Source organism: Nicotiana tabacum, chromosome 21, assembly GCF_000715075.1.
Source record: "Nicotiana tabacum cultivar K326 chromosome 21, ASM71507v2, whole genome shotgun sequence".
In the NCBI taxonomy this organism is placed as follows: domain Eukaryota; kingdom Viridiplantae; phylum Streptophyta; class Magnoliopsida; order Solanales; family Solanaceae; genus Nicotiana; species Nicotiana tabacum.
In genome coordinates this window covers 10,598,877-10,670,965 of record NC_134100.1, presented here as the reverse complement: position 1 = coordinate 10,670,965, position 72,089 = coordinate 10,598,877, and the positions used below count along the sequence as shown (strand labels likewise).

The following is a 72,089-nucleotide window of genomic DNA, read 5'->3' as shown; positions in this document are numbered from 1 at the left end:
GACCGCACAATATTGAGTGCGGCCGCGGTGAGCCCATTGCGGTCCGCATGAAATGCTTTGCAGCCGTAATGCTCGACTATCTGAAATGAGCACCTCTCTGAATTTCTTTACTGCGCACCGCATAGAATGGAGTGCGGCCGCATTGAACCTGTTGCACTGTGCTTGGACTTGTTCTTGGTACTTGTGCATGTTTCACTCCTTTTTGAGCTAATTTTGACTAATTGTCACCTTGTTGACCAAACCCTGCAAACAAGTACAACATGTAAGCCTTTGGGACTATTTTGTACACATTTTCAATCAGAACTCAAGTAAGAAGGAGTGTAAAATGCACCATAATCTCTAGTTATCACTTACCTATAAATACGGGGCTCCTTTTTTTGAATTGCGGATTTTACTCCTTCCTTGCAATCTCTCTGATCCCTTCTTCTTTTCATCTCTCTCTCTCTCTCACATATGCTTCTACTGCCCTTTTAGTGCCGAAAAATACAAAACTCCGCCACCTTCCGCATCTCTAAACCATGGCATAAACCTCTAAAATAGTTCCTCAAAAGGAAAAGGCTTCCTCCTCTTCCTCCCATTCGGCCGGTGATAATGCGCCGGCCCTTCACGAGATCGTTCCTGTTTCTTGCATCATAAAGAAAGACTTCAACATCGAAAACCCCCCGACAGTTCCCGACCGATGTACGTATATCTGTTCGATAATGGAGAAATACCTCGAGGCTGTGAAAAAGGAGTGGGGCTGGGGGATGAGGTCATGGTACTAGATCTTCTTGATCCGATCGTGATCGACTTCTGCAAAAGATATCAAGTCACCCTCGACCAGATCCACCCCTCTTTCTGGCACATAGTGATTATGCTCCGTTACTTCTTCAGCAAGGCCAAGGGACTTGAGTTCACCCTCAATCACCTCATCCGATTGTATCGGCCTCCGCTTTTTTGAGGATTGATTAAGCTCCAACGCCGATCGAGCAAAGCCTTCTTTGCCAGTAATGATGAGGACAAAGACCAAGGCTAGATGAGCTGGTTCATCCGAGTGAGGACCTCAGACATCATCCTCGAGGAGAAAATGTCGTTCCTAGAGAAATGGAACCCCGATCATAAGTGAAATCTTTTTCCTGGTTCCCCTTGTACTCTATTTCCGCATTGTGTGATGCCTTTTCCTTTTTTATAGTTGTTACTTGGATGCCACATGTAATCCTCGACCTCGAAGATTGGGTCAGGAAGTTAGCTGCGACCTCCTCGTAAGACGAGCGCAAATGGCGTGACTTGTTGAGGGGCAAATGGGAAGCCAAACACTGTGGTGAGTTTTTCTTTGTAAGTTTTTTTATGCTTTCCTTTTTTACCGAAGCCATCTATTTCCCCACACTTAATTTTTAATTTATGTAGGCATTGGAGATTTCTCCGAGATAAGGCTGGCCCCTCTTGGGGAAGAGATTGAGTCCCCGATTCTTAAATCAGGGAAAGATAATAAGAGAAAAAGGGTTTCAAAACCCGAATACCCCCAGGACAAAAAGGCTCCTACTCGAAGATGCAGGAGAAATGTTATTCACGTGGATGTAGACTCGGCCCACCACTTTCTGGATGATGAAGGAAACGAGGGCGAAGAATTGACGCCGGTGACCCGAACTAGGAAACCAAATGAGGCTGCCAAACCCTCTGAATCGGAGACCTTGCCTTGTGGTGAGGAAACTCTAAAGGAAGACTCGGGCAAAGCCCCTGAATTGCCTAGGGTCGAGATTATTCCTCCGCCTTCAACAACTACACCATAGCGGACAAATACCGAGACCCCCAAGGCTGAAAATAGCACCCCAAGTGACTTGCTCGAGGCCGTGACAATAGGTCACTCTCCTTCTTTTCCATCTTATTCTAAGGAGGCGATAAAGTACGCCCAAGCTCTGCGAATGCCTGACCCGAGCAAAGTCCCCGGTGAGGAAGATCCTTTCTGGGATTGCTTTACTGGGGTCGAGGATGCCGCCACCTCAACGACTCATCTACCCTTTTCGAAGAGGCTCATCGCCTTTTCTCTTGGGTAAGTACTAGCTCCTACCGTTGCAATTTCTTCTTCTCTCCTTACCCTAACTGATATCTTTTTGTTTCTTGTATAGGCCATTACCAAGTTTAGGGCGGAACTGAGCCAATGTGAAGCCGAGGTCAAGAAGTCCTCAGACGAAGAGAAGGCTCTGAGGCTCCTTTGTAGCCAAAAGGAGGAGGAGCTCAAGGACCTTCGAGCAGATTTGGCCAAAGCTCATAAAAACGAGGCCGAGCTAGACAAGAAAGTACTCGTGATTTTTAAATAGTATGGTCTACTCGACCTAACTGTGGAGGCTAACACTTCAATGTCTCAGCTGCAGCAAAAATTAGAGATGATCGGGCAGCTTCGGGGCGAGGTCAATCAGGATAAGGCTGACTGCAACCAGTGGAAGGAAAATATGGATCGGTTTGCTGCTGATAAAGAGACTGCTCTAACCAGAATAGCATCGATTGAGGCCCAACTTCGGGGTACTAAATAGAAATATTTGGCCCAGGCCAAAAGGATCAATGAACTCGAGGTCAAACTCGCTAAAGCCGGGGTTGAGGTTGTTGAGGCTAGGGCCGAAGTTGATAAAACGAAGGCCACTGCTGATAAAACCATCGCCGTGTACTTAAGAGATGCTGAGGTTGTCCAAGAAGAGCTAAGGGAGGCCTCCGACCGGTAAAAACAGAGTAATGATTTGGCCAAGTGCCTATCCTTGAGGGAGACCCTCAAAGAGATCCATGCCCGAGGTTTCGACCCTACTAAAATGATAGCTCAAGCAAGGGCACTAGAAACCGATGACAGGTTCCTCGTTTCTTCTGATGATGAAGATTCTGCTAGTGGTTTTGAGAGCGGGGGAGAGGAGGATAGAGTCCCCGTGGAGGAGGTTCCCAAAGATGCGGCTCTCGAGGATGCGGCTCCCAAAGTAGATTAGGCTCTTCGGATTTTGTTTTTGTATAAGGCCCCTTGTGGGCATTGTAAATACCCTTTATGAATATATGGAATTCCTTTTCTTTCCGCTTCATCTCCGATTTGTATTGAATTTCGCTTCATCTTCATTTGTGAAAAATTTTGATGTTATAACTTCAATGATCAAGTGAGCACTGGCTCGGACTCAGAATAGAACAAACCCTTAGGTTTTTTAGTGATCAATGAGTGACCTTTGAACTTATAATAGAATACCTCTTAAGGTTTTTGTTAATCCTCGAGCTGTGCTAAGTCGATTCGATGCGAGCTCGGGATGATGGGACTCTTGGGTCCGAGTTGAGTGAGAGCAAATTCTCGAACTCTACATGTTTCGGCCCTTAGACTCTTTTATATTGGCCCTTAGGCTCTTTTAGGTTGACTCTTAGGCTCTTTAAGTTGGGCCAATTCAGCCTCAAAAACGGCTATAATATTTCCCTCTTTTCGGCTAAAAGACTTAGATATTCGAATGTGTTGACTGTCGATGACAGTCCCTGGGTATTCGAGGTGTATTTGCGTTTTGGCCCTTGAGCCATTTCTCACAGAATCACAAGTATGGAGTTCGTATAGTACAAAATTTCTTTGAGACACAAAGTGTTTTGATGTATAAGGAATGCTTCTTTGAACAATTGATACATGCGTACATGTTTTGCCATCGGGCCTCGACTATTCTATATGGACACGGCTCATCCAATCATTTGGCCCATTACAAGGTTTTCCTATCGAGGCCCTCTTTGGCTTGAAGTATTTTCCTCAAAAATATAGCCTCCGAGGGTAATGCCCCCTAATATTCGAGGTTGATTGAAAAGAAGCCTTGGATACTGTTGAATTCTCCTTAGGTAGCACATAGTTATTGTCTCGTTAAAAACCTCGCCGGAAAAACTCATTTGGGATAAAGCCCGATCTAAGGGAAAAGAGTGCAACGCGTGCTTTAAAACCTAAGATCTTCGTGTAGAAAGGTGCCCTCAACATCTTCTTTCGAACACCTGCAATGAGTTAGTTTTAGATACAAATGGAAAAAGAGAAAAGGTCATACCTTAGTAGTAGTATTGTTTTAGTAATGATATATTCCAATTTTTTGGCAATTGTTCGCCTTCCATTGTGCCAAGTTTGTAAGATCCTTTACCGATAACTTCGATAACTCGGTACGGTCCTTCCCAATTTGGGCCTAGTTTCCCTTCATTTGCGTATCGAGTATTGAGGGTGACTTTCCGTAGAACTAAGTCCCCGATTTTGAAGTGTCGGAGGTTGGTCCTTCTATTATAATATCTTTCGATTCTTTGCTTTTGCACGACCATCCGAAAAAGTGCAGCTTCTCATTTTTGATCTAATAGCTCGAGGCTAGTATTCATAGCCTTGTTATTTGATTCCTACGATACATGTCGAAATCTAGCACTGGGTTCCCCGACCTCGACTGGAATCAAAGCCTCGGATCCATATACTAGAGAGAATGGGGTTTCCCCCGTGCTGGACTTTGCTGTCGTTCGATATGCCTAAAGAATCTCAGGCAGAACTCTCTCCATTTACCTTTAGCGTCGTTCAACCTTTTCTTCAAGTTTTGAATAATAGTCTTGTTTGTTGATTCGGCCTGCTCGTTTCCGGTCGGATGATATGGCGTTGATAAAATCCTTTTTATTTTGTATGCCTCGAGGAACTTCGTTACATTGCTGCCGATGAATTGCTTGCCGTTATCGCATACGATTTCGGCAAGTATCACAAAACGACACACGATGTGTTCCCAGATGAAGTCAATACCTTCTTTTTCTCTGACCTTCTCTAAGACCTGTGCTTCCACCGATTTAGAAAAATAGTCAGTCATAAACAAAATGAATTTAGCTTTACCTAGGGCCATTGGTAGAGGGCCAACGATATCCATTCCCTATTTCATGAAAGGCCATGGGGACAGGACTGAGTGAAGTTGCTCTCCGGGTTGATGAATCATCGGTGCAAACCTTTGACATTTATCACATTTCCTGACAAACTCCTTAGTATATTTTTCCATGCTATCCCAGTAATATCCTACTCTAATAATTTTGCGAATCAAAGTCTCGACTCCAGAGTGATTCCTACAAGTGCCTTCGTGGAACGTCCCGGCCCCAAACATACTGCCAATAGTCCGTCGAACGTTCTCCTGTATAATGTTCCATATTCATCCAATGCGAACTTAGCAGCATTGGTTCGTAGAGTCCTCGATTCCTTATGATCCGATGGGAGCTTTTCATTTTTCAAATAATCGATATACTTATTCCTCCAATCCTAAGTCAAACTTGTAGAATTTATCTCGGCATGACCCTCATCGACCATAGATCTCGATAACTGGACGACAGTCCTCGGGACAATGTCTTCTTCTTCGATCGATGATCCCAGATTTGCAAGTGCATCGACCTCGCTATTTTGTTCTTGAGGCATGTGATCTAGGGTCCACTCCTTGAAGCGGTGCTATGTCACCTGTAACTTGTCCAAATACCTCTACATTCTATCCTCTCGAACTTCGAAGCTTTTGTTTACTAGGTTCACCACCAACAGGGAGTCGCACTTGGCTTCGACGACTTTTGCCCTCAAGCTCTTAGCTAGCTCGAGACCTGCAATCATGGCCTCATACTCGGCCTCATTGTTAGTTAACATAGAAGTTTTGACAGATTTTCTAAAAGTACTTCTTGTGGGTAGCTTCAAAACAATGCCGAGCTCGGACCCTTTCACATTCGAAGCACCGTCCGTGAAGAGGGTCCACACCCCCGATGTTGTACCCAATTTCAGTAGAAGTTCCTTTTCTACTTCGTGTACGAGGGTTAGTGTAAAATTGGCCACGAAGTCAGCTAAGATTTGAGACTTGATGGCCATTCGGGGTTGATATTAGATATCGTACCCGCCAAGTTCGACGGCCCATTTGGCCAATCGGCCTGATAACTCGGGCTTGTGCAAAACATTTCGGAGATGATAAGTGGTTAACACACATATGGGGTGACACTGGAAATATGGCTTTAATTTTCGAGATGCGCTTATTAATGCAAGTACCAATTTCTGTAGATGTGGGTATCTAGTTTCAGCATCTCCTAAGGTTCGACTCAAATAATAAATAGGGAATTGCTACCTTGCTCTTCTTGAACTAATACACCACTTACCGCCATTTCAGACACTGCCAAGTACAAATACAGCTTCTCGTCTACTTTTGGAGTGTGGAGTAGAGGTGGGCTCGATAAGTATCGCTTCAATTCCTCCAATGCTTGCTGACATTTCGGGGTCCATTCAAAATCATTTTCTTTTTGAGTAAGGAAAAGAACCTGTGGCTTCGATCTGACGACCTCGAAATGAATTAGCCAAATACAACTATCCGTCCAGTTAGCATTTATACAACTTTCACTCTATCTACGATGGTGATATCCTCGATCGCCTTAATCTTATCGGGGTTGATATCGATTCCCCGATTTGATACCATGAAGCCGAGGAATTTTCCTGAGCTGACCCCGAAGGCACATTTTTTGGGGTTAAGTTTCATGTTGTATTTCCACAAGATTTCGAATGTTTCCTGCAAATGAATCAAATGGTCCTCTGCGCGCAGGGACTTAACTAACATATCATCGATATAAACTTCCATTGATTTGCATATTTATTCCTCGAACATTTTATTAACTAGGCGTTGATATGTAGCTCTCGCATTTTTTATCCCGAAGGGCATTACATTGTAACAGTACGTTCCAAACTTAGTGATAAACGAGGCCTTCTCCTGGTCCTCCGGGTTCATCTGAATTCGATTGTACCCAGAGTAGGCATTGAGAAAGGTAAGGATCTCGTGTCCGGCCGTGGCATCGATCATGCGATCGATGTTAGGTAGTGGAAAAGATTTTTTAGGGCATGCCTTGTTTAAATCCTTATTATATACGCATATTCTAAGTTTGTTCCCCTTTTTAGGGACTACAACTACGTTGTCTACCCATTCGGGGTATTTTACCTCCCAAATAGACCCTATTTTAAGAAGTTTAGTTACCTCATCCTTTATGAATGCATGCTTCTCCTCGGATTGCGGCCTTCTTTTTTGCTTTACCAATTTGAACCTAGGGTCGAAGCTTAGCTGGTGTGTTGTTCGGTGGGATCCCTGTCATGTCTAAATGGGATCAAGCAAAACAATCGATATTATCGATAAGAAATTGAATGAGTTTTTTTCTGAGTTCGGGGGTTAACCTCGTTTCCAGGTATAGCTTTCTCTCGGGCATGTACTCGATCAGTATGACCTGTTCCAATTCCTCGACCGTTGACTTGGTTGCATCTGACTCTTCAGGAACAACGAAAGTTTGAGGAGTAAGGAAATCCTCTTCTTCTTCTTCGATTACCTGTTCCTCCTATTCGGTCGAGGCTGGGAACAATGATTGCTATTTGGCCGTCTACTTACTTTTGGTGCTCGATTTTTTCGAGTTCAAAGGCATTGGTATCGGTTTCACCTCATCGACTGAAAACATTTCCTTTGCAGTGTGTTGCTCTCCGTAAACCATGTTCACACCATCCACTATTGGGAATTTCATCATTTGATGAAGGGTTAAAGGTACTACCCTCATGTTGCATATCCACAGCCTCCCCAGTAGTGCATTATATCTCATGCCACCTTCGATGACATTGAATTTTGTATCTTGGATGGTCCTGGCCATGTTCACTGGTAGGATTATCTCCCTCTTCATTGTTTTGCTTGCCATGTTGAAGCCATTTAGGACTCGAGATGCAGGTACAATTTGGTCTTGTAGGCCGAGCTGCTCTACGACCCTCGATCTGATTATGTTTGCTGAGCTACCTGGATCCACTAGAACACGTTTAACTTGAATTTTATTTAACAAAATAGAAATTACCAGGGCATCATTGTGCGGCTGAGATATGCCTTCCACTTTCTCGCTATTGAATAATAGGACGCCCTCGAACACATAACCCTGAGTCCGTTTTTCTCTAGTGATCGACACCTTGGTGTGTTTGAATATAGGCCTTTGTGGTACATCGACACCTCCAACGATCATATGAATTACATGTTGCAGTTCTTCCTGCTCATTTTTTCTGTTTGCATCTCTTTCTCTGAAGTGGTTCTTAGCTCGATCACTAAGAAACTCTTAAAGATGACCCTCGTTGAACAATCGAGCTACCTCCTCCCTCAACTGCCTGCAGTCTTCGGTCCTATAGTCATGTGTGCCATGATATTTACATATCAAGTTTGGATTCCTTTGAGAAGGATCGGTTTGTATAGGCCTGGGCCACCTGGTGTCTTTGATTCTTCCAATAGCTGACACGATCTCCGATGCATCTACACTGAAATTATACTCCGACAACCGAGGTGCCTCTGCGGGATCGGTATGTTTATCAAAACCATGCTTACTCATAAGTCTGTCCTCGATCGTTTCTCCAATCATTTCAAGGGGGATTGCGTCCCGAACTATTATTTCTTCGATCCCAGACATATGGCTAATACCGTTATTTATTCGATCTTGGTTCCCTGTTTGTATCCTTCGGGACCTTAACTGCCAATCTATTTGGATGAACTGAGCCCGAGGGGGCTCTCAACTGGTTTTCCTCGGCCCTAATCTTCGACTAGTAATGATTATGTACATCTGCCCAAATCACGGCTGGATACTCGACCAGATTTTGCTTCAACTATCGTGACGCGATCGAACTCCGCATGTTCAACTGCTGCGTAAAAGCTTGTACTGCCCAATCATCCGATACCGGTGGTAATTCCATTCGCTCCATTTAAAATCAGGATACGAACTCCCTTAGCATCTCATCATTCCTCTGTCTTATCTTAAAAATATTCGATTTCCTTGTCGCAACCTTTATGGCCCCGACATGTGCTTTCACGAAGGCGTCTACTAACATAGCAAATGAATTGATAGAAATCGGTGGCAAGTTGTGATACTAAATCATTGCTCCTTTTGACAAAGTTTCCCCAAATTTTTTCAACAATATCGACTCGATCTCTTCATCATTTAAGTCGTTTCCTTTAATCCAACAAGTGTACGAGGTAATGTGTTCATTAGGATCGCTCGTTCTGTTATATTTAGGTATATCGAGCATACAGAACTTATTGGGGATGGGCATCGGAGCCGCACTCGGGGGAAATGGCTTTTGCACGAATATTTGGCATCCAATCCTTTAAAGACCGGGGGTGCCCTCGGTATTTGATCAACACAGGAGTTATACGTCTCCACTTTTTTGTCATTATCCTTAATTTTTTTCTCCCCCGACTTGATTCTTTTGGTAAGCTCCTCGAGCATCCTTATGATCGTGGGATCATTCCCCGAGCCATTATTATTCGATCTTTCAGGCACCGTCCCAGTACGACGAGTGATTCTTGGTTCGACCACACTTGGAGTTTTATGCTGACTTTGAAGATGAGCCATAGCAATCTATTGAGCTTGTAACATCTCGAATATTACTTGGATACTAACTCCCCCGTCTCTTACGCCTTAAGTTCCTTGGCCACTAGTTCGGCCTTCCCTGCGCACACTCCCTCCGGGATCCGCACCTAAATCTGCGTTCAGAGCAATGTGCGAACTGACATCGACTGGGTCGGCAGCAGGTACTTCTCCAGGGTTAACCGGTGGTACCCCGACTCCTAGAGCAATTATGTTGTCATTTTCTCCGTGGAATCCAAGGCCGTCATCACCATGTACGGGCTCGTTTTATGAGTTTGACATGTTTTAACCTGAAAACAAAGAATCTTTGATAAGAACAAGTGTGAAAATAACGTGTGATATCAGAATCAGTACTGAAATAACCACTATTATTTTTAGCCTCACGGTGGGCGCCAAATTATTTACCTTGAAAATACGAGTTACAATTAAACTTGTTTGTGGTTTTAAAGATATGTGATTTAATTCAATATTAATTAATAACCAGGAAATCTGACGTATAAATGAGAGAAGTAAGTAAAATCAAACCAGTGTGCAAGCCAGTCTCGACTCGAGCTAAGGTGGCTCGAGGTAGGTCAAGAACAATAAAGTAAGAACAAAAAGGTTAAAAGACAATTCTGATGAAATATGAGCAAGAAAGTAAGAGAGTATATTCTTTGCCAATGATTGATGATCGTTACAAATGATTGAAGTCCCTTTTATATAGTAGGGGAACTTTAAATAAGGTACATTTCTATTTACAGTAAGGAATCTTATTGGGACAGTTGTCTAACCGCCTAGTACGGATTCGTACTAACTCGTACAAATCTATTCCGGAATTTACGCCATGATCTTGGGGACGTGGCAGGAATCTTGCTCTTTCTGTTACAAAACCACAACGGCATTATCCCGAGGCCGGTCACGTTCGGCCTCGACATTCATCGGTCACTTTGATCTTCGAACTTCGAACTCTGCCTTCGGCCTCGAACCCAGTGTACTTCGGACTTATTCTTGAAGTGGTTGCTTGAGCCCACTAAATCGAGCATTCCTGATTTTGATCGTATACAAACTCGAATGAAAAATAGTAGATGTAACTGTATTTGCTGCCAACAAGCTGCATTTACAATATGCAATTCCTTTGACAAGAAGATGAGTACTGTTTCTCTAAGCGATGATTTGGTTTGCAAACAAATTATACTAAAATTATAAGATGGAAATTATAGAAGGGAATTAAATAATAATGATATTGTTTAAAGAGTATACTTTTTGTATGTTTGGTTTATTGGTTGAAAAATGAGATGTACGGAATATAGATAACAAGTGTGATTTTACATAGGATAAATCCAGTTGTAGTTGAATTAGCTAATTAAGGGGATTGTTACTCCACATTAAATGTGGTGTTAAAATAACACCGCAACAGTACTGTATATATGAGCATGAAATTAAATTACTTATACGTGAATAGAAAATTACAATCAAACATAAAATAAAATAATTTCACAATTTGTTTTGAAATTCGTATCCTTTATTCCTTTGACCAAATCACCTATAAAAGAAGAAAAATTAAAGAGGTAAATTTTGAATCTAGAGATCCAATCTAGAGAATCCAAAGTGCCCCAACTACACACACTCAAAGTGTATTTAATGTAAGACGTGAGCTTGTTAGGTTAAGATATCATGAAGACGTGAGCGTGTTTGGTTAAGATCTCATTGAATACTTGTCCACACAGTCACAACAAGTTGCGCCATGACTCAAAGTGGATACTGCAGCATTAGCTGTATCTTTGATTTTCTTTGTTTCTCGGTTAGTGTCTGATATCTGTGTTGGGATCCGACTAAATTATATTCGAGCCCGAAAATCTTATATTGAAAGGTAAAATATTCTCTAATAAAGACGACTTCATATTCGGGCTGAAACCCGAAATCTCTGACTAAAAATGAAAGAATATTTACTATTCTACAAGACTACAACCCTTATAGATATTGTATCTTTGATTGGTACTCTCTTTAGGTGCAGGGGCGGATCTAGAGAAAAGGATACGGGTTTCCGTGAACCTAGTAACTTTTACATAGATCTGTATTTGTACTAAAAAAATTATTAAAAGTATAAGAATATTTAGCTCGGATCCCAATTTGTTGGTTCAATTATCATGTAGATTAACTTGAAATTATTATAAAAACCCATAAACTTAAAATTCTAGATCCGCCTCTGTTCTGGTGAACCAACTTGGAAAATACGACAAATGTTATAATAGCTTGGAGGGATGAAGCGGGTAGGTTCGGATAGCGAATTGAAGGGATTCTGTCTTTTGCTATATGTCAATTCTCTTGTCAAATCCTTATCATCCTAGTCATGTCTTCCTTTAAAAGATACTCTTTTTGTTATAAAAAATAAGAGTAGATTATCTTTTTGTTATAAAAAATAAGAGTAGATTTCGACTACAAATAGTTGACACAAATTTGGTCTTTTATGAATTTGGTATGATGTTGTCTTATTTTATACTCACCTCGTTTCAGTTTACGTGAATCTATTTCTTTTTTTGGTCCGTTCCAAAAAGAATGACTCATTTCTAAATTTGGAAATAATTTAGGTTAAACTTACAATTCTACCCTTAATGGGAAGCTTTTATAACTACATAAATACTGTAGGCCCTTTTTAACTTGTTTAGGACCACAAATTTCAAAAGTGTTCATTTCTTCTTAAACTCCGTACTCAGTCAAACAGGTTCACATAAATTGGAACGGAGGAAGTACTAGTATTTGACTAACTACGAATCTTTGAGCCGAAGGTCTATCGGAAACAGTTTCTCTATCTTTATAAGGTAGGGATATGATCTGTGTACGCACTACCCTCTCCAGACCTCATTTATGGGAATACACTGGGTTCGTTGTATTTGACTAAATACAAAACAGGTAAAATTTACTAAATTTAAAAAACTTTTGATATGTAAGTCAAATTAATGCAAAGTACAACAATTTCCTTTTAATTGAGTGGCGTTGAGAGTTCAGCATATCTTTTTATTTTAACTTTATCATTTTTTCTCTCCTTATAAAAGAATAAACTTTTCGTCTCAACAAATTATGTTATTAAGAAATGAAAATGCTACTATTAAATAATTTACGAAAAAAATATCATTCTTGTAATTAAGACATGTTAAAAGGAATGGAAATAGAGCAAATTTATCCTAATTTTAAGTTTGGTCCCAAAATGCCTTTATCAATAGTAGATTGGTTTAGATTTGCCTCTTAGTTATAGGAAATAGTACAAATTTGTCATCCATTTGAATTTGGACACACATATGCCCTTATCAATAGTGGACTAGCTCATATTTGCTCCTCACATAAATTGTAAAAAGGTATTTATTTAAAACTTGTTAGATGCAATTTACCTATTAAGAATTACATAAAATACTATGAAATGACAAATTTGCACTAGTAACAAGCGGGAATTTAGTGCACCGACTTTTTCCTGATCCCGCACATAACGGAAGTTTAGTGCACCGATCTGCCCTTCCACTAATAACTAAAAACTCGAGTCTGAGAAATTAATTACGAGTTGCGGTAAAGTTAAAAAATGCATAAAAATCATAGAGACATAATGTCAGCAGCCTAGCTATGATTGAATAATGCTTAATTGGACCGCGGAAATTGATAGTCCAAAAGAGGAATTATTACTATTACATTAAACCTTGCTGTCTGATCAGTTTAGGGAAAAATAATGGGACTTTGTTTGGACTCTGTCCCTCTCAAACTTCACTTACAAGATCTTGAATCTTGTAACAACCTTTTCAAGAAAAAATGGGATTAAGTCTTAATTACAATGTAATACTTATTTTAGATTCCTTGTTGTTTGAAATTAAACCAAGATTAAGTAGTATTCCTACGTCTTATAGGATTTGGTATTTAATAGTTTATTTAATTTATATCTAATTAGAATTCACAACCTAAATCATGTAGGAATAAGTTTTCTAGATTCTAGTCAATTTTGATTTTTTAGTATTATAAATAGGGGTGCTGCTACATATTTTTTATTGTGGAGATGTAGCTATGATGTAGAGAGATTCAAGAGTTTATGAGTTGTGAAAAAAGTCTCCTACCAAGTTCTCTCCCTAGTTTAATAAATTTTTTCTTTATAGCTTTTGCTAAATTTCTTGCTTGTGCCTAAATTGTTCTTCGGGGTATTTCAATCCTTCAAATTGGTATCAGAGCCTATGTGAGATTCTGTCAGAGCTGATAGGAGAACCAAAAAAAATATGGATACTCTATTACCCAATTGTCCCGTTTTTGTGTTTGATGGCAAAAGTAATTTTGAAACTTGGTATCAACAGATGAATTTTTTTAAGGCTATTGGATTATGGTCCACCATTGATGAAGGATTTGAGGAACCTCCAGAAGGCACAACACTGACGGGTGATGCAGTTATGCAATTGGAGAAGAAGAGATATTTAGATTATAAGGCAAGTTACTATCTCGCCATAAAGGTCGACTTGTATGTATCTAAAAAATATTTGCATGCAAAGTCATCAAAAGAGGCTTGGACAATCTTGGTTAAGTCACATCGAAAAGTTGCTGACTTAAAGAAATATGAAACATTAGATAATGCATCGCAAGAAAAGGATGATCAACCAATTAAAGAAAAAGAAGATATATCAAAGCCGGCGGAGATAAATGAAGAAGGTCAAAATTCAGAAACAGAGGAGAAAGGAAGAGAAGGTACATGTAATTTTTGTTGTGATAAAGATTCTATTGAATGCGAAGGAAAGTCAAATAATATTCAAATTGATCTTCCAAAAAAAAATTCGGTTGCTAAAAAGGAAGATGTGGTTGCAAGGGACGCTCGTCCAAAAGAGGTTGATGTTTCACTTGAAAAGTTATTTGATAGTATTGAAAATGAACCTATTAATGAAAAAACCAAGATGGTTCATCAAGAGAAAGTCTCTGATGATCCGCACAAGATTGAGACAAAAATAGCTTGGGATCCAGCACTACAACACATAATTATAGATATTGAAGATGAAATAAATTTTGTGCCATTGTTCAAGATTACATGTTTCAAGGAGCAAGATGATATATTTATTGGTGGCATTACTCTACAACCTATTGAATGTTCAATTGGAGGTAATTGGGTGAACAAGTCCAACTACAAGGCAACTGGAGAAGTAGATGATTTCAAAGTAATGAAAAATTATATTGATGATGTTTTGAAGGGATTTACCACGAGTAAAGACAAATCATATATGAGCAATACTCAAGATAAATTGAAGTTGACTAAAGATGGCACTCGTGATTTTGTTGATGCTACATATTTTAGAGAACTGGTGAAGAGTCTAAGGTACTTAACTTCTACAAGGCATGATGTTACTCATGACATGTTCAAGTTTGAAGATCTTGGTTTAAGAGAGAGTGTTGGAAATTAAACCAAGATTAAGTAATATTCCTATGTCTTCTAGGATTTGGTATTTACAATTTATTTAATTTATGTCTAATTAGGATTCACAACCTAAATCATGTAGGAATAAGTTTTCTAGATTCCAGTCAATTTTGGTTTTTTAGTATTATAAATAGGGGTGCTACTGCATATTTTTTTTTATTGTGGAGATGTAGTTATGATGTAGAGAGATTCAAAGTTTATGAGTTGTGAAAAAGCCTCCTACCAAGTTCTTTCCTTAATTTAATAAATTTTTTCTATATAGCTTTTGCTAAATTTCTTACTTCTGCCTAAATTGTTCTTCGGGGTATTTCAATCCTTCACTTGTTTGTCGCAATTTTTCTTTTTGGTTCAACTAAAGATTCATATGTCATTATAATTTATAAAGATAAGTGGGACATACAGAAATAATTTTATATTATTGGTGACACTGGCAAACCAACGAAGTCCTGTCAGCTTCACCTGTTCCTTAGGCACATCTTATATAGGAGAGAATTTCCTTTCATGTGACCCAATTTTAGCCCTTAATTAAAGAAGGGACAACCCTGTCCTGAAAGCCACTCTCCATAAGAGAAAAATCTGATTTTTTTTGTCTGCACAGTTACCCCACCCCATCCATTCCCATAAGAGCATATCCTCAATTCCTCATTATCAGCCAATCAAACCAGGCAAACAAAACAATACTATACTTTTTAGTATTAAGGTAAAATAAAGAGAAATATTTATTTTTAGCCAATCCCAAAAATAATAGCAGATTATATATATATATAAATTCTTTTTAGCTAGCGAATATAATTACTTTCGACTGACTAACTAATTTTGTATTATGACTTAAAATAAATTTAACAAAAGCAGATTGGATGTAGGGTAAGAACTTGATATATATATATATATATATATATATATATATATATATATATATATATATATATATATATATATATATATATATATATAGAGAGAGAGAGATTATTTTTGATATACTTTTTAGCTAACAAATATAATTACTTTCTACCGACCGACTAATTTTGAATTTTGACTTAAAATAAATTTAACAAAAGCAGATTGGACGTAGGGTAAGAACTTGAATCATGGATCTACTAATCAAATTGATTCTTCACCATTTCCATGTGCTAACATGCTTGCATTATTAGTCTATTACTCTAAATATAATTATATTAGTCGTTAATTAATTGGGAAATAAAAAACATGTCCACCATAATTCATTTCCATGTGAATTATGACGTGTCAGCTTTTGTCCTTTCAAAAAAATCTTTCCATGTTAAATTGCAAAAATAACCTTCCTCCCCCAACACCCCCGTCCCTCCGGGCCCACACCAAACAAAAAGTATCACGATTTACCCGTTTAAAAGCGGTTTGCCTTTCGCTTCTTTGCATGCTCTTGTTCATCTGTTCTTCACTAGAAATACAGCTTCCGTATAATTTCTACCTAACAACTGTTCGACGAATTGCCGCTGAGAGAGAAGAAAGGGGAAAGACGTTAGAAAGAAGCAGATGTGAATTGATCTATGCAAACGAAGGATTCATCGATCAAATTATTTGGACGACGATTATTGGAGGACTTAATAATAACATTTGATCAAATTGGTTATGATTATGAGCAGCGGGTTTGATAAGCAGCAGCTACATTCTTCTTCTTCTTCGTCTTCTAATCTCAGCCGCTTCATTGCCGGCCTTCTTCTTTTCATGCTTTATCATTCTTTCCAATTAATCTCCAATTTCTTGCTTCCTATACACCCTTAAAATCCCCATTGCGAACTGCAGCCTTTTTCTTCTCGGTTTTCAATCACATTCTCTATATTCTTCGGATTCACGTCATCGTTTTTGTTTCATGGAAGTCAAAGCAGTTGATACTGGCTCAAATTCTCTCCTTGACGGTTAGTTCTTTAATTTTATCGAATTCTCCTTCGTTTTAATTTTGCCGTAATTGTTAATGTCTTTATGTTTGAGGAATTATCAGATACGTTTAATTCTAGAATGATTACTGTGTTTTTTGTGATTTTACTCTATAAAATAGCCGAAAAACAATAAGAATTCCATAACAGAGCTATTATCATTGTAAACCGTAAATTCAAGACGACATTTTTCATCCATCTTGCAGAGTATGCTGAATTACTGCGGCTGGATATTCAGCCATTTTATTGTATCTCTACTTTATAAATTTCATATATTCTTCTTATAATGAAGTCGAGTTATGGCATCTAAGATTGGGGCATCTTCATGTGTCAAAGATGCGAGTCTTAATTCCTAGTTTATCTGAATCAGGTGTGTATGAGTTGCAGACTTATGTATGTAAGAAGGCTAAGCATATTCTAAAGTAATACTCCTATAGTGAGTGTCATTGTAGTGTACTATGTGAGTTAGTTCTTGGTTACTTTAATGATGGCTGAATATAGTTTTAAGTGCTCTGTACATTAATTTGGAGGCATTAATGCAGTTTATTGAACTTTACCTAATAAAAAGAAGTGCAGTTTATTTGAATTTTGATCTTCAGCTTTGTAGTTGAGCCTTACAAGCACTAAGTTTGCCTCCTCTCCTGGCAGTTAATTGTGGTTCACTTCGTTTAACACTATCTTCTGCATTTACTTTGTTTGGAATCTTAATGTTTCACTGGAGGCGTTATATATATCCATGCCACCTAAAGAGTGTCGATATATTGTATGGTTCTCGGAATGATTTCTCTATTGACAGCAGATATCTGATCTGATCCTTTTTTTTTGGTTATTTAGGCACTTTACCACCCCGCTTAGGGAGGCCACATGGCTCATCTCCATCAGTAATTGTAGTTGGTGGAGGTATCTCAGGGGTAGCAGCTGCACGTTTCCTTCAGAATGCTTCTTTTAAGGTGAGGATACTCATGACTTTAAACCCCTTTCACATTCTCATTTATTTCGTGCTAATTTAGTTGGTCTATGTTTATGCAGGTGCTCTTGCTGGAGTCACGAGATAGAATTGGTGGTCGCATACACACTGACTACTCGTTTGGTTGTCCAGTTGATATGGGAGCTTCATGGTGAGTAACAGTAATCTTTTCCTCTCCAATTCTCTATCCAGAACTAGATGTTTATTCCTGTTATTCAAGTTGCATCTCAGGCTCCACGGAGTGTGCAATGAAAATCCTTTGGCTCCATTGATTCGGTGTTTGGGGCTTACTATGTATCGAACTAGTGGTGACGACTCAGTGCTGTATGACCATGATTTGGAAAGGTAAATTGGATTTGCACATTTAGTTACGAATTGGTTTAGCCATGTCTTAGTGGACATTTTCCCTTTTGTTAAAACACCCTCTTTCTCACTCTCTCTGCTTGTATATGTCTCTCAGTGAGGGGGTGGCTCCAGATCTGTTAGTTACACATCAAATCTAGGCTTCAGATTTTCAAGTCCCGTATATTCTGATGCAACCTCTCAGAAATCAGAACAAAAAATCTGTTAGCTTGTTCTCGAATTGTCATACTAGTTGTTTCCTGCGAGAAAGTATCTTGTGGTTCATTATACTCTAACTCATAATAAGAAGAAAACAATTGACTTAAAGTTCGCCAGTGTGAAAGAATTGTTACTTGCCTTGTACATCTCTCAGTGCGCTAATTTTGAAGCCTGCTGTGTCTGCTAGATTTTTGCCTATAGTCTTTTTGCTTTTGTGTAAATTAACTAGAGATGTTATTCCATCATTCAGGAACTTGATTGTGTTTTCTTTCTTTTTAAAGTTGCATGCTGTTTGACATGGACGGTCATCAAGTTCCTCAAAACACAGTTGCTGAAGTTGGAGAAGCATTCAAGAAAATCCTCAGTGAGGTTGGCTTTGCTCTGAATTTCTTTCACCAAGTGCCATTCCTTTTGAGATTTTTATAAAGGCGCAAATGAATGATAATGTGTATCGGCTAGTGCAGACTGAGAAAGTAAGAAATGAGCATAGTCATGACCTATCGGTTCTTCAAGCAATTTCTGTTGTATTGGACAGGCATCCTGAGCTAAGGTATGGGGAAAGTGCTTCTCTTATGATCAATTTATGTTTATTTTTAAATACGGAATCTGGTTATATTTACTAATCTCATATGCTGCAGGCAAGAAGGGATCTCTCATGAAGTATTACAGTGGTACATATGCAGAATGGAGGCTTGGTTTGCTGCTGATGCAGACACGATTTCTCTGAAAACCTGGGATCAGGCTAGTATTTCATTGCTTTTTATTTACTTTCTTGGTATTATAAGTTTCTTGGGCGATTATCTTCCCTTGTTATTGAATTTTTTTGGCTTATGCTACGTGAACTTTGCATCATGCCTTTCACTGACATGATTATTTTTGCTTGAATTAAAATCTTATTTCAAGATGTAAATTTGACATGCAGCATAAGATGTAAGCTTTAAGGTGTTGACTTCCAAAAAAGTAGATTTTGAATAATAGGTGCATCTAAAAGATCTTTCTTCCTGTGCCCAATCCCCAAAGACGATATTCCTCATCCGAATGGCAAGGCTCTAACTGGTAGGATCGATGATGCAATAAGCAAAACAAGCTGTCAAGGCCTTTGGAAGATAAAGGCACAACTCGTGTTGTTGAAGCTATCCGTTTCTGAGATCTACATTTTTCCACATTGGAAAGTTTGGTTCCATTTTTACGTTAAATGGTCTAAATTACTGCCATTAGGATATGATTGATGAAATAATTGTTCCTAGATGTGTAATGTTGACACTGTTTATTTTGTGTGCAGGAGCAAGTTCTTACAGGTGGTCATGGATTAATGGTGCAGGGTTATTACCCGGTAATAGAGGCATTGTCAAAAGATATTGACATCCGTTTGAATCACAGGTATGCTTGGGGTTCTGTGAAATGTGAAATATTGGTCTTTGTTTCTGTAGCTTGTCATGCTGTTGGCTTTTCACTCTAGAACCTGAAGATTAATGTAGAACTTTGCTGTGCTTTTACCACTAGACCAAAGCCCTATGATGCAACTTTTCTGCAGTACATTTTTAAAGAATTTCTCAGCACTCTCCCACATAGGCGGATCCAGGATCTAAACTCTATGGGTTCAATTTTTAAGGTTTTTAGCATTGAACCTATTATATTTTTAAAATTATGGGTTCATATTTACTATTTTTGCAATTTTAATGAATTTTTACTCCGCGTAGAAAGTTATGGATTCAGTTGAACCTATTGTGTATACACTACATTCGCCCCTGCTCTCCCACAACCCCACCAAAATCCCAACCCAATCCTCAAGTATTTTCAAGTATTGATTGTGGAAAAATATGAAACAAATATAATTTTATTTTTTGGCAGTTATTTCTTATCTTAATTTACCTAAAATTTTCTCTCCAGATCATGTCTGCAATTCTCATTTTTTCATCGATCTAAATTACTAGGGTTAATAGGATTACAAATGGGTATAACAAGGTGATGGTTACAGTTGAGGATGGGAGGAATTTTGTTGCGGATGCTGCTATAATAACTGTGCCTGTTGGGGTCCTCAAAGCCAACTTAATTGAGTTCAAACCAGAATTGCCAGAATGGAAGCTTTCTGCACTAGCAGATCTTGGGGTGGGCAACGAAAACAAGATTGCATTACGATTTGATAACGTATTCTGGCCAAACGTTGAATTGTTAGGCATTGTTGCACCCACCTCTTATGCTTGTGGTTATTTTCTTAACCTCCACAAGGCAACGGGGCATCGAGTCCTTGTCTATATGGCTGCTGGAAGACTTGCTTATGACGTCGAGAAATTATCAGACAGTGATGCTGCTGATTTTGCTATGCGGCAGCTGATGAAAATGTTTCCGAATGCACCTGCACCTGTGAGTAATTCGTGCTCCTACGTAATTCTACTACCTTTTTTTACTGCTGCATGCATTCTTAGTTACTAAAAGATGGATTAGAAGTTTAAAGTAATTCTTCTTCTATTGGTGAGTGCACACTTAACTTTGCATAATGTTTTTACAGCTTCATTTTTCGTTTTCATTTCCTTGAACCCAAACAGGAAATAGTGAAAGACAAGGATAAAATGAGGAAGCACATCCATCTAGCACTCTTTTATTAATTTCTTTTTTCGATGCTAAAATTTTCTTAATTTACTAGAGAGAAATTGGTCCACATTTTCTTTTGTACATCACGAACAAGCGAGTAGATGAATCTGTTTGTCTAACACACACTTCCTGAACCTAGGGAATAATAGCGGATAAATTGATCTCTCTGACAATGATAAAAATGAAGCACGTACAAACTTCCATTGATAGCTATTGACCTGATATAGCTATATATCTGGTACTATTTACAGGTTCAGTATCTTGTATCACGCTGGGGAACGGATCGTGACTCCCTAGGGTGTTATTCGTACGATCTGGTTGGAAAGCCAATGGATGTCTATGATAGGCTTCGAGCACCCTTAGGTAATCTTTTCTTTGGAGGCGAAGCCGTCTGTATGGATGACCATCAAGGGTCGGTGCATGGTGCCTATTCTGCTGGAATCATAGCTGCTGAAGATTGCTGCCGGCATCTCATTAAGAGACTTGGAAGTCTTGAAATGGTTCAGCTCGTTTCCTCCAGGGAAGAAATTCTCAAAGCCGCAGTTCCCCTCCAGATTTCCAGGATGTAACAATCTTGCAACGATATTAAAGATTGTTTAACTAGGTGTGAACGTCGTTTAGTTTCTCTATTTTTCCCCCTCAAGGAACCTAAATCTATAAGTAATGTGTTCTAATGCGTTTCATTCCATTAAGCTGCTTTGATGATGAATGAAGTTGTAGCACTCGTGCAACTTTAAATGCTAAACAATTAAATTTTGCTATTTTCCATTTGCCAATTCAAAGTGCTTAAATCAATAGCTATATTGACTTATAGTATGTTTCAGGTAGTTTTCAAATATATGTAGATTTATTTTAAAAAATCAAGTGCGTTGATTATAGCCCCTTTAGCTCTTGTATTGTATTTCTTCACCTATTTTTCTATCCTTTAGTTGTAGATTTTAGTTCCTTTAATTCCTTTGTTTTATTTCTTCACCGGTTTTTCTATCCTATAGTTGTAGATTATATAGTCAGACCTCTATATAACAACATCCCTATATAACAACACTTTACTATAAAAGCCAAGCTTTTTCAGAACCAATTTTCATGATATGTTGTATATGTTCTATATAACAGCATTTCGCTATAATATCCAAAAATATTCGGAACAATCGAGCCTGTTATAGAGAGGTTTGACTGTAGTTTCTTAAGTTCCTTTGTTTTATTTCTTCACTTGTTTTTCTGACCTTTAGTTGTAGATTATAGTTCTCGTTAATTGATTTATTTTATTTCTTCACCTATTTTGCGACCTTTAGTGGTAGATTATATTTCGGTAATTCATTTTATTTTTGTTGCTTGTTTTCGGGATAGTGTTTGCGTAGTGACTCCTAGATTATAGTGGCTTTGGTGAACGATGGTAGGGTAAGGTCTTGTCCTCGGGAGTGTCAGCGTAGGGGAGGGGGTGCGGGGGATAAGGGGGGGTAAGAGGGCTAAGGGAGCTACTAGGCTGAGAGTGGGATCTTGGAACATAAGAACTTTGACTGGAAAATCTGTAGAGTTAGCGAAGATTCTTGAGAAAAGGAAGATTAATATAGCTTGTGTACATGAGACTAGGTGGGCAGGAGATAAGGCGCATGATGTGGGCAGTTTAAAACATTGGTATTCTGGGAGAGTAGGGGGCAGGAACAGGGTAGGTATCTTGGTTGATAAGGACCTCAGTGAACTAGTGGTGGAGGTTAGGAGGGTGAATGACAGGCTGATGACTATTAAGCTAGTTGTTAGAGGTTTTACTTTGAACATAATCAGTGCGTATGCACCCCAAGCAGGCTTGGATGAGGAAGTCAAGAGGAGTTTCTGGGAGGATTTGAATAAGATGGTGCGTGGTATCTCGCATACCGAGAAGCTTTTTATAGGAAGAGATTTCAATGGCCACATTGGAGCGGCATCTGGGGGGTATGATGACATGCATGATGGCTTTGATTTTGGAGATAGAAATAGAGGAGGAACGTCTCTGCTGGACTTTGCTAGAGCATTTGATTTTGTGATAGCAAACTCGAGTTTCCCGAAGAAGAGGGAGCACTTGGTCACCTTCCGGAGTTCGGTGGTCAAGACTCAAATTGATTATTTACTCTACAGGAAGTCCGATAGAGGTCTTTACATGGATTGAAAGGTCATCCCGAGTGAGAATCTCTCGACCCTTCATAGGCTCTTGGTCATGGACCTTGAGATCACGAGGAAGAGGGCGATGTATAGACAACATAGGATAAAGTGGGGAGCCTTGACGGAAGCTAAAACGTAGGAGTTGGGGGTCAAGCTGGTGATTATGGGGGCTTGAAAGAGTAGTGGTGACGCAAGCGCTATGTGGACCATGACTGCGCAGTGCATTAGGGAAGCTGCGAGAGTGGTATTATGGGTCTCAATGGGTTACTCTGGTGGTCACAAGGAGACTGGTAATGGAATGGAGAGGTGCAAGAAAAAGTTGAAATCAAGAAAGTAACCTATCTGAAGCTAGTCGAAAGTGTAGACGAGGATGAGAAGATGGCGAATAGGGAGCATTATAATGTGGCTAAGAAAGAGGCAAAGCTAGCAGTTACGGCAGCCAAGACTGCAACTTTTAGTCATTTGTATGAGGAACTCGAGGGCCAAGGTGGGGATAAGAGGTTTTTCAGGTTAGCCAAGACGCGAGAAAGGAAGGCGCATGACTCGGACCAAGTGAAGTGCACCAAGGACGAAGAAGGTAAAGTTTTGTTGGATGGGGGGCTTATCAGTCGCAGATGTCAGACCTTCTTCCATAGTCTCTTGAACAAGGAGGAGGACATGAGCATTGTACTGGGTGATTTGGACTCTCCGGGAGTCGTTGTGACTTTGGGTATTGTAGGCGGATTAGAGTTGATGAAGTTGAGGGAGCTATGCGTACGATGAGCAGGGGAAAAGCAACCGGCTAGATAAAATCCCGGTGGAGTTTTGGAAGAGCACAAGCAAGGAAGGCTTGGAGTAGCTCACTAGGTTATTTAATATCATTTTTAGAATGAGGAAGATGCTCGAAGAGTGGAGGTAGAGCACGATGGTTCCTGTATACAAGAACAAGATGATATCTAAAATTGCAATAACTATCATGGTATTAAGCTGCTTAGCCATACTATAAAAGTCTGCGAGAGAGTGGTAGAGCTAAGGATGAGGAGGAGTGTGTCTATTTTCGAGAACCACTTCGGGTTTCTGTAGGGGCGTTCGACTACAGAAGTTATCCACCTTGTTAGGAGATTGATGGAGCAGTATAGTGAGAGAAAGAAGGACTTGCATATAGTGTTGATTGACTTAGAAAAGGCGTACGATAAAGTTCCGAGGGAGGTTTTGTGGAGATGTTTGGAGGCTAGAGGTGTACCAGTTGCGTACGTTAGGTTGATTAAGGACATGTATGATGGAGTTAAGACTCGAGTAAGGATGGTAGGTGGGGAATCGAACCATTTTCTACACTTAGCCCTTTTTGTTTGCTCTGGTGATGGACGTACTGACGCGCCATATCCAAGGGGAGGCGCCCTGGTGCATGCTATTTGCAGATGATATTGTATTGATTAACGAGATGCGAGACGGTGTGAACGCACAATTAGAGGTACAGAGGCAGACCCTGGAATCTAAAGGTTTCAAGTTGAGCAAGACCAAGACAGAATACTTAGAGTGTAAGTTTAGTGGCGAGACTCAAGGAGGGGAAGGGGAGGTGAGGCTGGACTCGCAGGTCATCTCTAGGAGAGGGAGTTTTAAGTACCTTGGGTCTATTATTCAGGGGGATGAGGAGATTGATGAAGAAGTCACCCATCATATTGCGCCGGAATAGATAAAATGAAGACTCGCTTCCAGTGTTTTGTATGACAAGAAGCTGCCACCAAAACTTAAGGATAAGCTCTACAGTGCGGTGGACAGACCAACAATATTTTAAGGGGTTGAGTGTTGGCCAGTCAAGATCGCTTATGTCCATAAGATGGAGGTAGCAGAGATGAGAATGTTGATATAGATGTGCGGGCACATCAGGTTAGATAGGATCATAAATGAGGTTATTCGCGACAAGGTGTGTGTGGCCCCTACTGAGGACAAGATGCAGAAAGTGTGGCTTAGGTGATTTGGTCATGTTAGGAAGAGGAGCACAAACGCTCTGGTGAAAAGGTGTGAGAGGTTGACATTGGAGGGCCTACGAAGAGGTATAGGTAGGCCAAAGAAGAGGCATTTCGGTTGACCGAGGACATGACCCTTGATAGGAAGGCATGGAGTTCGATGATTAGGGTAGTAGAATAGGTAGTCTAAAGTATTCATAACCGTAGTATTGTCACATAGTCTCGATTTCAGTTGGTAGTAGGTTTTTATGACTAACCGATGTTTTCTTTCATTGTTGATCACCTTACTATCTTGTTATTTTATTCTGCTTTTATATGGCTTTTTGGTACTGTCTCTTCTTGTCTAGATTTTCGTTAATGTGGTGCTTATGCTTTTCTGAGCCGAGAGTCTACTGGAAACAACCTCTCTATCCTCACAAGGTAGGGGTAAGGTCTGCGTACACACTACCATCCCTAGACCTCACGGTGTGGTATAATACCGGGTATGTTATTGTTGTTGTTGTTGTTGAAGTGTGTTGACACGTCGGATCCCTTCACATAAATTTGGACATAAGAAGTATATGAAGATGATGTTACTGGTTATTAAGAAGTTTGCTTAATCGATATATGCATTCATCTTCATTGGTAATAATTTTCATAAACCACTATAGGTTAGATCCTAATAATTATTGTATGCCTAATTACCATTTATAGCTATTGTTCAATTGTTACCAGCTAGTATCACTTGTATGCAAACGTGCAACAAATATAACATGTGTTAATTGTATTCGTTCGTGCAATGAATATAAACTGTATCAACTATATTCGTTCGCGCTTGTATTTATTCGCTCAACGAATACAACATGTATCAACTGTAACCTCGACTATACACAAGGGTGTATACAAAGAATACAACTTGTATCTACTGTATAAATGGTGTATACAAAGGATACATCTTGTATCAACTCTATTCATACGCGCAACGAATACACTCACGACGAAATATAGAAATATAGTCGAACCAACTAAGCTACAAGAGCTTGTTGCTCTCTTATTTTAATTGAAAATAATTAATCTCTTGTTTGATGGATTTGCTATAAAATTCAAATATAGTTGCGAATGGTAAATTTGCTGAAAGTATAGCTACTGATGGTAAAGATAGTATATATTTTCAATTTTCCCAATGTAGTATAGCTACAAACAGTAACTTTTCCAATATAAAATGTTGTGGAACCTCTCCCACACCGAGAACAAGATAAGTTGAGAAGAATTAACCCAAATAGCCGTTCTACCTAACTGCTTAAACTAAAAATAGCCGGTGGAGGTATAATATATGTATAATTTATGTATTATATGTGTATAATTATGTATAATCAATGTATAAACTATGTATATGACTAGAAAAAATAAACAATAAATATGAACGGCTATTTGTATAAAGATCCCATAAGATTACAAGCAATTTGTCAGTGGCGTGAGTTTGTGACCCAAGCGGGGGGGGGGGGGGGGGCTTAAAAGTGATAGGCTTAGACTACATGGCAGGGGTTCGGGCCGTAAAAATTGCACGGGGCGCTTTATTTGGTCGCCCCCATTTAACCTATACCCATTTTTTTAAAAAAAACTTTTAATTTGTACCCACTTTTTAAACAACTTCAGCCCCCTTTCTCCTCCTTCGTTTTCTTCTTTCTTCTTCTACAAAGATGACTTCAACATTATTTTAAAGCACCCATCATCACGAAGGAGTAGTAGGTGCTACAATCTACTAACTTGAAATCTTGAATCGGCCTCTTGAAGTTGAGAAGTGGCTGGCTGTATTCTATCTTCCTTGGTAATTATTAAACGTGCCCGAAAATTTTAAGATTCTGTCTCTGCAAGAAAACTTAATACTACTTGTGTTTTGGAGCTTGAAGTTACTCATAAGTGCTCAGCTGCCTTATAATCAGAAACTGCCTAAGGCTTAGCGAAAAACATCTGACCGCAAAAGACAGCTCAAAGCTACAATAAGAATGGGTAGACTGCACCAATTATATGGATCATAGTAACCACATTTAAACATATTTTATCATTAGCGGTGCAGTAAACCAAGGATTGATCAACTAACTTTTGCAATCGTGGCATGGTTCCTACAACATGCTGAAATTAATCAAATATAGAACAAAAGCTTCATCTCTAGAGCTGAAGTTCCCCAGTTACAAAAACAAAAACTTCAGCTCTAGAGCTGAAGTTTGCCAGTTACAAAACAAAAGCTTCAGCTCTAGAGCTGAACTTCAGGCCCGACTATTGGAATGCTGAAGTTTTGCGTAATTGCCTTTGCTACTTCAGCCCCGTATGCTGAAGTTATACGAAAAAGCGGGTACGCTTGTAATTTTTTTTGCAAAGTGAACACAAGTTAAAACGTGACACAAAAAACGGGTATAGATGCAAATGCCCCGTTCGGGCCATCAACAGTGTGGACCCGAATACTCCAATTCAAGGAAGCGAGCCCATGTGATTTGGTCTATATGGGCCTGAATCTCATGGCTTCCTTGAGTTGTAGTAGACCGCGTCTGGCTGACTTTACAGAGCAGTATTCCGTACATGAGGTGGCCAGCTCAAAATGCCTGATTGGCTAAGTACATCTCTTTTTTTTTTCTTTATTTGTAAAATCTTCATTTTCTTCCATGAATTTATTCATACAAAAAACATCATCAATCTTTTGCTCTTCTTTTTTTTCCTATCTTGTATACTTTCTTTATAATTTATTTTACCCTATATACCTATTATATTCCAAAATAAAATACTGTATATTCTAAATTAGAATATCATAATATGTTCAATTTCTATACTGTATTCCAAATTAGAATATTGTAATATGTTTAGTTTGAATATTGTATTCTAAATTAGTGTATTGTAGTATGTTTATTTTGGATATTATACTTTTCATTAGAATATTGTGTTATGTTCGATTTAAATTGTGTTTTAAATTAGAATATTATGATATATTTCAAAATATATGAAAGTTTTGGAGGTGTAGAGTGTAATACTTTTGAGATATTTATTGTAATTTTAAAACTAAGGTAAGCATGAAAGTGAGTATTACAAAATATGTATATTATGAAACTTTCCTTAGTTATATACAATTACAGCATACAGCTTTTTAAAATACCAATAGTGTAATCTAATCTGTTACAAGTTATTTACCATTTATTATAGGTTAAATGGAGTTATCTGCAATTATGTTTTTAAGTGATCTTACTGTGTAACTATTTGATTGATTTGTTATTTTTTCGTCCTTTTTTATGCTTGTATGCCATTTTGCTTAGAGGGTGAAGAACACAAGAACTTATTACTGGTGTCTTTTCTTTCTTGTAATAATATTAATATTTTCATGGATAGATAGTACAAAATACTTGTAAATATATTGTGGAATTAACAAAACGTTAAAGATACAATTGATGTCACGGGCTCCCGGCCACTTATGCTGTGGAGATTTTTGAATCAAGAAAGGTAAATGAAAAGGAGGAGAGAATATTTAATAATTAGCAGTTGAAGAATTATGTAGTTATTACACAAACACGAAAATTTGATTATCAACCCTTTTTTCTTACAAGGAACAGCCTTTTAAGAGAAACGTTTTGAGAGGGAATTTGGTTTATTTTTTATCCGTTGTTCTTGGTTTATCATTAGCTACAATACGTAAGATTTTTCATTGATCAACAAACTCATTACTTAAAATTAAGATTTTGACAACAAAATTTGGTTTGGATTACTCTGTAAACTTTTAGCATTTCTAAAATAATTCAGAGTTACATTACATATATAATAAATAAGAAAGGGAAATATCATAAGTACCCCCTTGAACTAACTAAGCCTGAATTTTCAACTATACACCTTATCTTTGAGGGGGTCTATCACATTTTGTAAAGTTTTCATTTGCTTTTGTAGAATTGACTTTAAGCTTCGATTTGAGTATTTGCGTTCTCATTCATGTTACGAGACCTTGGATAAGTTTATATTATGTTTTTTTTTGTTTGTGTAAATGTTGGTTTTAGTCCGAAAGGCTTGGTGGTATTTCGATATTATTGTACAAATGAAAAATGGCCTAAAGGACCCCTGAAGTATCAATTTGGTACGATAAAGCCTTCCTTCCACCTTTTCAAATAAAAAGCACTTACCGTTTAACTTTTGGCTCAAATACGCCCTTATTTCTAACCGTGTTCTATTTTTAAAAAAACCTTTTTTTAATCCACGTGTCATATTTTCATTGGCTAAACTTAAAATCCAGTCCTAAACACTAACCCACCCGTAACCCGCCCCATTACCGAACCCCCTCCCCCCTGTCAATTCATTTTAACCCAAAGAATCCATTCTTTACACAATAGCGCTCTTCTTCTTCTTCTTCTTCTTCTTCTTCTTCTTCTTCTTCTTCTTCTTCTTCTTCTTCTTCTTCTTCTTCTTCTTCTTCTTCTTCTTCTTCTTCTTCATCTTTTCTTAATGGTGAACTTTTCTTTAAAGACCCCTTTCCTCTCATTGAGAAAAGAGGAGGAAGAAGAAGACGTTATTGTCTCTTTAAAGAATGGATTCTTTGCGTTTTTCTTTGTTTTTGGTACAATTGAGAATTTTGTGTTGTAATTTAAATATATACACAGAGCCAACTCACCGATTAATTATACAAGAAACGTACCTTCAGCCATGGTTATTCAAGTGATGTAGGGAATTCCTTGGAAGAACCTTGAGAGAAAACCTAAGGAGCCTTCTAGCCTATGCCTATTATAGGATGCCAGACTGATGGAGTCACGTGCGTATTTATAGGTAGGCTAGGGACTCTTAGGCAAATATTTTAGCCCTAGAGACTTCCCCATAAATTATAATTATCCTAGGGACTCCTAATATATGGTAATTTCTTTCTATCAAAGAAATTACCATATATGCATAACTACAGAATATTATCTCATATATTATTTTCTTTGGGAGACAAGGTAAATAATTTATTACCTTATATGTGGGCCATACTAGAAGTCTCTAAAAGAGACGGTAATTTCTAACATTCTTCTAATTGGCCTACATATTAAAAGAAGATAACCCTTTATGAGAGATAAACATATAATATGGCCATAAACTTTATCACTCAACTAAAAGTTATGCGACTATTACTTTAACTAGAATATATTATTACATGAATCATGGCGGTCATGCTTTTAAACAAACACTTCCTTCCATGTATTACAATGCACAATATATTCTAATCAAGTGTCTAACAACTTTATGAATGAACTTAATATAAGTCATTTAGAGTCCAACTTTATTGATCCAATGATCACAAATAATACATGAAAAACCAAAAGTGTGCACTGTCATGTATATCAAATTAATCATAATATCTAGACAAACTTTTAGAGAGCAAAACAAGACTAAGTTGAGCTACTAAGCCCCATATGGGTTACATGATCCTTGAAAATATTAGCCGGCAGACCTTTAGTCATAGGATCAGCAATCATCAAAGTAGTACTAACATGATCAAAATTCACATTTTGCTTCTTCACATAGTCTCTAACCATCAAGTACTTTATGTCGATGTGCTTTCTTCGGCTGCCACTTTTATTATTCTTAGAAAAGAAAACCGCATCTGAATTGTCACAAATAATTCTCAATGGCCTTGAAATAGTATCGACAATCCTAAGGCCGAAAATAAAATTTTTCAACCATAACGCCTATGATGTAGCTTCATAGCATGCTATAAATTCAGTTTCCATTGTGGATGTTGCAACAATGGTCTGCTTGACACTTCTCCAAGACACAACACCTCCAGCAAAAAGGAAAATGTATCCTGAAGTAGATTTACCAGTGTCCTTGCATCCACCCATATCAGAGTTTGAATATCCAATCACTTCCAATGAGTCAGAGCATTTGTATGTGAGCTTAAAATCCTTGGTTCACAAATATCTCAAGACCCTTTTACCAGCTTTCCAATGGTCAAGACCAGGGTTACTTTGATATCTGCTAAGCATTCCTACCGCAAAAGCAATATCAGGTCTAGTACAGACCTGTGCATATATAAGGCTCCCAACAAGCGAAGCATAGGGAATGTTTTTCATTTGCTCCTTTTCCAATACATTTTGTGGACATTGATTCAAATAGAATTTGTCACCTTTAATTATGGGTGGTGCTATAGGTGAACAGTTTTTCATCCCGAATCTTTCCAGAATTCTTTCAATGTAGGCATTTTGAGACAGTCCAAGTAATCTTTGGGATCTGTCTCTGTTAATCTCTATGCTAATGACATAAGAGTCTTCACCCATATCCTTCATCTCAAAATTCTGGATAAGGAACTGTTTAGTCTCGTATTACAATCTCAAACACTACTTGCAAGCAAAATGTCATCCACATATAGGACTAGAAAAATATATTTTCTCCCACTTATCTTAAAGTATATACACTGATCAATGAAGTTCTCCATAAATCTAAAAGAAGAAACAACATTATGAAATTTAATATACCATTGGCGGGAAGCCTGCTTTAGCCCATAAATGGATTTATTCAACTTGCAAACAAGATGACTTTTGTCCTTATCACAAAATCCTTCAGGTTGACACATGTATACCTCCTCTTCAAGATCTCCATTCAGAAAAACTGTTTTCACATCCATTTGATGTAACTCTAAATCAAAATGAGCTACTAATGCCATGATGATTCTCAATGAATCTTTCTTTGATACTGGAGAGAAGGTTTCATGGTAATCAATGCCTTCCCTTTGAGTAAAAACCTTGGCTATAAGTCTGACTTTATATCGTTTGATATTACCCGATGAGTCTCTTTTAGTTTTAAAGACCCACTTGGAACCTATGGTAAAGGATCCCTTTGGTAATTCGATGAGACCCCAGACTTTGTTTTTAGCCATAGATTCTAACTCTTCTTTCATGGCATCATACCAAAGTGTGGAGTTTTATCCACTCATGGCTTGTGAAAACGAGCATGGATCATCTTTTAGTCCAATATCATAATCAGACTCTTGGAGATATACAACATAGTCGCTAGAAATTGCTGAGTTTTGAATTCTTGAGGATTTTTTCACTTCCACTGGTTCAGACACTTCTTCAGTGTGTTCAGGTAAAGCGGGTTGATCTTCATGTGGCTCCTCAAGTGGTGGTGGCTCTTGAACTTGTTGTTGTTCAGATAATTTATGAGAATTTTTCTGAGCAACATTCAAGTTCCCAATATATAAAGGTACCACTGGTGGTTCCCTTATTTCTTCCAATTCCACCCTTTGAGTCAAACCACTCCCACTCTCTTCATGCTCCTCAAGAAATTTAGCGTTTCTAGCTTCAACAATTTTAGGAGAATGAGAAGGACAATAAAACTTAAATCCCTTAGAGCTAACCACATAGCCTATAAAATAACCGCTTATTGTTCTTTCATCCAACTTCTTTAGTTGTGGGTTATAAACCCTTACTTCAGTTGGACATCCCCAAACGTGTAAATGATTTAAATTAGGTTTCATCCTTTCCATAACTCAAAAGATGTCTTGGGTACAGCCTTGGATGGAACCCTATTTAAAATATACACATTGGTTTTTAAGGCTTCACTCCATAAGGATAAAGGTTCTCTTGATCTGCTAGTCATGCTTCTTACCATGTCCATTAATGTCCGATTCTTTCTTTCTGCCACACTATTTTGTTGTGGTGTTTCTGGCATGGTATATTGAGCAATTACCAGGAATGTGGGGACGCAAACACAATGTGGTCGACGACGGCGGACTGTATAAGAAAGGAGGTGAGAGAGGTGTTAGGGATATCTACGGGCCACTGTGGTGGACACAAAGGAGATTGGTGGTGGAATGCAGTTGTCCAAGGTAAAGTGGAAGCAAAAAAGACGGCTTACCTAAGGTTAGTAGGGAGCACTGACGAGGAGGAGAAGAGAGAGAACAGTCAAAGGTATAAGGTAGCTAGGAAGGAGGCGAAGATGGCAGTGACGGAGGCTAAGACGATAGCTTTTGCTCGTCTGTATGAGGAACTAAGGAATAAAGGTGGGGAGAAGAAGTTATTCCGACTCACTAAGGCGAGAGAGAGGACAACTCGGGATCTGGACCAAGTGAGTTGCATAAAAGATGATGACGGCAAAGTTTTGATGGGAGATGACCAGATTAAGAGGAGGTGGCAGACCTACTTTCATAAACTTCTAAGTGAAGAAGGGGATCATGATACTATACTTGGGGAATCGAGGAATGCCGACAGTCACCATGAAGTAAGTAATTGTAGGGACATTGAGATCGATGAAGTCATGGAGGCAATGCGTAAGATGAGAAGGGGCAGAGCTACCGGGCCAGACGAAATTCCGGTTGAACTGTGGAGGTGTGTGGGTAGAGCAGGCTTGGAATGGCTTACTGCATTGTTTAGTGTTATATTCAAGACTAATAGAATGCCTGAAGAGTGGAGGTGGAGTACAATGGTCCCGCTGTATAAGAACAAAGGTGATGTCCAGAGCTGTAACAACTATAGGGGCATCAAATTATTAAGTCATACCATGAAAGTTTGGGAGAGAGTGGTAGAAATGAGAGTGCGAAGGATGATGTCTATTTCAGACAACTAGTTCGGGTTCATGCTGGGACGATCTACCACAGAAGCTATCCACCTTATTAGGAGGATGATGGAACAGTACAGAGATAAGAAGAAGGATCTCCACATAGTGTTTATTGATCTGGAGAAAGCGTACGATAAGGTTCCTAGGAAGGTCTTATGGAGCTGCTTAGAGGATAAAGGGGTCCCGAGTAACTATATTAGGGTGATTAAAGACATGTATGATGGAGCTAAGACTTGGGTTAGGACAGTAGGAGGCGACTCTGAACACTTTCCAGTTATTACGGGGTTGCACCAAGGGTCTGCGCTCAGCCCATTCTTATTTGCCCTGGTGATGGATGCACTGACTCATCATATTTAAGGGGAGGTTCCATGGTGCATGCTATTTGCTGATGACATTATTCTAATTGACGAGACAAGAGGCGGCGTCAATGAGAGGCTAGAGATTTGGAGACATGCTCTTGAGTCTAAAGGTTTCAAAGTTGAGTAGGACGAAGACGGAATACCTCGAGTGCAAATTTGGAGTTGAGTCGAAGGAAGCGGGAGTTGAAGTGAGGCTTGACTCTCAAGTCATTCCCAAGAGAGGTAGTTTCAAGTACCTTGGATCGGTTATTCAGGGGATCGGGGAGATTGACGAGGATGTCACACACCGTATAGGGGTGGGGTGGATGAAGTGGAGGTTAGTGTCGAGAGTCTTGTGTGACAAGAAAGTGCCACCATTACTAAAAGGTAAGTTTTATAGAGCAGTGGTTAGGCCTGCCATGTTGTATGGAACTGAATATTGGCCGGTAAAGAACTCACACACCCATAAGATGAAAGTAGCAGAGATGAGGATGTTGAGGTGGATGTGCGGGCATACAAGGATGGATAAGATTAGGAATGAAGATATTCGAGAGAAGGTGGGTGTGGCCCCCATGGAGGACAAGATGCGGGAAGTAAGACTCAGATAGTTCGGGCACATTCAGAGGAGGAGCACTGATGCACCGGTGAGGAGGTGTGAGCGACTGGCTGTAGTGGGCACGCGGAGAGGTAGAGGAAGACCTAAGAAGTATTGGGGAGAGGTGATCAGACAGGACATGGCGCGACTTAGGATTACTGAGGACATGGCCCTTGATAGAGAATTATGGAGGTCGAGCATTAAGGTTGTAGGTTAGGGGAGAGTGTGAATATTTCTATAGCACAATAGAGGGAGACTATCCAGTTAGGAGTTAGACTAGGAATGTCAATGGTCGTCTATTGATGCAGGGCTTTACCTTCTAGTTGTACTATACCAGCCATTTATTTCGTATTTCGTATTTCGTATTTCATATCCTGTATTTCATATTTCATATCTCTTATATATTGTTGTTATTTTTATTACGCATTTTTATGGTACTAATATATCATCTCCTATTGCTTTTTTTGAGCCGAGGGTCTCCTGGAAACAGCCTCTCTACCCTTCGGGGTAGGGGTAAGGTCTGCGTACATATTACCCTCCCCAGACCCCACTTGTGGGATTATACTGGGTCGTTGTTGTTGTTGTTGTTGTTGTTGTTGTTGTTTGAAGGAACTCAGCAAATGGATCCTTAACTTGTCCCTTATCTGTGTACCTACCATAATATTCTCCACCTCTATCAGTTCTTACACTTTTGATCTTAGCACCAGTTTGTTTCTCTATTTCTGTTTTGTAAACTTAAAAGCATCAAGTGCTTATGATTTGTTAAACACAAAATAGAGAGTCATATATCTTGAATAGTCATCAATAAACGCGATAAAATATCTCTCACCATTCAAGAAAGGGGTAGGAAAAGGTCCACATATATTTGTATGTATAATCTCAAGTAATTGAGAACTTCTTTTGGCACTTTTAGTTGATTTGTTGGTCTGTTTACCCTTTATGTAGTCCACACAAGTCCCAAAGTCAGAAAAATCAAGAGCTTTTAGAACTCCATCATTAACCAACCTTTTGACTCTATCAATAGAGATGTGTCTCAATCTCTTGTGCCAAAAACTAGATGAGTTCTCATTGATAATACATCGCTTAGTGCAAATTTATTTATCATGCAAAGTTAAAACATTGCATTCAAATGTGGGGTCTAGCTCAAGTTTATATATATTTCCAAAACCAATAACTTATCTTTCAAAATTTTCACAGAAGGATATCAAATCATATCCACTAATCGATAGTCTTGAAAAAAAAATTAAATTTCTAGAATATTCTGGAACATAAAAAGTATTTTCTAAATCTAAGTAAAAACCATCCTTTAAATGAGCCTATAAGTCCCCACGCCTTCCACACGTGAATGCGTCCTATTACCAGATTAGACGTATTGACCATTTATCCTTATGTGTGTTGTAAGAAATCTTGAACGGACCATATTCTGCAAGAAGGGAGTTGAGAATGAAATGCACAAGAAATGGTTCAGACATATCCACCTCAAGGGACTTGAGTTTAGCAGCAATGTCTCTCATCTCCATAATGTGCTCATGCACTATGCGACTTCTGTCGAAAGTCATATTTGAGAGCCTCTTCATAAGGGTGCTGGCCAATGCCTTGTCAGAGCTTACAAATTGTTCATCAATTGCCTTCATGTAAGTTTTGACCTTATCGCTGTTAGGGATAGAACCCCTAATGCTTTGGCTTATGTGAGCTTTTATGAGTATTAAACTTAAGCGATTAGATCGCTCCCACCGCTCATAGTTAGCCTTAGCAGCTGGCGTACTTGATTTCGTGGGAATAGGTGGTTCATCCACACGGAGTGCCAGGTCTAGATCTGAGCACCCTAAAATGAGAAGGACTTTCTCCTTCCATTCAGTATAATTCTCATCAGAAAGCATTGGAATTCGAGCATTCTCATTAAAAATAGCGGTAGGAAAAAATGTAAATACAGCAAAACAAGGATAAATATAAATAAGCTGTGAAGTACAATCTATCAAAGGTGAATCGTGTAAAATACCGATTCATAGTAAATTCTAGACCTTCCTGTGGGCAGAGGTTGCAACCCATGCATAGAATTTACTAACTTTATTAGACTAGTAAACCGAAATGCATAAAATTTAATTCGTACCTGTGGGCATAAGATAATTTTCAACTTAAAGGTTTACTATCTCATTCCAATTAATCTTACCAAAATAATTACCTCCCTGTAGGGTCGGGTTACTATTCTAATGAGATAACTGGACTAAATAGATGTCATTAAAATTTTTAATCACTAGACTTTATGTGATTAAACAACTTAATTTCTTTCATATCAAGTACTCAAGATGCTATGGCTACTCCTAAGTACATCACATAAAAGAAAACTCAATAATGATATCTCACAGTATTTAATCTTTAACTATCAACTTATCTAGAATGTTGATTGTTTTTTTAAAAAAAATAGGCAACTTGAATGTAAGTATGACTTTATGTTTCCCCAAAAGTAATTCTTATAATATTATAAGAACTTCTCAAATATTAGCAAAGGCTATTATAAAATAACAGAATATGCAATACCAAAGAAAATAATTTTATTATTTTAACAACTTAAAAACCTTTAGCCTAAAGGTGATTACTGCCACCCCAAAATTACAATAATCTCTCGTCAGAATGCTTACCATTGGTTATTTAATATGATCAAAATTTATCATTGTGAGTTTCAAAGTCTACAACTGATCAGATAGGCACAAACTTCAAGACAAATGAAGTATTTATTTACAATAAACAAATAAATACATCATCCTCAGGGTGGTATTACAAAAATAGCAATTCTAACCTAAACCAGAGTTATAAAATACTTATATTGTATGCACCTATACAAATATGTACTGCTACAGTATGCAGTTTACTATTCAAACAGCTTAATGCAAATCTCTCTAATTGGCATATTAGATTCTCCAAAGCGAATTAACACCAAGTAATTTCTAGATCAGAGAGAAGAGAACAAGTTTGAACCATAATATATCAATTATCAATATAAGCGTCACAAGAAAAACGATTTCTCTCTTGTTCTTACAACGTAAAAATCAAAGTATACCGACAGTGATACATAAAACTAATAGAGTTAGCAGTAAACAAAACACACTCAGAAGCCAAAAGCTAAAGAGTAATCTACCGACTAAAGTTCGGTTCCAAGTTACGAATTTGTTGTTATCGAAACATTATAAATTATATCCATAATTACCATCAACAGGTACTGAAAAACATAGCTAAAAGGAAGGCTCTGATACCACATGTTATAATTTAAATACACACACAGAGCCAACGCAGCGGAGATTATACATGGAATGTACCTTCAGCCATGATTATTCAAGTGATGTGGGGAATTCCTTGGAAGAACCTTGAGAGAAAACCTAAGGAGCCTTCTAGCCTATGCCTATCGTAGGATGTCAGACTGATGGATCACATGCGTATTTATAGGTAGGCTAGGGACTCTTAGGCAAATACTTTAGCCCTAGGGACTTCTCCATAAATTATAATTACCCTAGGGACTCCTAATATATGGTAATTTCTTTCCATCAAAGAAACTACCATATATGCATAACTACAGAATATTATCTGATATATTATTTCCTTTGGGAGACAAGGTAAATAATTTATTACCTTATATGTGGGCCACACTAGAAGTCTCTAGAAGAGACGGTAATTTCTAACATTTTGATGTTGAGGAATTTATAATCAAGGGTCTATCGTACCCAGTCTTTCCCTGTATTTCTGCAAGATGTTGTTTTCACGGCTCGAATCCGTGACCTCCTGATCGCTGTTGATACCCAATTTTTCCCTAAGTATTTTTTACACTCAAAATACTTTCAAAATAACATATATGTGCATACATAAGCATGCCCAAGTGTTTTGGTATTTTTCCTAAATTTTTAAAGATTTTCAAAACCAATTTATTGTCTATTTTAGTAGTGCAAAATTCAATAATTATTCCCAAAATTATCATTTTGGTGAATAATTCCCAAAATCTCATATTTACACCAAAATATAATTAATGTGATTTTTTGCATATTTTTACAAATTTATTTGATATTTAAAAGCTAAATTGCATGTAATTGCAATTATAGCCTATTTTACAATTAACAACATTTCATTATTATTAAATTATTTCCAGTATTTTTAAATTAATACTTATACCTTATTAATCAATTCAATGATTTTAATCTGTTTTAAAAATCTTTTTAATTATTTTATATAAAATAAAAGGGGAAGAAATTGTCGTTTAACATTTAGCCTCATTTATTTCAATTACAAACCCTTTTATATTTCAATTTTAACCACCATTTGACCCAATCCCAACCCCAACCGGACCGGCCCACTTTTTAACCTGACCCAACCCATAACCCAATCTAAATGACCCTACCCGATTCCCACCTACCCTTCCAAATCTGGACCGTTGATCATTCAAGATCAACGGCCATAACCCACCCTTTCATAATTAAACCAAATGACCTACCCTAATTCCTTTATTTTCCACCTGACCTGCCGCCTTTGAATCTCAAATGCTCTCAGATTCTCTCAAGGCTCTTCAGAACCCTAGTCTCTTCCCACTTTGTTCCACCGTGTTTTCGCCGGAGTCCATGGCTTCTCAGGCCATGAACAACCTATACTCACCTCCTCCGGCTCTTGCATGCCTGATGCTCGAAGGTTCGAGGCTAGACCTCGAAGGTCTTTGCTCAGACCTTCATCGATTCGAAGATTCCGTCCATCTCCGACTTTGCTCCGGTGGCTCTTGGTCTTCTAAGCCTCTTTATTACCTCATCCGACTTAGATCGGACCTGTTTCCAAGCCTTTCTCATTTCTAGGATTTCTCCGAAACCCTAAGTTATTCGAGGTTCTTTCTCTGTTTGTTTGCTTAGATCTATGTTGTATCTATGCTTTATTTGACATTTTAAAAGGTTTTCCCCAGATTTTCTTTTTAAAATCGTTTACCTTCGATTTAGGGTTCCTGAAAGGTTTTTCAAAAAGCATCTTTCTGATTCTTTTTGTTCTTTCTTACGTGTGTTTGTCTATGTTAGGCTCGTATGACCTCTTTTACTGCGTATGTACCGTTCTTCCACTTTCTTTTTCTACTACACATGTTACTCCAGTACTCACATGTTAATCCGTGTTATGTTTTCCTTACTCTTTTACTATATATGATTACCGTTGAGTTCTTTGATTTTTGCTTTAGTAAACTCTGTTTGTGTTCTTGCTAAGCATGTTTCATCGACTTTTGTTTAAGTTCGTATCCTTTGTTCTCTTCTGAACTTGCTTAAGCCCCGAATTTTCTAAAACATGTTCTTTTATGCTCTAAAATCGGCTTTCTTGCTTTGCATTTCAACCCTGCTATCATCCCTGTTTCAATGACTTGCTTTCCTACTTTCATGTCTGATTCAATTTTGAAACCCTAGGATTCGGGGGTTTCCTTTGACGATTTTGATTTTTTGTGTTCGAGTTGAGGCTCCACTTTGGGACCCTGAACTCTCAGACTCGCTATGAGTCTGCAAATTGAACCTGCATCTCGTTGCTTATGATTCTGGACTTCTCTTCAATTAAACCCTCTTCTAAATAATTTGACAGCCTCTTCTTGATTCACATATTTGTGTGCTTTATATATGAGAACTCTGCTTTCAAAGGTTTTTACTAACTCATTGATTGATTCTGAAATCCTCTAATAGGGTTTGATTGATTGTCACTGATTTTCTTTGATTGAACCCCCTTTACCTTTTCTTGACTTGGTTCATTCGAATTGAGCTCGTAATTCTGATTTCTTGGCTATTAATTGATTTTGTTTCCTTAAATGTTACATCCATGTACTGTCAAGACCCTGTCCTTAAATAGCCTTTATGTATTTACCCCTTTTATGCTACTTTGAAAAGGCATTAATCAAAATTCTTTCCTTAATTATCTTCTACCAGTTTGAGATCAAATCCCCTAATTGAAGGAAAATTCTATGCAATTGATGGTAAACTATTTTCTTACCTTTCTTACTTGCTTCTCTGCACTATAAAAGGGACTACCCTTCCACATTTTTGACACACAGACACACACTGAAATACACACGAACAAAAATAATTTTTTGCAATACTGTTTTAAATTCGGCTTTGCTTGAGATCTTTTGGAACTGCTGTTTACAACTTGGTTCTCTCAAGGCTACTTTTGCTTACTTATTTTCTTTGAAACTGGTATGTCTTTTGTTTAAATATTCTGCCTCACCTCCTATGTGTTTACTTCACACCTTCAGACTGATGTTACTCTACTGCCTATGTTTAGTAATTTGCATTAAATATTTTTCATCCTTGCTTCTATTTCTGTTATGAATCCTCTACCCCTATACCCTTCTATGTGCCGAGTTAAGTTCTTGGCCTGACAGTATCCTAATTACTGTCCAGGACTTGGCTTGATCCACAATGGATCCTAACTCTCAATGCTTGACCAGCAGCTGGTCAGGGGTGTGCCAGCATCCCGATTGCTGGGCATGACCACTAGCTTGCCCTGTCTCTCTTTGATTCCCCTCCCCATTGTGCACTTACACCTATTCCTAGAATCTTAAGTTCTACCCCTCTCTCTTGAGCCTTGCTTTGGGACCTTGAGTTCCCTCCAAACTTGGACATCTGAGAGCTGGCATTTCCACACTACACTATAATCTAAATCTGCAATATATTTGGGGTGTAAGCACTGCCTGGAGTTCCTGAAACTCCTTGGATCTATGAAACACCCCAGATAAGAGAAGGCTTTGGAAATATGGATTTCGGAAATGGTTCAATTTCATATTGTTAGACACTAAGTCTGAATTAGGCTGCTCGGATGTAGTTGATGATTTCTGATGTACTTTTAATTTCTGTCTTGTTTTTATTGGCCTGTAATAATTTGTATAAACTCATGGGGATTTATAGAAAAGGGAGGGGTTACTTTATGCACAAAGGGTAGAGATCATGCCTATAGGATTTAATTTTTGATCTATGCAATCTCACAAGTAGAAACCATGCTTATAGGATCTAACTTTCTGATTTCTGCAACTATGCATATAGATACCATGCCTATGGGAATTTGCATTTCTGCATTTATAATGACATTAGGCAAACCGTTAGGTTTTACTTTAAGCCAGCATATAGATATCATGTTTGTAAGGCTGTTAACGTTTGAAAGGTATTAAAATCAGTAACTTGTAGAGATCATGCCTATAGGAACTTCAAATCAGAATTGTTTCACTCGTCTAAAATAGTACTGCCCCTTTTTGCTAAAACAAGCGACTTTCTGCACGTTTTCTGAACCCTTAAAACTTTTCTACCAGTGCATCTTTTTCCTTCTTGATAAATATTCTCAAATCAGTGCATATTTTCTGAAAACTTACTGCTTTCCTGATAATTTGACATTTTTTTTCAAATCAATCTTAATTCACTTCTTTATACTTATCTAATAAACATTTTGAATCAATCTGCAATTTAGTTCTTTTGTTAAAACTCGGGAATGTTTTTTCTTAAACAAGTATGTTTTCTGAAACTCGTTTTAAACCATTTTCTTTGTATTAAGTCTGCAATCTTTTCTGAAACTTATCTTATTCTGCAACTCCTTTACAATCAGCAGTTATATCCCACATTTAAGGTAAAATTGACTAATTAAAGTGGCTCAGTCTTTGACAACTGCATTCGAGTGAGCCATAATGTGGACTTCCTGTCTAAAAATATGAGTTAAATCAGTTCGTTTATCGCTTTAATCTTAAGACCAAACCAGTACATGCGAGACATGCTAAACTTTATGGCTTATCTGATTTAAGGAGGTTTACTTGAGTCTTACTTGCTTATCTACCTCCACTTTTACTTGTATTATGTGTTTTGATTGACGCCTTAGTATTTTGTCCTTTGAAACTCTCAAAAGGCCCTAAATCCCTTTCCCTTTAGGATTAGTAGTCCTAAATGTCTCCGGGACTGATAGGATTGGGACGAGTACTAGCATGCAATAAGTAACGAAACTCTTCGCGCTTTAATACCTTGACGGGGTGGGAAGGGTAGAATATGGATATGATGACCGGTGCGCTAATATCACGTGCGACCCCTCTTCCGAGGAGTGATTGCTGGATATTGCATTGAAGTGATCCATATTAATCGTAAACCGAGGACTCCCTTCCCTTTATTTGCTTTCATCTCTTCTTGTAAAACTATTCAAATCCCTTTTCATAAATTTCTGCCCTCTCTACTTGCCTTCAAAAGTTTTCAACCTAATTGCAATGTTATATGCGAGTCCTTATTTGAGCCTTGATTGTTTACTTGTAAAGTCACAATTGTAACATGACCAGGACCACACTAGTGGATCTTGAGGGATGCCTAACACCTTCCCCTCGAGATAATTTCTAGCCCTTACCCGAACTCTGGTTTTCCAACTCGAACCTTTCTTAAAAGTGTCCTAATGCACTATAATCATTAGGTGACTACTCTTCAACTTCTAAGACCCAATTCTCGAAAGGGAATAGAGTTGTCCTCCCAATGTCGTATACCCAATTTTTGACCCCACGGTTACAGAAAAAGGGGGCGTCCACAACATGGCGACTCTGCTGGGGATATTCTTTAGGCTTTTACCATTGCATGTTGCTTGTGACTTTACTATCTCATTAATTGCTTTATTTACTGTCTTTTATTCTTTCACTACGAAACTGACTTGGCTCTTTATGTCTTTTCTTTCCTGTAACTGCTTTCCTTTACTGCTTTATTTCAATACTGTTGTAATTACTATAATTATTATAATCATTTATCTTATGAACGTGAAAATACATGTCAATTTGTTTTATTCTTGTAAACTGCATCTTCAACATCATATTCCACTCGTGCCAAACAAATACCATAGCAACGCTTATAATGAGTGGTTGCGCTCTTCCAATATTATCACCCTTTAAATTCGGCAAAGGCGTATTTGCGGTAAAACCAATCGATTAGCGGTGCAGTAGACGGTTCCGTGCCTTTCCCTCTTGAGTTGTCCACTCAAAGGTACCTATCTAATACCCCGATAGAAACCTTACTTTGTTTAACTGTGCATGCATCATGGTCAAACCTAGCCGAGTCAGTTATGTTGTCCACATAATGACTCATTAAGATAGCCTTGTCCAAAGTCCATCGGGTTCCCTGAAACCCAAACAGACACCTACATGTTCTGTGCATTTATTTGGAGAACTAAATGCTTTTTATGCTAATTATTGGTTTAAATAGTCGAGTCTGGCGGGGTAAGGGTCTAACACTCTATTTTGCAGAAAATGAGGCACGAAGTCCCCAGATTTGGCATGGTAACCAACATTCATCCAAGGTTGCTAAATTGGTGGGAAGATCTCCACTCCAGTGATCACACACTCGTCCATAAATACTTAGGGAATCTACCTTCTCTTCTAGAAATCCAGCCTGACAACAAAATCATAGAGGCCGCAACTCTGTTCTGGGATAGTGACATGTCCGTGTTCCGCTTCGGGGACCTTGAAATGACTCCTTTGCTCGAAGAAATATGAGGCTTAGCTGGTATTCCTTGGGAGACTCCGGGTTTGCTTATCGCAAGGGTAGGGGTTTCCTTAAGATGATGGGACTGAAGAAGAACCCAGACTTGACCTGTTTGAAAGACTCCTACATCCCATTCGACTATCTGTACGAGAGGTACGACCATAGCAAGTCATACCACACCTACTCAGATGAATTTGCCCTCACCTCACCGGGGCATATTCATAGAAGGGTCTTCGTATTCATGTTTTGTTTCCTGGGGATGATAGTGTTCCCTATGAAGAAAGCTAGGATCCACACCAGACTGGCCATGGTAACCAAGACTCTGATGGAAGGAATTGGCGGACAACCTTTCAGTATTTGCCCATGATTGCTGCTGAGATATACCGGGCTCTGGACAACTGACAGCGAAAAGCCAGCCATTTTGAGGGATACAATTTATTACTTCAGCTCTGGCTCATGGAGTACCTCTAGAAAGGAGAATACCGATATGAGATCTTACGCATAGACTTGGATGATCACATTGCCTTCCACCAGCCAAGGCGTATGAATTATATGCCTAACATGTTCGCTCAGCCAGAGGACACTGGAAGATGGGTGGAGCTATTTGAGAATCTAAAAGAAGACCAGGTACAGTGGATGGTCGAATGGTTCCCTACGGAAGAATTCATTGTTCGATCCTGAGAAGCACTATTTCTCATACTCATTGGTCTAAGAGGAACTTATCCCTACGTTCCCCTCCGAGCCATGAGGCAGGCTAGAAGAAAGCAAATCATACCAAGGGTCGACAAAATGAGTCACTTTAGGGCTGATTTCTAGGACAATGATAGCCCTCACAAATTCCAAGCTCAACACATGTGGCATTACAAGATCGTTTTGGGGAAAGAATCTATTGAGCCAAAAAGGTATCACGCTGATTGCATGCCGCACTATTCGGGTTAGTTGGAAGATAATCACAATGGTATGGGTCAGCTCGGGTTCATTCACGGACATAGAATCATCGACGAGAAAGCTGAAGCACGGGTTAAGTACAATCAGCTGCACAAGAGGATTCGAGAGTGTGAAAGTGAGCATCGGGAAATACAAGAAGCCCATCAGAAGTTGGTCGAAGAGTGGAAGGATATGGCTGTCAGCGCCAACAAGCGACTAGGATATTTGGAGCGGGGTCTAGTGGAGCTAGAAGGAACGTTCCTCAAGAGGATTGAAGATTGTCGAAACGCTGAAGGGAATGCAAGCGGACATTTGGCCCAAGCTTATCTGCTTCTAGGACTGCACGAGCTGGTGAAGCTGTTCGAGGGGGATAAAAATACCGAATCTGGGGAAGGTCCTTCTGGGACCAAGTAGTTAGTAGTCTTTTATTTTGCTTTTAATGATGTAATAAGGCCGATGGCCACTAGTGACATTTTATTTAGCATCATTTTGGATTCGTCTTATTTTTATCAATAAAATGAGGCATTTAGCATTATAAGTCCTCCAAATTAATTTATCGCTAGGTCTACCTCGGGCACAACAAGACACCCAAATTAGGACGCGATTTATATTCTTGCACAATGTGTTTAAATATTGCAACATTTTCTTCTCATAACCCACACTAACTTGTTACCTTTTTTGTTTTTCTTTATTTTTTATTCCCCTCCCTAAAGGTTAGTTCGTGCATTCTGGCACCATCATCATACAGTACGAGATCCAAGGGCCCTCCACCTCCTCCTCCTCCTCCGAGTCCTATCCGGAATAAGAACAAAGGTAGAATGGGAGATTCAAGCTCTAGAAAGGAAATTGAAAGAATTGAGATTCCTCAGGGTACCCCGGTTGCTAAGGAAACTGCTGCCCAACTTGAGCAGAAACTGTTGAAATTCCAAGAAGAACTGGATCAAGTTCGGAACTTGGCAAATTTATCATTCACTCTCACCGCTCCTGATGTTAACTTTCCAAATGCTCAAAATCCCGCACCTCCACAGAACACCCCACAACCACAGATGCAACCCACTCATGCTCAAAACTACAACACATGCCACACTCCAAACAACACTCCACTACTCATTCCTGAACCACTGAACACCACAAACGACTACCCCCACAACACTCCCATCTACGTAGATACCATACTCCACTACACTCAACCAATCTCAAGTGCACCTGAGTCTGATGACAAGGACTCTCTTATCAGAAACTTGGCAGCAGAACTCAAGAAGTTGACTAGCCGAGTCCAGGGCATGGAAGGAAACAAAGGCATAAATGAGCTGAATTATGAGGACCTCTGTATTCAGCTAGATGTTGAACTTCCGGAGGGATAAAAACCTCCCAAGTTCGAAATGTTCGATGGCTCGGGAGATCCCAAAGTCCATTTGATGATATATTATGATAAGCTGGTCGGAGTCGGAAGGAATGAGAAAATCCATATGAAGCTCTTCATGAGAAGCCTGAAGGGGGATGCTTTATCCTGGTACATCAGTCAGGACCCCAAGAAATGGAAAAGCTGGGTAAGTATGGCATCAGATTTCATGGATAGGTTCCGATTCAATACGGAGAATGCACCGGATGTATTCTACATCCAGAATCTGAAGAAGAAGCCTACTAAGACATTCCGCGAGTATGCTACTCATTGGAGATCAAAGGCTGCTAAGGTCAGGCTGGCCTTAGAAGAGGAACAAATGAACAAATTCTTCGTCCGGGCCCAGGACCCACAATATTTATGAGAGGTTGATGCTGATCGAGGGCCAGAAATTCTCCGATATCATCAAGCTGGGAGAAAGAATTGAGGAAGGAATTAAGAATGGTATGGTTACTAATCTTGAAGCATTGCAGGCCACCAACAAGGTTTTACAGTCTGGTGGCACGACCAAGAAGAAGGATGTCAATGCCGTGATGGTCGCACAAGGAGCCAAATCACCACTAAAATACCACACTTACCCGTCACCTCCACTTACATATCAACCTATCCCGAATTACCAAACACTCGCACCCTCTTACCAAAATCCACCACCCGTTTACCAATCATCTCCACCTCCCACATATCAACCCACTTCACCCAGATACTCTCAACCTGCACCTGTTTACCAAGCTTATAATGCCCAACCCTCTCACTACCAATCACCTCCCACTCGCCAAAATTTCCCTAGACCCAGACCAAATTTTGACCGCAGACCTCCCAGACAATATACAGCCATCGCTGAGCCAATTGACCAGCTGTATGAGAAACTTAAAGCTGCTGGTTATGCCTCCCCTATCCCTGCCATAACTCCAGAAAATCCTTCCCAGTGGGTCAACCCTAATAAGACCTGTGTGTACCACTCCGGCATGGAAGGACATACCATTGATGAGTGCCGCTCGTTGAAGGACAAGATTCAAACTTTGATCGACAATAAGGTTATCGTAGCAAAGGATCCTGCTCCTAATATCCGCAACAACCCTCTGCCTGATCACAAAGGTGGGGACATTCATATGATCGAGATCGAAGATGACTGGGACCCCAAGGGATCGATAGGATTGATTGCTGAGGATGATGAGCCAAAGAAACCGATAGTCACACTTAACCCGATTGTTGTGCAGAACCAGCCCTCCAGGGGCAATGAAGTAAACATGTCTATACCTCTCGAATTTGAAGCACCTTCTTCTACGAAGGTGTCCGGGCCGATTGAGGTTGAGTCTGGGGCTTCAAAGGCACCTGTACTCTTTGAAGTTGCTATGTTACCACCGAGGGTACCCATTCCTGTAGCAATGTCAGGCATTACACCGTTCCACTCAAATGCCATACCATGGGATTACACAGCTGAAGCAAGGAGGAAAGGAAAGACCAAGACGGGAGAAGCAATTGTTGCACAGGGTATGACCAGAACAGGCAGGGTTTACACTCCAGAGCACCTAGCTGAGTCCAGCAAGCAAGCCTCAGGACGGATTACTGAAACTGGTCCCAATGATATTTGGAGGAAAATACAAGCTAAGGAGTATTCGGTCGTTGAGCAGTTGAACAAAACACCAGCACAAATCTTCATCCTAGCTCTTCTACAGAGCTCTAACGCACACAAAAATGCCTTGATGAAGATATTGAGTGAAGCTTATGTGCCCAACAACATAACTGGGGGCGAAATAGCAAATATGGTAGGACAAATATTGGAAAGCCACAAAATCACCTTCCACGAAGATGAGCTGGCGTCAAGCATGAGCTGCAGTCATTTGTAGATTGCTTCGCTGGTTATCATCAGATCTGGATGGATGAAGAAGATGCTGAGAAAATGGCTTTCATTACGCCGTGGGGAATGTACTATTACAAGATAATGTCGTTCGGCTTGAAGAATGTAGGGGCCACCTACATGAGGGCCATGACTATGATTTTCCATGATATGATACACAAGGAGATAGAGGTATATGTAGATAATGTTATTATCAAATCCAAGAAGGCCATTAACCACATGGAAGATCTGAGAAAGTTCTTCAAATAGATTGTTGAGGTATAACCTGAAACTAAACCTCGCAAAGTGTGCATTTGGGGTTCATGTTGGGAAATTGCTTGGGTTTATTGTGAGTCTCCGAGGAATAGAACTGGATCTATCAAAAGTCAAAGCCATTCAAGAACTACCACCGCCAAAGAACAAGAAGAATGTGATGAGTTTCTTGGGAAGGCTCAACTACATCAGCCAATTCATAGCACAGTCTACAGTTATCTGTGAGCCAATCTCTAAGATGTTGAAGAAGGACTCTGCTACCAAATGGACCGATGACTGCCAAAAGGCCTTCGACAGAATCAAGGAGTACCTATCAACACCGCCATTCTTAGTCCCGCCTGAGCCAGGTAGACCCTTACTACTCTACCTTGCAGTGCTAGATGAAGCTTCCGGTTGTGTTTTGGGACAACATGATGAAACGGGGAGGAAGGAACAAGCCATTTATTATCTCAGTAAGAAGTTCACCTCGTACGGGGCCCGATATTATCTATTGGAACGCACCTGTTGTGTTTTGACTTGGTTAGCTCAGAAGCTGAGACATTACTTCTGTTCCTATACTACATATCTCATATCGAGGATGGATACTTTGAAGTACATCTTTCAGAAGCCCGTGCCTACCGGCAAGCTAGCCAAGTGGTAGATCTTGTTGAGTGAGTTCGACATTGTTTATGTAACTTAGAAGGCGGTCAAGGGACATGCACTGGCAGATCACCTCGCTGAGAATCCCGTGGATGGAGAATACGAACCCCTAAAAATGTATTTTCCTGATGAAGAGGTATCATTCATAGGAGAAGACATTGCAGAATCCTATGAAGGTTGGAGAATGTTCTTCGATTGAGCGGCAAATTTCAAAGGAGGTGGCATATGAGCAGTCCTAGTATCAGAGACCGGTCAGCATTACCCGTTGTCTGCCAAACTCAGGTTTCCCTGTACCAACAATATGGCCGAGTATGAAGCCTGCATCTTAAGGCTCAAAATGGCCATTGACATAAACGTTCAAGAGCTGCTAGTAATTGGAGATTTAGACTTACTTATGCATCAGGTATGTGAAGAATGGGCAACCAAGAACTCCAAGATACTCCCGTATCTGCATCATGTACAAGAATTGAGAAAGAGGTTCACGAAAATGGAATTCCAGCATGTTCCTAGGATCTAGAACGAGTTCGCCGATGCATTGCATTGGCTACGCTATCATCTATGATACAACATCCAGACAAGAATTTTATTGATCCCATTCCAGTGAAAATCCATAATCAGCCAGCTTACCGTGCCCTTGTTGAAGAGGAAGCAGACGGAAAGCCTTGGTTTCATAATATTAAGGAATATTTGGCAAAATGAGAATACCCGGAGCTTGCTAATCCTATTCATAAACGCACATTTCAGAGATTGTCCAACAACTTCTTTCATAGTGGAGGAATCCTGTATAGGAGGACTCCTGATTTGGGATTATTAAGATGTGTTGACGCAAAGGAAGCATCCAGGCTACTAGAGGAAATTCATGCTGGGACCTGCGGTCCACATATGAACGGTTTTGTCTTAGTAAAAAAGATACTCTGGGATGGTTACTTTTTGATGACTATGGAAACAGACTGCATCCAATATGTTCGGAAATGCCACCATTGTCAGATTTATGTAGACATGATAAAGGTACCTCCAAGCGAGCTCAATATAACCAGCTCACCATGGCCATTCACCACCTGGGGAATGGATGTTATTGGACCAAACGAGCATGCCGCTTCCAACGGACACAGGTTTATCCTAGTATCCATCGACTATTTCACCAAATGGGTCGAAGCAGCATCTTACAAAGCAGTAACTAAGAAAGTCGTGGCAGACTTTGTCCGCGACCACATTGTTTGTCGATTCGGGATTCCAGAGTCAATCATTACTAATAACGGCTCCAATTTCAACAACGACTTGATGAAAGCTATGTGTGAGACTTTCAAGATCAAACACAAGAATTCCACAACCTATAGGCCTCAAATGAAAGGAGCTGTAGAAGCCGCCAACAAGAATATCAAGAAGATATTGAGGAAAATAATAGAAAATCATAAACAGTGGCACGAGAAGTTATCATTTGCTCTATTGGGGTATCGCACCATAGTCCGCACATCAACTAGGGCAACCCCCTACATGCTGGTTTACGGTACAGAGGCTATCATTCTCGCCTAGGTGGAAATTCCTTCCCTAAGGATCATACAAGAAGCTGAGCTCGACGACGCAGAGTGGGTAAAGACTCGTTATGAGCAACTAGCCCTTATAGACAGAAAGAGAATGAATGCAGTTTGCCACGGCCAACTCTACCAGAACATAATGTCCATAGCCTTCAACAAGAGAGTCGAGCCAAGACAGTTCACACCGGGGCAGCTGGTGTTAAAGAAAATTTTTCCGCATCAAGATGAAGCCAAATGGAAGTTCTCTCCCAACTAGTAGGGTGCATACATGGTTCACCGGGTTCTGACAGGAGGAGCCCTCATACTTGCAGAAATGGACGGAGAAGTCTGACCAAAGCCGATTGATTCAGATGCAGTCAAGCGTTACTATATAATCTTTATGCTTTCCTTATATGATGTAAATTGAACTACGCCTGACCTAATTCCTGTTTAAGAGGGGATACGTAGGCAGCCCAATGTGTTCGGTCACAATTCAATAAAATTTTCGTTTCCCCCCGCAATTGGAAACTAGGGCAGAATTTTGAGGAGAACCCTCAAAATTCCGAAGTAATTTCATCCAATCGTCGCATGAGCAATAGTCAGAAGCGTCAACCCATCAAACTGGGACAGAATTTTGGGGAGGACCCTCAAAATTCCATAGCAGGAAAGGTTGCAATGTCCGGAACCACGTCACAATCGTTGGTTCATCTGAAAGATATTTTTAACTATACATTTATGTCATACTTTTATAAAATCATGCATGTTTATTATTGAAACTGCTTTGTTTAGCAACGGTACCCCAATGATACAGACGGTATCACCAGATCAAAACTGTACGAGTCAAGCAAAGCCAGCGGAGATACGAACTAACCGTCCCCCTTATAAAACTCACAATTTTTCTTTGGATGTAGGCACTAGGATTGCAAAATCATTAAACATACTGTACGCCCGTGGAACAAACATTGTTCAAGAGTACGACTCTCCGAACCATTGTAGTTGCCAACATTTTCTATTAGCACACACGATTAATGCCCCGAAGTCACAATGCTCCCAGTAATCACAATGCCGCGATCTGCTATCAGCTTAGAAATCTCTACTATTATTCATTATTTTATTTTCTTGCATAAGGCTACTATTCGGCCTTCCGAGACTAAATATTGTCTCCATCCGTATTTGCATTGCATAAGGCTACTATTCTGCCTTCCGAGACTAAACGCTGTCTCCATCTGCATTCGCATTGCATAAGGCTACTATTTTGCCTTCCAATCTGCATAAGGCTACCATTCTGCCTTCCGAGGTTAAGCTCTACCTTCATCTGCATCTGCATCTGCATTGCATAAGACTACTATTCTGCCTTCAAATCTGCATAAGGTTACCATTCTTCCTTCCGAGACTAAATGCTGTCTCCATCTGCATTTCTTCATCGCATAAGGCTACTATTCTGCCTTCAAATCTGCATAAGGCTACCATTCTGCCTTTCGAGACTAAACGCTGTCTCCATATGTATTTTTGCATCGCATAAGGCCACCATTCTGCCTTCTGAGGTTAAGCTCTACCTCCATCTGCATTCACATCTTTGCATAAGGCTATCATTCTGCCTTCCAAGGCTAAGCTTTGCCTCCAGTTTTCTTCGAAATTAAGCGCCATCTAAAGCACTATTTATTTCTCTTTTCTTACAGGATAAGCTCTGCCCTTCAAATTGCAAGACTGAGCTCTATCTTGTCCACATCATACTACTGCATCTTTCATGGGCTGAAATATTGCCAATTCATCCAAAGGCGACATCGTTCAGAGGCACCATCTTCATAGCCCGAGAACACCATGTCATGGACTGAGGATCTCTTTCAGTCTTTTGCATATCATTATTCAAAGGCATCATGGTTCGGAGGCACCATCCTCATAGCCCGAGAGCATCATTTTATGGCCTACGAATCATTTATCATACGCTTCATGGCCCAGGACATCATGGTCTAAAGACGTCATCCTAACCGTCCAAAGACAACATTCATGGTCCGACGGAAATTTGCATCATGGTTAAATTTATGCACAGTATACGCTTGTATTATTTCTAATTGTAGGTAAACCAGCGAGAAACGGCCATACCGGCAAGAGCGATCCCACTCCGGTTCCCCTAAGCCATGTCAAACCTACCTAGTCCTGTAAACCGTTCACTCACCCAGCCCTAGATATTGCGTCCGTTCTGGAAAGATCTTCATCGGTATACTCCGCTGATGGATCCTGACCTACATACGGCCTGATTCCTATAAAACCAGGGATATGTATGTAGCTCATAAGCTAGGGCGCGACCTAACCTCTTCAAACCATTTCACTCGGTCAAAATTGGCCATCATTTCTTTACCCAAAAACTCTTTCATCATTCCCGAGTAAAGAGGAGCAGCTGTTGATACCCAGTTTTCCCTATATATTTTCAATTTGCAAAATATAGCATATGTATGCATATATAAGCATGTCCAAGGGGTTTATTATTTTTCCATTTTTTAAAGGGTTTTTGATTGATTTATTTCCCCCTTTTTATCCATAAAATACCAATAATTATTTTCAAAATTATTATTTTGTTAATTCATCTATTGAATTTTTATATTTATTCCACAATATGGCTAAAAATATTTTTTACATATTTTTACAATTTTATTTAGTATTTTTAAAGCTAAATTGCATATAATTGCAATATTAGCCCTTTTTAAAGTTTAATTAGGTTTTATATTCATAAAATTGGGTCCTGTATTTTATATTATTAATTATATATTATAAATTATTTTAGTACTTTGAATTTATTTTTAGAAATCTATTTGCTATTTTTTATATTTTAAAAAGAGAAAAAAGTGGTTATTTAACTCGTAGCCACATTTGGCTTTCAATTACAACCAAATCAAGCCCCAATTCCCCGGCTCAATTTCTAATTAAACCCGACCTTAACCCTTTTCAACCCTACCCAAACCCATATCCCCACCTACTCCATTTAATCTATGCCGATGATCATTTAGATCAACGTCCATCATTCCATCTACCTAAAATAAACTTAAACGACCCCCTTAACCTAATTCATTTCTACCAACCCGCCGCCTTGAATCCCTCTCCTCTCAAACCCTCTCTGAAATCTAAGTCTAACCCTAGCCGCCGCCACCCAAATCCACCCTAAACCCCTTCAATCCTCACTCAATCCATGGACTCCCATGGCCATTTCAGATGTATACCGTTCTTCTATATCTCCTGGTTGCCTATTTTCGTCCATACCTTGCACACTTCTATCCATGGCCTTTCTCCGGCCATCCATGGCCGTTCGAGACGGATCCATGGCTTTTCCAGCTAGATCGGTAACTTTTCGAAGTCTTTCTCATTTTTCTGGGTTCTCTGAAACCCTAACTTTAAAGGCTTTCCAATTTTCTTTCAGATTTGTGTTAGATATGTGTATGTTATGAACCTCTTAAGTGTTTTCCTTAAAGGTTTTCCGATTTTTCAAAGCGACTTTTCGTCTTCAACGATTAGGGTTTTTCTTAACCTCTTTTAAAAGATCTCTTCTCCGATTTTCAGTGTTGTTTTATGATTTTACTATGTTCAAACGATTTGTTTATGCTTTTCTTCTACCTGAATCAGCATGTTGAAAACCCTAAATATCTTTGGTTTTATCCAAGGTTCTGAAATCGTCTTTTATTTTGTATACATATTTCGACTGAGTTCTTTGTGTTTAAACCTTTTTCTTTGACTAATTCTGAGTTCTTACCCTTTTAACTCAGCTCTGTTAAAACCCTAGTTTATTGAAATTTTCCTCACTTGTTACTGAGAGTTTTTAAAAGATCTCCTTTACCTATTGCTATGTGTTAGACTGTTTCCTTCATTTTTGGTTCTATGTGACTGCTTGACTTTGTTGACTACTATGCTTCGAGTAGGTTCTTTTACTACTAAGCCCTAGCCTACTCCTGTTACTATTGTATGTTTGCGTACATCTAGTTGTTTCTTTTGTCAATACGGTTGGCCTTGCATGTTCATTCTTCTCTATTTATATGGCGAAGTGCAGAATCATGACCAAAATTAAGTATATTTTGTACTTAGACTTAATTATTTACTCTATACTTTTACTATCCCTTATATGGTCAGAAATCAATCTTTTTCAAATTGATTTTCTTTCCTTAATTACCCCTGTTAGTATCCATTTGAGCAGTAATTCTTTGATTAAAGGGAATACTTGTATTAATTGATTCTGACTGTGATTACTTCCATATTTGTGTCAAACCTTTACTTGTTACCTTATTTTACTACTCGTTTTAAAGGCTATAAATACCCTAATGCTTTCATTAACAAGACATGAACAACTAGCTCAGAACACATACATACACATTCAAACTCTCTTTTCTTTCTCTACTACTTGTGCTATTGCTTTGTCTAGCCGGCTGAAAGCCAAGGCTAGACTGTGGAACTCTTATTGCTTTACTTTTTCTGCACTTTGCTCCTTAAACTGGTATGTTCTTAAATTCTGAAACTCAACACCTATGTGTTCCCTTGTTGTCAATCACTGTCTCTTTCTGCACTAACTTAACGGCTCGTGCTGTTGAGTTGTACTGTTTGTTTATTGCTTTACTCAGTTTGCTTAAATTCTTCCCTTCCCTATTCAAATGTGATCAGCATATTTACTTTTTGCTTTTTATGTCCTTCAACTAGCATGTTTATAATGTACTTAATTCATGACTAAATGTGTGTTTCTGATTTGGGTCCTCTATGTCCCCAACCTCTACTCCCCTGTTTGTAACTGTTGAAACATGTAATTCTTTCTGAACTGGTTCTGTGTGTGTTATTGTTGTTGCTCCTACCCCCTTTCCCTTTTCAAAAACTGTTTTATTAGGAAATTCTTCTGCTGTTTTACAAACTCACTTCAAACATGTTGTTTCTAAAACTATTTGCCAACTCAACTCCTTTGAGTCTATGTCCAGCACTCTCACATGCACTCTTAGATCATTAGGTTCTGCCCCTCTTATGTGAGCCTTGCTTTGGGACCCTTGAGCTCCCTCTGAACTTGGACACATAAGAGCTGGCCCTTACACACTGCACTAGCTCTCTTGGTTATGCAATCTGGGTGTGAGCTCTGCCCCGGATCCCTTGAGGTCCTTAGGGAACTTTGACACACCCAGATATGAAAAAGGCTTTGGAACAATATTGGCATTGAAGTGGTTTATTACACAACTCAGAGAGGAAGTTAGGATCAGGCTTCCTATGGTTGTAACTTCTTATTTTGTGCATTTTTTCTTATGTAATTCAATCACATGGTCTGTAATAATTTGTAAACAACTCTGGGGACGGATAGTGAAAAGGGAAGGGGTGACTATGCATGCTTTAGTTATAAAGAGGGTTAGAAAACATATTATTAGGTTTATTTTCCTACTTGCGCAATAGAAACCATACTTATGACTCATTTCATGCATTAGAGATCATGTTCCCTATGATTTACACTTACTGTTTTCAACATGTCCATTTCATTATCATATCACTTATAAAAGTCTGCGTTAATTATGTTAATAATCGGAGTTTCTGCGATCATGTTCCTATTGCCATGCACACTTAGAGATCCTATTTTAGGCTAAACAACACTAACAAACATATCATTTATGCATATTCGTGAAATCATGTTTAAACGCTGTAATATTTGTGCATATAGAAATCCTGCTTAGGATTCTAGATCATTCTGCATCTCTGTACATTAGATACCATGTCTTTAGGATTTCATTTATATTTGCTTAAGCACGCTTAAGCTAACTATGAATGCACAAAAATGAATAAAATAATTTAACTCAGTTTTTACAATCAATTGGCAATAATTCTATGCGCTGAACACCTAGAACAACATGTTTTTAGGTAATAAAAACCGTCTTAATGATTCGGAACAACTACTGGTTGTTTTACGCCTAGGCAAGCCCTAGGTAATAACCTGAATAAAACTGGAATTGCCTTTGTTTAACTATTAACTGCTACAACCAGCAGGCATGCCTGATTCAGACTTCTTTTCTGAGTAATATAATGAATCTGGTTCTGACTTAAACACCCTGCTTAGGACTTTAAATTCAGAACTTAACTGTATATAAGTCATGCTATCTATGTGCATTCTTTGTGGAAGTATAACTGAGCCTTCTACTTGCTTATATGTCCCCCCTAATTGCAGTCTTATATGTTTTTGTATGTCGCCTTAGTATTTTGCCTTTAAACATGAGGGTCTGCCTAGAACCCCCTCCTTATAGGAATAGTAGTCCTAAATTCCTTCGGGACTGATAGGAAGGGACATGTAACATCATGCAATAAGAGTCGAGACCAACCCTTGCTTTAATTACCTTAACGGGGCGGGAAAGAGGTAGATATGAATATGATGACCTGTATGCTAATACCACGTGTATCCCCTCTTTTGAAGAGTGTCATACCGGATATTGCATTGATTTGATCTATATTACAGACAACCTTTACATTCATAAGCATGCCTTAGATTATAACACTTTTCAAAATTTCACCTTTCAATAATTGTTTTCAAACGCTTGTGTGTTTAACTTAAATCCCCTATTACTTGAGCCTTACTTGTTTATTTGCTAATTGCACAAATTCACAAAAATTATCTGGCCGGGAACCACAGTAGTGGATCCTGAGGGGTTCCTAACACCTTCCCGGTAGGATAATTCCAAGCCCTTACCATATCTCTGGTTATCACATATAGTTGTAGTTGAACCTTGTAGGTGCCCTAACGCACCTTAAAATCGTTAGGTGGCGACTCTTCAAATACTCAATTCCAAAAGGAAATGAGTTATCACACACCATAAATGTCGAAACCCGGACTCCTCTCCGCTGGAAGGGGAAAAAGGGGGCGCAACAATTGTGAGATCAAGAAAATAGGTACTCCCTCCGTTCCAATTTATGTAAACCTGTTTGACTGGGCACAGAGTTTAAGAAAAAATGAAGACTTTTGGAATTTGTGGTCCTAAACAAGTCAAAAAGGGGCACAGAGTATTTGTGTGGTTATAAACCCTTCTCATAGTAGAATTGTAAGTTTAACCTAAATTGTTACCAAATTTAGAAATGGGTCATTTTTCTTTGGAACGAACCAAAAAGGAAATAGGTTCACATAAACTGGAACAGAGGGAGTATGTGTTTTACGTGGATACGTGCTTTTTATCTTCTTGAACCGAGAGTCTATCAGAAACAATATCTTTACCTTCTAACGATAGGAATAAGATTTGCGTACACACTACCCTCCTCAAACCTCACTTGTGGGTTCCACTTGGTTTGTTGTTGTTATTGTTGCTACTTTTAGGTTGATAAGTATTAATTAGGACGATAATTTGGCATACACGTTTGTTACTTATTAGACACATCTTAATTAGGTATATATTCGAAAAGAAATCTAATTTTAGGTATTCTAAAGTTTTCAGAAGGGTAGGCTAGTGCAATTAAAGTACGTAGCATGACTTCTCTTTATCTCGATGTTATAATTTTCTTATGTTAAATTACTTCATTTAAATTGAGATGAGATATGAACTTAGAATATATATGAACACTCACTTTAGCTTATTTATCAAATTTTATACTTGCTGCACTACTTCATCGCTCCTTTATAATCTATAGTTTTATGACTATTTCAAACGAAGGAATTTAATGCCAATATTGATTGACAAAAGTTTAAAGTCAGCATTATTTTTGTTTCTTTGGTAGTTAAACCACATGTACCAGGGTGTAATTGATATGGTTAATTACATGTTTAGACCGAAGTAGTTTAATCATCATACGAGTTGTATAAAACATCATTGTGAGTGCATACTGCTTATTATTAACAATTTTCTTTTTTCATTTTCTCTTATTATTAAACTAAAATTTTAATTTCTATTTATTGATAATATAAGAGAATTTTACAGTATCAAGTCATCAAAAAGATAGTTATAAATGTTAGCTCGGATTAATAATTTGAAAATAAAGACAAGTTTTCTACTATATATATATATATATATATATATATTAATAATGTAAATATTCTTTAGGAAAGATCTTGCTGAGGGTAGTGTGGTGGCATTCCACGAGACATCCACCTCACCCAAATGACATGGCTACGTGACTTTTAATTGTTGGGTCCACAGCCACGATGGAGCACCATTAATAATAGGGGCAGATTTAAATATTTGCTAACCATAGAGGTATATATGTCCCAAAAGTATAACATACGTCAAATATATTAATATTTACACATAAAAGGGTAAATCTATCTAATAACTTTTTTTTTTTTACTTTTACCCCGCGCCAAAAATTATTTATATTTGGCAGCCAAAAAAATGTGTAAAATTTGTATATTTATTGTATATAACATACAGAATGCATATATACATACAAAAATATATATTTTTTCGACTATTATTCTAAAAGCGGCTATACCCTATTAATTTTCACCTAAACAACGTCCATGTGGGAACCCATATATGGACCATATAGTCCTGATTCTCCATTGCATTTCCCTATATAAACTAACCCTTTCAGCTGCATCTTTGCACAAACTCTTAAACCTTTCTGCAAAACAAATAGAAGAGCCTATACTATTTGATAAAACGCAAATTCCACTCCGAGATTATGGATAGATTACCTAAATGTGGAGCAAATTATGTGCCTTTAACTCCTCTTACCTTCTTAACTAGGGCCTCAAAATCTTATGCCGATAGGACCTCCATCATCTATGGTGGTGTTCGTTTCACATGGAGCCAAACTTACGAGCGTTGTTGTCGCCTCGCTTCCTCTCTCCGATCCCTAAACATTGTCAAGAACGACGTGGTAAGTATATTTGACACTTACAATTAGTGTAGTTTAACCTATTATAGCACCTAAATTACCATTTTTACTAGGTTACCTCATCAAGTGATCTAATTCTACAAATATAATGTTATTTATACCGTCAGTAATAGTTTGAAATTATATATATTGACATGTACTATCAGCAATGATGGAGGCATGATTTTTATTAAAGGAGGTCAAAATATAAAGAAGTAAATCTACAAAGAAGCTAAGGGGTGTCAATATGTGGTATATATACTAGTATAATTATCCGACAAAGGGGTGAACACCCCTTGAATACATGTCGCTCAGCCACTGACAATCAATGTAGTTTAACCAGTTATAGCAAGTTACACTACTAGAAATTCGGAAAAAATCGGCCGCAACATACCGACTAGCTTCTGTTGGTAAAAACAATTAACCAAAAAAAACAATCGAAGTTGGTCGGTTTTTTTTTTTTTAAGAAACCGATCGATTTCAGTCAGTTTTTGGCACCAAATTGTGTGAAATTATTTTTGCGTCACGGGAAATTCATTTTTCAAGAAACCAACCAACTTCAGTGGTTTTTATTTAAAATAAATTAAAATTACTATTCAAAAAACCGGATCAAAATCAGCCGGTTAAATTCGATCGGTCATTTTAAAAAACCAACCGATGTCGGTCGTTAATTTTATTTTTTAGCAAAACCCACCGAAATCGGTCGGTTAGTTTCACGCAAAAATGCAAGTAAAGAGTATAAATAAAATAAAATAAAGTCTTAAACCAAAAAAGCATCAATGGTCTAGTGGTAGAATAGTATCCTGCTACAGTACAATTATTGGTTCGAATCCCAAATGGTACATTTTTTAATTACATAATTTAAAAGAAGATCTCTTCGATAGTTTTTTGTCGGGTCAGTTGTGGAATCTAATTGACCAACCGAAACCAGTCGATTCTCTACCGTCCGCACGATACTGATCGCCATGAATCGTCGACCTTTGGCCGATTTTTGCCAATTACAGACTAACATCGATCAGTTTTGGCAGTCGATCTTGTCCTGTTTTCAGTCGTGTTGGTTATCATCTTTACCAGGTTATTGATTAACATTTATCATAGAAATTAATTTACATGTAGTTACATCATCAAGTGATCTTATTCTGTAAGTATTTTTTAGACACATAAAACTCAAAACTATAACATGATATGTATATGTTTGTGACAATTTTCAAAGCAACAAGTTAGCACTTTTAACATGCATGACTATTGTTTACTCAAGTACTCAACAAAATAACACATGCAACACAAGAAAATGAACAAGATATCCCTATATATAGTGATTACATCAACAAAATTATGTGTTTAATAATTAATTATCTTTGCTTATACAGGTTTCAGTGTTGGCTCCTAATATCCCAGCAATGTATGAAATGCATTTTGCTGTGCCAATGGCAGGAGCTGTGTTGAATGCCATAAATACAAGGCTAGATGCTAAGAACATTGCAGTCATTCTCAAACACTCTGAAGCCAAGGTATTTCTTGTTGATTATGAATACCTAGAAATTGCTAAAAAGGCCCTCGAACTTCTAGTTGCTGACTTTGAGAGGTCCAAAACTTCTAAAATGCCAATGCCTCTCGTCGTTGTCATTGATGACATCAACTCCCCTACTGGAGTCCGGGTAGGCGAGCTCGAGTATGAGCAGTTGGTGTTCCAAGGAAATCCAAGTTACGTCCCTGAAGAAATTACCGATGAATGAGATCCAATTACCTTGAATTATACTTCAGGTACTACAGGTACTATTGAAATGTACGATCATTTCATCCAATATTTTAAATTATTAAAAAATATACATTTTTATTTACTTAATTATGTTTTCAACAGGTACGACTTCAGATCCTAAGGGAGTTGTGTGCAGTCATAGAGGAGCATATTTGAGCACTTTGAGTGTAATATTAGGCTGGGAAATGGGTACTGAGCCTGTCATTTTATGGTCCTTGCCAATGTTTCATTGCAGTGGATGGACTTTACCTTGGGGCATAGCTGCAAGAGGTGGGACTAATATTTGCATTCGCAGTACTACAGCCCAAGAAATGTACACAAACATAGTGTCACATAATGTTACACACATGTGTTGTGCACCTATTGTTTTTGACATCCTTCTTGAAGCAAAACCACACGAGTACAAACCCATAACAACCCGAGTCCAAATTCTAACAGGTGGCGCACCACCACCTGCGCCACTTTTAGAGAAAATCGAGAGACTCGGGTTTCATGTGGTTCATGCTTATGGACTCACAGAGGCCACAGGCCCAGCCCTTGTATGTGAATGGCAACAAAAATGGAACAAATTGCCTAGTGAAAATAAATTCAAGTTGAAAGCAAGACAAGGAGTTGGGATTTTAACACTAGCCGATTTTGATGTGAAAAATTTCAAGAATGTGCAAAGTGTGCCACGAGATGGAAAATCAATAGGGGAAATATGTTTACGAGGGAGTAGTATTATGAAAGGGTATTTCAAGAATGACAAAGCGAATTCGGAAGTGTTCAAAAATGATTGGTTTTTTACTGGAGATGTTGGAGTAATTCATTCAGATGGGTATTTGGAAATTAAAGATAGAAGTAAAGATGTGATAATTTCAGGTGGAGAAAATATTAGTAGTATTGAAGTTGAAAATGCAATTATGAGACATCCAAATGTAGCAGAAGTTTCTGTTGTGGCCATGCCACATTTCAAATGGGGTGAAAGTCTATGTGCATTTGTTATATTGAGCAAAAATTCAGAAATTAAAGAAGTTGATATTATTGATCATTGTAAATCAAATTTGCCAGGATTTATGGTACCAAAAAAGGTGAAATTTGTGGAAGAATTGCCTAAGACTGCAACTGGAAAAGTACAGAAACACCATTTGAGAGCAATAGCTAAGACTTTTGTTATTTCAGAAAAGTTAAACCAAACAGGCAAAAATACTTTGTCTTCTCTATAAAGTATAATTATCAGAAATTCTTGATGTGGTGACGTTATTGGATCGTAATAGAAGATATTAAGGGGTCGTTTGATTCGAAGACAAGTTATATATAAATATATAGTGTGAGGATTATTTATGTATGAATTAATAATACATGGATTATTTCCTTGTTGGGTGTTTGATTCATTGTACTAAATCAGGTATACAAAGTATTATTTAAATATTTATTTATTTTTTAAACTAAAAAGCAATGAGTTTACAATTATACTCTTGGATACTTCACCTTCGTTGGCTTCTAGGAAATACACAAACATAATTTTGTCCTGTTTGTTCTCTGTCCATGTATATGTTATATATTATTAGTTATTTCATGTTATTGGTGATATAAGATAATACATTCATTGATAATTAATTTATACAATGATTAGTTATTTTAGATTTAAAATCTAAATCAAATATTAAATAAAGTTGTACAAAATTATATACCATAATTATTTTCCTCATAAATCATACCAAACGACCCTTAAGTAGGGAGACTCATGATTTCTTTTAAAGGACTTTTTTGTATATATACGAGATTTTAAACTTATTTAGCCGGTTTATCCAAGTTTTCCTATTTACAGAGAGTAACAATTTTTGTTTTTTACAAAATATATACAAATTCGATCAAAATCTATAATTTATCTACAACTTAAATATAAATTTTTATACAGAATCCGATCAAAAACTATAATTTAAATAAAATTTATATACAATTTGTAAATAATATTGTTAGTTGTATATATTTTATATGTCACTTCTACACTCGACATATAAAATATATATAATTTATTTATGTCTTATTTTTTGAGTTTCAATCGGAAATAGTATATAATTAACACCGGAATTGTGCAGTAGAATGGTAGATCACAAGATACAAAAAAGAGTAGTTTGGTGCACAAACCCAAGTGGCTGATTTTCTTACTATAAAAGCTGCAACAATGTTACATGTGGCAGTATTTCATACTATTACTCATTCCAACAATTACCAAGAGAAGCTAAGTTCCTTTTCACTTGGACAAATGACACTTGCCTTGCACAAGTAGATTTAACAAAACTAATTTCTTTTAAGTTGATGTATTTTCTTTCCCAGAAAAGTTGTACTGTCAGGCCTCTCTATAACACCACCTATATAACAGTTATTCACTATAAAAGTCATAATTTTATTAGAACCAATTTTCATGTTATGTTATAATATATGTTCTCTATAACAACACTTTGCTATAGCAGCCAAAAATTATGAAACAAACGAACTTGTTATAGAAATATTTGATTGTACAAGATAAGCTTTTTCATGAGTTCTTTTGAATACTGCCCTAGTTACAGTCTTGTACATATGGAAGGTCAGGCTTACGTCCCCTTCTTTTATCATCTTTATCTTCTATATAGATATATGGTAGGGGTAAATTCAAACCCCTCAACAACAAGAACCTTTTTCTATGTGATGGCTTAAAATTGGAAAAAAAAGGGGGACAAACATGCATTAATAAAAAAATTGAAGCTTGCTATGAACTTTGTCATTAATCCGTCGCTAAATTGCTTGTAGCTATAGAATATCTTAATAATCTATCGCTAATTCTTCACTTAATAGAATTGGTAACAGATTTTATTGTTTAGTTACAAATTTGTCCATTGCTAATTCCTATTGTTTTGATAGTGACGTCTTATAAAATAAATTAAAATATGAAAGGAAGTGATCCAGCTTTATTGGGTGAATTGAAAACGTCCAAAAAACACCAAGATGTTTGGTTCACATATTTTCCTGAAAGCAACTCCATTTGGCTTCTATGCGACAGGAAAAAAATCTAGAGATCGATATTATCATCAGTGGGTCTTCTGCCAAGTGTGACCCTTAAACCAAAATGTTATTATAAGTTTAGGGATTTGGTTTAGAATTTTATGTTGTTGTTTCACTTTTAAAAGTTTAAATTCCAGTAACGCACTATGCTCAGTGTCACATATAGTGAGTTTTGAATTCGAGTATAGTGTACTGGAATTTTACGTGTCGGAATTTTAAACTCTAGCACACAATTTTTTATTTGAATTTTTTGTTTGTTTAAGTTTGAAATCCATGTCATTGTCATGGTCATTGTCATTGTGTTTCCGCATTACGGCCTTATTAGGGCATCTCTAACCTTTACCCCATTTTTGGTCCCTAAAACGGGAATTTCCCCATTTTGAGAACAACTTAGTCCAACCATTCCCCCATTTTTTTCTTCAAACTTTTTTATATTCTTTTTTATATTCTATATTATATTATTATCTTTCATTTCAATTTTATTTTTTAATTTTCATTAAACAAATTCCATCTTTTATTTTTATTAATTTGTAATTTCCATTAAAACAATTCCATAAAATTTTAATAATATAATTTGTAAGCAATTATTATAGATTAATTAATAATTCAAATAAAAGTGAAATCATTGCGATACAAGAAATATATATTACATAACGATAAAATTCATCCAAAATACTACATAAATATTCAACTTCATCCTCTAGTATTCTCCCATAAATGATCTATTAATGCATTACGCAAGTGTAAAATGAGCATCTTTGTCCTTAATGCTTCTATGTGCAAAATGAGCATCTTTGAGATAATTATATATTTTGTGTACAATTATAACTTATAATAAAATTAACTTACAATTTTACATAAAAATAATAAATGCACGAAAATTAATTTATCAAAATTATACACCAAAGTTAAGATATAAAATTAATACTATAAAGACATGACATAAACATAATTAAGTATATATAAAGAGATAAATTAAAAGATTAAATAATAAAATAATAATAAAAAAGTGATAAATAGTAATGGGGGAGAAGAATAGTGTACCACCATATTTGAGGAAACACTATTTATCCCCCATTTTGAGGACAAAAATGGGAGAGGGTTGGAGCTAAATTACCCCAAAAATTGCCCCCATTATGGGGAATGAGGGTAAAGTTGGAGATGGCCTTAGATACCAGGTATCTAAGAAGCCGAAATAATGATTGAGTAATGAGTGGGAACTAATGAGACAAAGCCTAATGAATTGGTCTAATTCACGTACTCCAAACTATGTAGTATGATTATTGTTGAGAAATTTTCATAAAATACTATCTTTTAGTAGTAATTAGCTATCTATATATACCATTTGCTATATTATGGATTATAGATATTTTTTATGTGGCTATAAGATGTATTTGATGTATTTAAGCTATTGTATTTATGAATACAGTAGCAAAAATAGGCGTGAATCAGGGAAATCCAGCTAATCAGTTGTTGTATTCGAGTGTATTCGACTATATTCATGGAGTGAAACATAGGATTACAGCTGGACAGACTACTGTATTCGATTGTATTCACGGCGTGAAATAGGGGATTACACTATTTTTAAAACGAAAGTGAACAAATTAATATAATAGACTCCTAATATAACTCAACAAACTCAATTATAACACACAAATTTCATTTACAGTTATAAAAAAGATTCTCAAACGAAAAATACCCCAAAAACATAGCAATCTTCAGAGAAATTAAATAATACATCTGAATATATAAATTGTATTAATTAAAAAAAACTTATGAATACATTCATGGCATATAGCGAGACAGTGAATGCAATGAAATACATAGAATACAACAGGATGTATCAAAATAGAGAGAGAAAGAAAATAGTGTAACTGATTAGCGTATTTAGTGGCTTAGGGCTAGGAGGTAATTAAAATTAAATATTTTGCTATAAACCTTAAAATGTATCTATAGAATATAATTTTTTTTAAATGGTATTTATTTAAAATAAATAAAGTGTTAACCTTTGCTACAGGAGGTAAAAATTCCATTATTGTTTAGGTCCTTGTAACGCTCTTACCCAAATCTTTGTGACAGACGCCAATTTTATAAGCAACCTTGTAGTTCTTTTATGTGTCATAAAATTAATGATTTCCAACCCATGAGATCATAGCCATACAAAATTAGGCCCTACTAAGAGCAATGTAACTCTTAGGTATAAGTTTGTGAGTCTAAGAAGATAGAGTAAAAATTAAGAGTATGTCTTTTAAATGAATTTTTATACTATTGTATCACCTAAATGATATAGATAATTATCAATATGTGCTAAATATAAGCACGTAATTTTTGACCCGCACAAGTTTTAATTTTATTTTTAGTATTCTTAGTATTTCATAATATTTACTTGAGTTGTTTTTAGGATTTTAGTCTACTTTTATTTCTATTTTCTAAAACATAAATTTTAAAACACAAAAAAAAAATAGTTTTATTTTTATTTTCTCATTTACTTAAGGTCATTAATACTTTGTAGCGATATTAATTTAATTTTACTATGGTTTTAACCTATTGTTCTCTACCTTTATTTTAATATAATCTTGGAAAATACCAAAAATAGTTTCACTTTTAACGTTTAATTTTGTTTTAATAGTTAATTCTAATCAATTAGGAGTGACTTTATCTTTTTATAAGTATTTTATACTACATTAGAAGAAAATTGGGTTTAATGAATTTTCAGCTTTTCTTAGCCCAATTCTAAGCCCAACAACCTTTTACCATCAGCCCAATATCATTTAATCTAGCAGCCCATCTCCTCTTTGACCCAACCCATTTGACCCACTAACTCGCCCCATTTCTGATTTAAGTCCTAAATCTTCATCTCATCTAATCAAATGGCTCATGTTTGGTCTCAAGTTAGTATATAAAACCAATTATAACCTAAAAAAAGGAACCCTAACAACGGAGCACAACACAGCCGCTGAATATCATCACTAGTGGCCAATGACTGCCCTACACCATCACCCTCTTCCCCTCTCGTCACTCTTCCCATTCGCTTCTCGCTGTTGTGTCAACCGGACACACACAGGATGAAACCAGATCTAGCCAGACTTGCATGCTTCGGCAACCCTTTGAGCTTTGTTCCCCCTTAGCGTCGTTCTGGTGTTACTCATTGTGGTAGCGACACCGGATTTGCGCACATCTAGACAGACAGAGATAGACACGTGCAGAGAAAGTTCTGGAGGGTGACATAGAGGAAGACGAAAATGCTAACTTCATAGCTTTCTTTCCCCATTAACGTTGCCATGTGATGCCGCTGTCCGCCTCCATTACATGTCATGACCCTAAAACCGACCCAGTCGTGATGGATCCTATCATGAAACTAGGCCAGTCGACACAAATTCCAAATCAAACCGGTATTTCATAAAATTCATTTTTAAGATATTAAATTAACAAAATCTCATAACATAAGTCTAATTAACCAGTGCAGAAGAAAATAACACAAGCCTGGCATCGGGGTGTCCCAAGTCACGAGCATCTACTAAGGTTTGAATAAAATGAAGAGTCTTATAAATATACTAAAACAGTCTAAGGAAGATAAGATGGAGAAGATCAGGGCTGCAAACGCTGGACAGCCACGTTGCTAACTCCGATGAACCTGCCACTGAGTAATCAACACCCGCTACCGGGTTCAGAAATACCTGAATCTGCACACAAGGTGCAGGAATTAATGTGAGTACACCAACTCAGTAAGTAATAAGAGTAAATAAAGACTGAGCAGTAAGAAAACATATAATTCACGTCATAGCACCACAGTATGTACAGTGTGTTTCCAAAACAATATATAAATTAAATCATTTCGTTAAAAATCCAGTTTCAGTAGAAATCATTTGAAGATGTGCAAAATTCATTTAAAACATCTTTTAGTAGTTTTCAAACAAGTGATGAAATAGTAGGTAGAAATAATGAAAAAAAACATAGTCGGCCCCTCGGGCAAAACTAACTCGTATACAGCCCCTTGGGCGAAATGAATCATAAACCGCCCCTCGGGCTAAATATCAATAGAACCGGCCCCTCGGGCTACCTTACAATCACTCGTAATCAGCCCTCAGGCAACAACATAAATAAAAAAAACAGCCCCTCGGGCAACATCACATCACTTACACTAGGTACCCGCGCTCACTGGGGGTGTTCAGACATTGGAGGGCTCCTACAACCCAAGCTCTATAACAAGCCATCTCGTGGCGTAATAAATCAGGCCCTCAGCCTCATTACAACAAGTCACCTCGTGGCATAAACCAATCTGGGACCTCGACCTCACAATATCATGAATCAGTAACAACCTGCTACGACATGCAGCCCGATACCATAATATCCTCATAATACAGGCCCTCGGCTTCACTCAGTCAGAAATCTCTCAAGCCACTCGGGCTACATTAAAACAGGATGCTCAGTTGAAATATCATTTAAAGTATCAAAATGGAGTAAATAAGACCGAGTTATGAAATCAGTAAAACATAGCATGACTGAGTACAATTATTAAATCAAAACAGTAAGGAATTTCAGTAAAGAAAGTCTCTAAGGGTCCAAACAGTTGGCACAAGGCCCAAATATGGCATCCAGCCCAAAATATAGTAATACTTTCCAAAACACAATAATATCAAATAGTTTTCAATCAAATACGCGATATAGTCGTACAGGACGGTTCAAGTCACAATCCCCAACGGTGCACGATCCCACACTCTTCATCTAGCGTGTGCGTCACCTCAAAGTAGTGAAACGATGTGAAATCCGGAGTTTCATACCCTCATGATAGCATTTACAATCATTACTTACCTCAAACCGAACGAAAATCTACACCGCGATGGCCTTGCCGCTCGACTTGGCCTCAAATCGCCCCGAATCTATCCAAAATCAGAACCATATCATCAATACATGCCAAAAGGACAAAGCCCATGCGAAAATTATAGAATTAGACACAAAATCCCGAATTTGCTCAAACCTGGCCCCCAGGCCCACGTCTTGGAATCCAACAAATATTGCAAAATTAGAAACTCCTTTCACTCCGGAGTCTATACATACCAAATACATCAAAATCCAACCACAAACGACCCCTCAAATCCCTAAATCAAACTCTTCAATTTCAAACCCTAAACCCCTAATTTTAACCACTAATTTCCATAAATTCCATGTCTAATCAGTAAAATATCACCATAGAAACGATTTTTAGTTCCAAGAATCTTACCTCCACGAAATTCCCTCTTCAAATTGCTCCCGCAAGCTCCAACCCGAATGAGAAATTGATGAAATAAGCCAAAAATTTGCGAAGGCATCTATTTATATGTTCTGCCCAGTGATACCGCACATCCGCCTTTTTTCCTCGCACCTACAGACCCGCACTTGCAGTCCCAGGTGCGCACCTACAAGTTCTCATTAACTTCTCCTTTTCCGCACCCGCGCCCAATCAGCCGCACCTGCGGGCTTGCAGATGCAGTAACCTTTCTACATCTGTGATGAACCTCAACAAGCCTAAACTTCGCACCTGTGACGACCATTCACACCTGCAGTGACCGCACCTATGGCCACCCGCCCGCATCTGCGGAAATCTCAGAACAACAGCACACCAATATTCTTTAAGTACCAAAATCGATTCGTCAACCATCTGAAGTCATCCCGAGGTCCTCGGGACCTCAACCAAAAATACTAACAAGTCATATATCAATATTCAAACTTAGTCGAACCCTCAGAACGCTAAAAATAACATCAAAACACTAAATTAACCCATAATTCAAGCCTAAGAATTTCTAAACTTTCGAAATGTGCCAACGATGACGAAACCGCCCAAACCACGTCCGAATGACCCAAAATTTTTGCAAACACATTACAAACGACACTACGAACCTATTCCAACTTTCGGAATTCCATTCCGACCCCAATAGCTAATTTTCCACCACCAACAGGAAATCGTCAAAAATCCAATTTCGCCAATTCAAGCCTAATTCTACCACGGACCTCCAAATAACATTCCGAACACACTCCTAGGTCGCAAATCACCTAACGAAGTTATCCGAACCATAATAACCAAATTCCGAGATCACTTACCTACAAGTCAACTTCCGGTTGACTTTTCCAACTTTATGATCAACTTAAGAGACTAAGTGTCTCATTTCTCTTTACAATCATTCCGAACCCGAGCCAACCAACCCAACAAAACATAAAAGAGCTGAACCACAGAAAATTAAGCATAAATGGGGGAAACGGGGTAAAAACTCTCGGAACGACCGATCGAATCGTTACATTCTCCCCTACTTTAACATACGTTTGTCCTTGAACGTGCCCAGATTTGTTCCGAAAACTGCCAAAATAGTTGTGTAACCTACTATGCACATACGCAGGGGTGATCCCATGTACCCTAGCCCATATAGGCCCGATGGCACAACATAACTGATATTTCACAATTCAACCTAGCCCATTAATCTTAGAACCAAATTTTCACTTCTGAAATAATTTATAAGATCAAAATCTCACATCTACACTCTGAATAAGTCCGAACAAGCGGTAACAAACCATATTTGCAATCCTAGATGCAATTACATGATATGCCACATAATTCAAACACTTGTAGCGATAACGTCTAATTGCAGCAGTCTCTCAAAACAACCGAATATCGATAATAAATCTCTTATCAAATAAAGCCTTATTCCAACACTTCTGTATACTGCCAATGATGAAAGAAACACACAGAAAGTCATAAACACTCCTTAGATCACCCATTCATGAAGCTTCCTCTCATTTGGCAAGGACCATAGTAAATTTCGAAGCCGAAACCCCATATTATCCTTCCAACATGTTGAAATTGAATCCTATAGTATTCATTCTAGATCTCAATGAGCTTATCTCATCTAACATGGCTACTCTAGTGACATGACATATCAATACAATCTAGATCCACAACCGTGCGACCCGCACACCAATAAGCAACAGTCTAAATGTACTCACATCATGGAAAAATGACTCAAATGAGAGAGTTGTAAGCTCACCAGTACCACCACCACATAATGCTGAGAACCCATCATACTTTGTAGAACCAGAACACACAAATCTAACTTAAAGGATCATACCTCCACATGACTTTGCTGCAATGCGCGACCCTATCCAAACACTAGTCCACATGAAACACCTCAAGTCACTATGCTCAAAATCAACAACCAATTGCAATGTGATGTCTAGTACCAAAAGCAAATCATCATAAACACAGAGAAGCATTGACATGACACCATACTAACCCGAAAGGACATAACTAATATGCCATCCACCGAGCAATACCCATTACCCTTCCCGCTCGAATTCCACTATGAGACCCAACAGGACCGCATCATATGTGCCTATAACCAATAAATCATAACGCGTCGCAAAACAGAAAGGTAACTCATATATCACTTTAGAACACTAATAAGCTCAATAACAATCGAATCAACACATCCCTCAACAATAGCAACTCGGAGTCAACAAAGCCGACTCGATGCAGAAAACACATTCGTAATGGCCTACCAATGAACCCCTTATCAAGGAGTTCCTGAAGCTGCTCCTTCAACTCCTTTAACTCTGCCGGTGCCATACGATACAGTGCCCATCACCAAATCAATACAGAAATCAACAACCCTATCCGGTGGCATGCTCGACCGCAGGAAACACATCTGGAAAATCCCTCACGAAGGCCAAATAAGAAGACAAACCTTCCCAACCATCCGCTGGGTCTTCAAAATGAAATCACCCTACTGGGAACATAATCCGTCGAACCTCGCCACTCAATCCGTGGCATCCCCGGCATAACCAACGTCGCCGTCTTAGCGCAACAGTCTAGAATAGCACGACATAGAGACCACCAATCCATACCCAATATCACATCATAATCCACTATACTAAGCAACAAAAGATCCACTCGGGTCTCCAAACCTCCATTAGTAACCACACAAGACCGATATACACGGTCCACAACCACGACATAACCTGCCTATGAGAACTCACGATCTCTAAATTCATAAAGCACACGAATCACCATATCTGATCCCAACTCTACTACCCAAACATCTAACACACATCT

At 38.2% G+C, this 72,089-nt stretch overlaps 1 protein-coding gene and 1 pseudogene across 1 annotated transcript; both read left to right on the top strand.

Annotated features, from left to right (window-relative positions):
* Positions 1 to 16,161: 16,161 nt before the first annotated feature.
* Positions 16,162 to 21,600, top strand: LOC107800087 (polyamine oxidase 5). Its single transcript, XM_016623232.2, has 10 exons — positions 16,162 to 16,665; positions 17,518 to 17,633; positions 17,713 to 17,801; positions 17,882 to 17,995; positions 18,493 to 18,580; positions 18,676 to 18,761; positions 18,850 to 18,952; positions 19,494 to 19,591; positions 20,146 to 20,575; positions 21,055 to 21,600. Exons 1-10 carry the CDS (start codon positions 16,620 to 16,622, stop codon positions 21,370 to 21,372), a joined length of 1,488 nt encoding a protein of 495 aa, XP_016478718.1. The 5' UTR covers positions 16,162 to 16,619; the 3' UTR covers positions 21,373 to 21,600.
* A 37,350-nt stretch (positions 21,601 to 58,950) lies between these two features.
* On the top strand, positions 58,951 to 62,437 carry LOC107776575 (trans-cinnamate:CoA ligase, peroxisomal-like; annotated as a pseudogene).
* Positions 62,438 to 72,089: the final 9,652 nt, after the last annotated feature.

Bases quoted from the DNA above. Each gene is read 5' to 3' on its own strand.
- LOC107800087 (XM_016623232.2), top strand. From the start codon at position 16,620: ATGGAAGTCAAAGCAGTTGATACTGGCTCAAATTCTCTCCTTGACG. The intron at 17,802-17,881 runs GTGAGTAACAGT...GTTGCATCTCAG, and splicing joins GTTGATATGGGAGCTTCATG to GCTCCACGGAGTGTGCAATG. The intron at 18,953-19,493 runs GCTAGTATTTCA...TTTTGTGTGCAG, and splicing joins CTCTGAAAACCTGGGATCAG to GAGCAAGTTCTTACAGGTGG.